The 72,089-nt window shown below is 46.0% G+C and overlaps 1 protein-coding gene across 1 annotated transcript; it reads right to left on the reverse strand.

Annotated features, from left to right (window-relative positions):
* Positions 1 to 20,582: 20,582 nt before the first annotated feature.
* Positions 20,583 to 37,971, reverse strand: LOC308173067 (thyroid peroxidase-like; the record flags this gene model as incomplete). Its single annotated transcript, XM_080548033.1, has 8 exons — positions 20,583 to 20,866; positions 21,511 to 21,719; positions 24,688 to 24,925; positions 26,169 to 26,339; positions 28,807 to 29,065; positions 33,762 to 34,280; positions 36,371 to 36,577; positions 37,831 to 37,971. The coding sequence occupies 8 exons, from the start codon at positions 37,969 to 37,971 to the stop codon at positions 20,583 to 20,585; spliced, it is 2,028 nt and encodes a 675-aa protein (XP_080404159.1).
* Between the last annotated feature and the right edge of the window lie 34,118 nt (positions 37,972 to 72,089).

The raw sequence follows: 72,089 nt of genomic DNA on the forward strand, positions 1-72,089 counted from the left end.
TTCTTATACAACATAAAGCAGAGGGTTAAAAGAGCATACATTAATCATAGGCGGTTAAAGGGAGGGTACATATTCGGTAAGCAGACTAAAAGCAAGCAACATATACGCACGGTAAGCAGACTAAAAACAAGCACACAGACTGTACAGGTAAGACATGTTAGGCGGTACACAGACAGGCGGTACACATGACATACAGGTATAGGACAGGACATTTCAATGTTGGCAGGTGTGTGTGTGTTGATCATCCACTGTTTTAGGTGCTTTCTAAATGATTTAAAGGTGCCTAATTCTTTAAGGTGCCCTGGAATCAGGTTCCATTCACGTGCCCCTCTAACTGACCAGGCAGACTGACTAAAGGCACTCCTCCTAAGTGGGATGGTGCAGTCCCCTCTGGTGACACCCCTTGTGGTGCGTGCTGTACTTCCTGGTCGTGAGATGAAGGTGTTAAGTGGTGGTGGGGCTAAATTGTGGATAGTTTTATAGACAAGGCAGAGGTTTGTGTAGGTTTTCAGATTGTCCCAGCTTAGAATGTTGTGTTTCTTCAGTATTGTGCAGTGGTGAAAGTGTCTTGGCTTCTTGTCTAGTGTTTTGATTGTTTGTTTGTATAGTGACTCGAGTGCTTTGCAGGTTGTGGGATTTGCTTGTGACCAGCTTGTTATGCAGTAGTTGATGTGTGTGAAGATCATGGCGTGGACATACATGGTAGCTGCCTCTGTTGACATGTAGTCCCTTATAAAGCGGAAGTTGGACAGATTGAACTTGACAATTTTACAGACCTTTTTGATATGTGCCTTAAAAGTGAGGTTGGAATCTAACAGCACCCCAAGATATTTGAACTCGTTCACAACTTGTAGTTGTTCCCCTGAGATAATGACATATTATGCTTCTTCAGCAGAACGGTTTGTTTTGGTAAAAAACATGCTGACCGTCTTGGAAACATTAAGTTGGAGACGACAGTGGTTCAACCATGTAGTCACCTGAGCCATAGATTTGGTAAGTACAGCAGCTACCTCCGTCTTGGTCTGACCATGTACAAATAGTACAGTGTCGTCAGCATACATTAGTGTATCAACCTCAGGACACACTGATGGCAGATCGTTAATAAACATGCTGAATAAGACTGGCCCCAGTATGGATCCTTGCGGAACACCGGTAGATAGATTCAGTGGCTCAGATAGGCGACCGTTTACACAGACTGATTGAGAGCGGCCAGAGAGATACGTTTTCATCCATTTCAAAGCACCCTCAGAGAAGTTAAAAGTGGCTAGCTTGGAGAGGAGGACTTTGTGATCGACAGTGTCAAATGCTTTTCTAAGGTCGAGGAACACAGCACCTACGACACCACCCTTATCCATGAGAGATTTTATTTTCTCTATAAAGAGACAGTTTGCGGTCTCAGTAGAGTGTTTGGCCGTAAAGCCAAACTGCATGGGATGTAAGGGGAAAGAACTACTGTTGAGGTGGGAGATGATCTGCTTGGCAACCCATTTCTCTGCCACCTTCGACTCTGTGGGGGTGATGCTAATTGGCCTGTAGTTGGAGATTATGCGTGGATCACCAGCCTTAAAAATTGGTGTGTCAATAGCAGATTTCCAAGCACTTGGGAACTGTTTCTGTGATAAAGAGAGGTTAATATTACTAGTGATGGGGCTACTAAGGCTAAGCTCCTGAGCATGGCTGTGTCCATCCCAAACACATCCTTGGCCTTAGATGGTCTGAGGGATCTGATTATCTCCCTAACTTCTGACTCAGAGACGTTCTTAATGGAAAAGGCTGGTTCCAGTGTGATGGCTGGGAGTGGGCATATATTTTCCTGGTGATCTGCAAAGCCCTGTGCAATGTTAGCTACAGAATCAACAAAGTAGTGGTTGAAGGCCTCTGCTATTTCAAGTGGGTTTGTTGTGAGGTTTCCTCCGATATTGATTTCAAGTGCTTTCCTATTGCCCTGCTGTGTACCTGTCAGCTTCTTAAGCTGTCTCCAGATCATTTTACCATTACCCCTGGCCTCATTAATAGTTGTAATAAAGAAGTCAGCTTTGGCTTTTTTAATCTCCCTTTCAACCTTGTTCCTCACCATGGCATAATGGTGCTTGGCATGTTGTCGTTTTGTTTTGAGCACTGCTTTTAATGCAGTGTCTCGCTCTCTCATCAGCTGTAGGATGTTTGTGTTCATCCAGGGAAGGCTGTTCTTTTTGGTCCTGTGTTTAATCAAACAAGTGAACTTATTTATCACGTTTTGTATTTTATTCAAAAATGCCTGACTATCCTCCTCTACACTTACTCCTGCCAGTAGCTCATTCCAGTTGAGATTTTGGACCACAGTTTTAAAGTTGTCCTGCTCCTTTTTGGGGATTCCATTTGATTCACTGGCTGCGAGGGGTCTAAATCGTGCTTTGCTTAGCTTCCTGGCTACCAGGATCAAGTTATGGTCTGACAGTCCAGTAAGCATGTTGAAGGTCTTCATAATTCTATTGGGTCTATTGCTAAACGCCAGATCAATCTGGGTGCTGGTGAAACTGGTTATTCGGGTAGGCCCTTGGATAAGCTGGGATAGGTCTAGACCATCTGTGATGCACTTGAGGTTTTTCCTAGCCGTTTTATCTTCCCAGTTGATATTCAAGTCACCCATGATAATGACCTCCTTCTTAAAATTACATTCTTTCAGCATGTTCTTGAATCTATCGTAGAAATCAACATTTGCTGAGGGTGGTCTGTAAAGGACCATCAGGATGAAGGACATTTGTGGAGATAAGGTTATGTTCACACCAATGCATTCTAGCTCATGGTGTGGCCAACATTTCCTCACACTGAATTTTGTCTTTGACCATGCACCTGATGAACATGCGACTTCCTTCTGGATCAGTGCACCACAACGCCTGCACTTCTTCGCTCCAGAGGAACAATTGTTTAGGTTGTCTTCAGACATTGTCTGTTGGCGCATGCAGTACGCTCTAGCCATTTGTTTCACAAAAACAAATTGTCCGTCTACTTCAAGCGCAGGATGCCCATACTGGGCTTTACACACTACAGACCTCCACCATACTGGGCTTTACACACTACAGACCTCCACCATACTGGGCTTTACACACTACAGACCTCCACCATACTGGGCTTTACACACTACAGACCCCCACCATACTGGGCTTTACACACTACAGACCCACCATACTGGGCTTTACAGACTACAGACCCCCACCATACTGGGCTGTACACACTACAGACCTCCACCATACTGGGCTTTACACACTACAGACCCCCACCATACTGGGCTTTACAGACTACAGACCCCCACTGTTAAAAAGGATTTGGAGGACTGAGTGGTCAAAGCGGCCAATCACTGGCCAGCAGAGGCGGGCTCTAGGAATGACGAGTGAGAGAGGAGTACTGGCAGGTTGAGGGAGAATTACGACGGAGAAAGTTAGTTCAGTTAAGATTGTTCAGTTAAGATTGTTACGAATTGTGAGTTGTGCGTCCATGATAAAAACCACAAGTTCACGGTTTTCATTAAAGCCTTTAATAGTAACCTGGTCTGGTTATTATCTCCATGCATATCAGGACATCATAGTTCTAACCGGACTACCCACAGTGATTTGAACTATCCACCAGTCAAGTCTGTCTATATTTTTCAATGGTCCTTCGAGCCGGATAGGCAAATTGCTGTGGAAGATGCAACACCCTAAGCCAGAGGAGATGGTCACCCGACCCAGAAGACGGGGAATAGTTCCCTCCCACCTGTCGGACTACGACCTAAGCGGACCAGGGTCCCAGAGGCGGCTCCATACTACAGAGGTAGGGCCCCTCCCCTCCAGGGCCGCATCGCCGATCAGCCATGGCGGTGCACCAGACCAGAGAGAAATGTCCAAGGAGTGGGACCAGCTGACAAAGGAGTGGGACCAGACTAGACAGGTATGGGGACTTGTTACTGCACTGAAAGAACTGAAGCAACCGAACAAAGAGCTCCAGCAACAGTGCCAGAGCCTGGAGGCAGGTATGAGAGCCCCATCCAGGTCTGCAACCCCACAGATACCTCCACGTTCCCGCCTGCCACCAAGCCCATATGATCGGCAAGAGAGGTGGCACCCAACACCAGCCCGGATGCAACCAACTGGGTATCCTGATGGCCATGGAGAGGAGTACCTCCCCCCTCCTAACCATGTTGAAAAGCTAGCAGAGGATCTCTCCCACCTTAGAGTTTCACACCAGGTGGAAGAAGACCCCTCTCACACACCATACTATTCTGCCTCTCCCCACACAAGCTACCCCTGTGCAGACCAGTATGGCCAGAGAACACAGTCACGGTCAGGCTACACACCACGTGACCCATGGGGTGGGTATCCAGATGGAACAGAGAGAGGGTACACCCTGCATCATCCTTACTATGCAGAACCACCACCCCCCAGAGAGCGTACATATAGAGGACCCAAGCCATCGATTCCACAACTGACGTCGCCAGATCCAAGAGAGTTCTCAAGGATGAGGATTGCACTGGAGAATATCCTCCCGGATGATGCCACGGAGCGGTACAAGTTCCAGATCCTCACAGACCACCTGAGATGTGAGGAGGCGTTGCTCGTGGCAGATTCTTATAGTTACTCCAGACAGCCTTACACAGACACCATGTCAGCCCTCACCAAGATGTATGGGCAGCCTCACAAGCTGGCTGTGCAACGCATCGCAGAGGTGATGGATGGTCCAGATGTCCGCAGTGGAGATGCGAAAGCCTTTCGCCTGTTTGCCCTCCGTGTACGCTCACTGGTGGGCATGTTAGAACAGCTGGGGAAGAGAGGCCTTGTAGAGCTGCATTGTGGTTCCCACGTCCACAGATTGCTGGGTAAGCTACCTCATGACCTCACTGCCAGCTTCAAGAGGTTCATCCACCCCCTGAGAGTAACCATCCCCACGCTCATTGACTTTGCTGAGTGGCTAGAGTATGAACTCGAAGTGCAGGAAGAAATAGTTCAGTGTGTCAGCTACGAGAGGGACGAGTCATCCAACCGGAGGAGGGAGAACCAGAGGGACTCAATGCAATACAGCAAGACCACCACCAATCTCCTGGGTACCAATGAGACTGCAGTGACAAGTCCCCCCACAGCTCCTGCATCGGAGCCTTCAGCCAGCCACCAAAGCAATGTGGAGAAAGGGAAAGCCTATTGTCCATACTGCGACAACACCAGCCACTTTCTGAACAATTGTACTAACTTCAAGCAGCTGAACAAAGAGCAGAAGGTGGCATGGATCAAAGGTAACAACCGATGCTGGCGCTGTGGCCACGGTCATCACGCAGCTAAGTGCACACTGAAGGCCCCATGCAAGACTTGCAACAGAAGACACCTGATTGTACTGCATGAAGTGAACGAGAGAGCAGAGGATGAAGTGCCAGCAACGGATATCTGTCTCATGAACACACCAAGCCAAGTCCTGTATGTCGACCGCCCAGTATCCAACTGTAAAGTGCTCCTGAAGATCAGTAAGGTCATCATACGAAATGGAAACAGGTCATTGGAAGCATATGCTATCTTAGACGACGGATCAGAGAGGACCATCCTTCTTCAGGCCGCAGCACAGAAGTTAGGCCTGAAAGGCAAGCCAGAAGATTTGGTCCTCCGCACAGTCAGACAGGAGCTGCAGGTGCTTCACGGGGCGGCCGTATCCTTCACCATATCCCCCGTTGCTGAGCCAAAGAAGAGGTACAAGATCCAGAGTGCATTCTCCGCCGAGCAGCTGGGTCTGGCAGAGCACACCCATCCTGTCGGTGTACTACAGCAGAAGTACAAACATCTAGCCTGGTTGCCTCTCCAGCCACTGAATAGAGTTCATCCAGTGTTACTGATCGGCTCTGACTACACACAACTCATCACCCCCATAGCGCCTGTTAGATTGGGCCCGCCTGGTGGACCAGCTGCGGTGAAAACACGGCTGGGATGGACTCTGCAAGGCCCAGCTCAAGACATCAAGCTTGATCGTGACCAGCCACAGTGTCTCTTCACATCCACAGCATCCCCGACAGACCCGTCCCCTCACGTGGAGAAGTTGCGGCAGATGGACGTGCTGCCGTATCGTAGTGAGAAGTTGGCCGTGAGATCGCGTCAAGACCAGGAGGCCGTGCACCTCCTTCAAGAACAGACGGTGAGAGTGAACGTCAATGGCATTGAGCGCCACGCCACACCCCTACTTCGAGTCAAAACCATGCCACAGCTACATGCCTCACCGGAAGCTGTGCTCCCGCAGCTGAGGGGAATTGAGAAACAGTTGGCTAAGGATCCGGAACAAACCGCTACTTACCCGGCAGAGATTCACAAACTAGAAGAAGCAGGCTACGCTGTGAAATTGGAGCCACGTCAGGTGGAGAAGACAGAAGAGGCATGGTATATACCACACCATATAGTCCAACACAATGGAAAGAACCGGGTGGTGTATAATTGCTCCTTTCCATACCAAGGCCACAACCCCAACCATGGCCCAGCATTCCTGAAACTGCCACCAACAGCGTGGCCTGAGAAGCCGGGTTCACCCGGCAACGAGCTCGACCACGAGATGAGACCTGCTGTTGCTGTGCTGACAATCTCAGTTTCATCGCTGCCAGATCTACAGCAACAACAGACCCTGCGTGACTACCTGGAAGTCATTGCCCGCCAGCTTCATGGGGCGGCGGACCCGTCAACTTCCCTGACAGCTGACACCTACGCTGTTGCCGAACTGGAAGCCCTGCAACAGGCACAGAGAGACTCCTTTGCGGATGAGGTAGCCCAGCTGAAGGCCAGTAAACCGGTGGCAAAATCCAGCCGCCTCATGGCACTTGCCCCAGAGCTTGACGAGGCTACAGTACTCATCAGAGTGCAGTGTTTCCTCTATATGCATTTATTCGTGGCGGGCCGCCACCAAAGAATTTCCTCCGCCACCATTGCCACAATGTTGCAATTAACCTCGTCGTTTGTGTTCGCACTGCAATCGAGACTGAATCTCTCAACAGGCGCGCGGCGCGAGGCGACGCGCTTTCAAAACTGGCTGCGTTCGTAAATTCACTCAGGAAATCCGATCAGCACTCGTGGAATGCCTCTCGTCCAATCAAATGACTCGGTTTCTCTATGACGTCGGGCCCAGTGTGCGCTCCAGCGCTCTCAGAGCGACTTTACGAACTCAACCTTACACTCATCTAGCTAGTTAGCTTAGCAGTCGTAGCTCAATGGAGTGAGAAGCAGAGTTGTTGCCTTGTTGAAAACATATTCAGACTCCCCAGCTGTTCTACACGAGTTTATGACATGCAGCTGTATCATGCGGTGGTAGTACTAAACCCTCGTTGTGTATTGTTTGTTTTGCCGTGGAAATGAAACATTTATGTGTCTTACAACAACTCATGTGCGTGTAAAAAGCCGGTAAACGGATTTCTCTCTTCGCCCGTCGCCGGTGCCTTTAATCCCGTATCCTAATCGAAAATGCAACATCATCAGCGACGACTGTGGGTTATTGCATTTACTGCTGTTCTCTGGTTCATGTTCTTATACCAGTGCTCAGTATAGAGTATTTTAAATGAACATTCGTAATGTAGTCTAGTCTCTGATGTTCATGGTCAACTAAATCAGGCTATTTTGTGAAACAAATAATGTTCCCGAGCAGCCTCGCATCTAACGCTAGCTTCGAACTATTGATAGCATAAACATTGGTAAATGTCACAAACGACACAGTATTGGCAGGGGGAAAGAAGGGGAGTCGAATTTTTATTGACAACGGATTTCCATGCTGGAAAAACATGCAGCTAAAATTCAGGGAACATTTGGACAATAAGAGACACAACGGAGCTGTGGTCGCGTGGTCTAATTACAGGGCAATATGCGCGGGGCAAAAATAATCTATTGCCTCTCAAATCATCACGAACAGAACGGCGGAGGTACGGGTAAGCAGGTCTCATGTTGGTGTCATTAAAGGTAAGAGTTGGTTTTCTTTAACTCAACTGATAGCATTACCTTGCTGTTGGTTGTTTACCGAATGCTCCATCTGACTGTCACACTGTGATTTTACTTGTGTAAACAGTTAATAAGTAACGTTAGCCGGTTTTGTGCGTGTACTCTCATGTAGGCCTACTTCAGTGGTGTAGTCTAGTGTTTTCTAGTGGGTATACTGTGATTTTTCCCTCCCAGCCTCATATCGTTCATAAAAATACATCTGCGCTCCCTGTCTAACGTTATATCTAACATTACATGTTATAAGGCTGATCTGTGCATGATAGTGCTGCATTTTGACATATTTCATGTCGCATCTCCCCCCTTTTGATGGTATATGACGCTATAGTCAGTCCCAATGGTCCAAAAGTCAAGTGCTTCGTAACACAGACGGGGTGAATTTTATGAATGAAAGTGAAAGTTCTGTCACAAAACGCCGTTACGTATCCTCACACATGTTTAAGTGGGTATTGCGTGGGTAAAGTGAAATTACGTCTTTGTTTTGAGCGCACGCGAATGAGGACACCCCCCGCCACCAATGTGAAAAATCCTGGAGGAAACACTGGAGTGGGTAGACGTCTCCGCCGCAGCAGCGACCTCGCATCAGACGTGGCGGACCCTGATCCCATCACCCCCAACTGTCTCCGCATGGGGCGGCGGGATGCATCCCTACCTCAGGTCGTTTATGAGGGTCCCAAGACCCTAGGTCGCAGAAGATGGCGATATAGCCAGACATTGGCTGACCACTTTTGGAAACACTTTCTCAGGCACTACCTTCCAGGACTCCAGGCCCGTCAGAAATGGAAATCAACAGCCTCCCTGCCCTTCCTGAAGAAGAGTGATCGTCGCTGCTTATCTGGACCCTCTGGCCTTTTCGGATGTTCAAATTTGCTCTGTGAATTTGGGGGCGGCTGTTAAAAAGGATTTGGAGGACTGAGTGGTCAAAGCGGCCAATCACTGGCCAGCAGAGGCGGGCTCTAGGAATGACGAGTGAGAGAGGAGTACTGGCAGGTTGAGGGAGAATTACGACGGAGAAAGTTAGTTCAGTTAAGATTGTTCAGTTAAGATGGTTACGAATTGTGAGTTGTGCGTCCATGATAAAAACCACAAGTTCACGGTTTTCATTAAAGCCTTTAATAGTAACCTGGTCTGGTTATTATCTCCATGCATATCAGGACATCATAGTTCTAACCGGACTACCCACAGTGATTTGAACTATCCACCAGTCAAGTCTGTCTATATTTTTCACCCACCATACTGGGCTGTACACACTACAGACCCCCACCATACTGGGCTTTACACACTACAGACCCCCACCATACTGGACTTAACACACTACAGACCCACCATACTGGGCTTTACACACTACAGACCACCACCATACTGGGCTTTACACACTACAGACCCACCATACTGGGCTTTACACACTACAGACCCACCATACTGGGCTTTACACACAACAGACCCCCACCATACTGGGCTTTACACACTACAGACCCCCACCATACTGGGCTGTACACACTACAGACCCCCACCATACTGGGCTTTACACACTACAGACCCCCACCATACTGGGCTTTACACACTACAGACCCCCACCATACTGGGCTTTACAGACTACAGACCCACCATACTGGACTTTACACACTACAGACCCCCACCATACTGGGCTTTACACACTACAGACCCCCACCATACTGGGCTGTACACACTACAGAACCCCACCATACTGGGCTTTACACACTACAGACCCCCACCATACTGGGCTGTACACACTACAGACCCCCACCATACTGGGCTGTACACACTACAGACCCCCACCATACTGGGCTTTACAGACTACAGACCCACCATACTGGACTTTACACACTACAGACCCCCACCATACTGGGCTTTACACACTACAGACCCCCACCATACTGGGCTGTACACACTACAGAACCCCACCATACTGGGCTGTACACACTACAGACCCACCATACTGGGCTGTACACACTACAGACCCACCATACTGGGCTTTACACACTACAGACCCCCACCATACTGGGCTTTACACACTACAGACCCCCACCATACTGGGCTGTACACACTACAGACCCCCACCATACTGGGCTGTACACACTACAGACCCACCATACTGGGCTGTACACACTACAGACCCACCATACTGGGCTTTACACACTACAGACCCCACCATACTGGGCTTTACACACTACAGACCCCCACCATACTGGGCTGTACACACTACAGACCCACCATACTGGGCTTTACACACTACAGACCCCCACCATACTGGGCTGTACACACTACAGACCCCCACCATACTGGACTTTACACAATACAGACCCACCATACTGGGCTGTACACACTACAGACCCCCACCATACTGGGCTGTACACACTACAGCCCCACCATACTGGGCTTTACACACTACAGACCCACCATACTGGGCTTTACACACTACAGACCCACCATACTGGGCTTTACACACTACATACCCACCATACTGGGCTTTACACACTACAGACCTCCACCATACTGGGCTTTACACACTACAGACCCCCACCATACTGGGCTTTACACACTACAGACCCCCACCATACTGGGCTTTACACACTACAGACCCCCACCATACTGGGCTTAACACACTACAGACCCCCACCATACTGGGCTTTACGCACATTGTAAATGTTCTAGGGTCTGTCGTGCAGGGAGGAATACAGCCTCAGATCTGACCATCATGGGTTAGATGTAACACTCTCCAGACCCCCCTTCCACACAAACACACACCCCCTCCTCCTCTCCTCTCCCACTCTCCAGACCCCAACCCCCCCCCCCCCCCCCCCCCCCCACACACACACACACACACACTGTACACATGAGTGAAGGAATCACCCGTCACCTGTTCCAGAGGAACTCTCCATCTTTTCCTCCTTAGAGTGAGTGTGTGTGTGTGTGTGTGTGTGTGTGTGTGTGTTCTTGTCTACCAAACAGCCCATAGCTCCTCTTAATCCCATTACCCCTAAACTGATCTTAACCAAAGTGTCCCTCCAGATTCAACAACTCAATGGTTTCTTTGAAAACTGTCCAGTGTCATAATAATCCAGTGACATGTGACTTGTCATGTCAGGGAGTCAAACTCATCTGTGCACCAATTAAGGGCATGCTATTCCCTGGGGCTGACATCCAATTAACCCTAAACATGCACTACAGCACAGGCCTACAGCCTAGATATCCACAGATATCCAGCACTGTGGACAATTATTGCACAATATCACCAACACATACTTAATTCTGCAACTGGGGGGGGAGAGCTAGTCTGAAATAGTACCACTTACTAGGCGACAGAACCCGACGGCTCCGTAACCATTTTACAATCACGACGAAACATACAGCTGCTATTATTTACCTGATTTAAATCCTCGTCGTTCAATGAGTGCGACTCTCTCGGTTTGAAGCAATTCTGGCATTTACTCTTGTTGAAGATGTTGGCTTGGAACTTCCGACACGGGTTGTCTTTGGAGGACATGTCTGCAGGCGCCAGGTGCTGCCGGTCGGTCGGTAAATGACCACCGAGTCCTCCAGTCCCTTTCAAAACTGCGCACCTCTGCCTCTCTCCTCTCTGCTGGAGTCGTGGTTGTGGTCAATATCGGTCACACGAACTAACAGCCTCCGGTCCAATGTGCGCGTCAAAATGAAACAAACTCACTCTCGATATGGGAGGTCTGGAGGGGGGGGGGGGGAAGATCCAGAAAACTTCCTACGGTACCGAACAGCTTTGGTGCTTTGATCGCAGCCCGAAATCCACACCGTTAAAAGTGCAGCCGCAATCACAGCGTCTTTAGTCCACTTAGTCCTCTTACTTTGATACGCGCAATCCCCTTAGAAGGGGGCCTCAATACTGAGGCCTGCATGGATCTTTTATGCCCTGGATCCTGGAACCAGGTGGGGTACAATCAGCTGTCCACCAGCTGACCTGCATTTCACTGATTAGTAACCCTGTCCAGCAGGAGTACTCTCTGCAGACAGGGAAACAGAGGTTATACAGGCCAGGACACAATATGGGGCCAGGGCCGTCACACAGCTCTTCGCGGTCCGAGTAGGCTAAAACATTTACCGAGACGCAGACAGCGGACGCGACCTGCGGCACAAACACGAACGGACGGAATAATCCACTTCCTGGTTTGCTTGAATCATCGCGCTCTCAGCACTCGGTGAGAGACACCTTATCATTTCGCGTCGTCTGTAGAGAACGGGGATTGGGTGATTTACGACTGGATACCGGCAGCGTGTGACGTGTGACAGCGTGTGAAAAAATCGTGGAAGTGACAGTCGGCGGCGGCGGCGGAGACATGGCAGAATTGCCACACTCCCTCCCCTTTAGAAAAAGCCGGACCATGGGGTAGGCGTACTCCAATCCACTTTGGATATGGTATTTTACTCAAAACCTTTGAAGTCTTCCTCCTCCACTTCAGCAGCCGACGGGTAGCAGGGTTTAAGTCTGGCGACATTGACCACTCGATGGTCCTCTCCTGTCTCTTCCAGTACAACCTCATACGTGAGAGGGCCCACTTTCTGGATGACACGGTAAGGTCCCTTCCAACGTGGTGCGATCTTGGCCGAGAAGGACCGTTCGGCTTTTGAATAGGGGTGAGAGCGCATCCACACCCTGTCTTTATCCACGTACGCCACCTCCCTCCGATGTTTGTCGTAGTGCTGTTTCTGCTTCTGTCGAGCCTGCTTCAGCTTGCCATCCACATAGTCATGCAATTCACGGAGCTGACTTTCCTTCTTGTAGGCTGGGGCGTCAGGGGTGCAAGTCCTTGGCAGCAGCATGACCTCCATGGGTCCTCGGATCGGTCTGCACAGATTAGCTTCGGCAGGTGTCACACCAGTTGATTCATGGACAGCTGAATTCAGTGCAAACCGAAACTCCGGCAGGTGTTTGTCCCAGCCTTTGTGGTTGTCCCCGACATATGAGGCTATCATAGTCTTCAGGTTTCTGTTGATCCTCTCCGTCAGATTGGTCTGGGGGTGGTACGCTGTCGTCCTCTTCTGTGCCACATTCCACTGTTTGCAAGTGGCTTCAAACACCGAAGAGACGAACTGCGACCCTTGGTCGGAGAGGATGTACCCAGGGACTCCCCAGCGGGTCAGGATTTCCTCTGTCAGGACCTTTGACACTGTTTCAGCAGTGGCCCGCCGCAGGGCAAAGAGCTCCACCCACCGGGAGTAATAGTCCACAAACACAAGGAGGTAGATGTTTCCCTTCGAACTCCTAGGGAATGGGCCCATCAGGTCGACTCCTAACATCTCCCAGGGCCGATGGACTACGGTCTGCTGGAGCTTCCCGGCAGGCTTCCGGCTCTCAGGCTTATACTGCTGGCACACTTGACAACGCTGGACATGCTGTTTGACATCCAAACTGAGGTTTGGCCAGTAAGCCAGAGCCTGTAGCCTCTTGTAGGTCTTAAACCTGCCCAGATGCCCAGCCAAGGGGTCTTCGTGGAAGGTCTGCAGCAGCTGTTGTCGCAGAGGGGGAGGAATGTACACCTGGTACAAGGTCTTGTGAGGTAGGTGGACCACTCTATAGACGTTGTCCTCCAGGATGGTGAATCTGGTGGTAGAGTTTACCTCAACCTCGCCTGTGTTCGTGATGTTCTCATACAGCCTCTGGATGACTGGGTCGGCTTGCTGGGCCTTCCAGATGGTTTCATTCAAACATATTTGCTTTATTTTTCTCAATGTATCTACCGTACCTTTTAAGTGTCGTCTCATTTCTCTTTCATATCTCCTAATGAGTCGCATGTCCATTTTTCACCACAGGATGCAATCCTCCGTCAAATGATCAAAAGACTGCAGAATGTCAAGTCAAGCCAGAATTTGATGAGCCCACCATCAACTCCCAAGCCCAGCCAAACTCCTTGTTCAAAGAAACGTCAAGAAAAGAACACTCATCCCCCAGAGGACACGACCACTGACCCCCCAGAGGACACAACCTCTGACCTGGATAGTGATGACAGCACAGGTAAATTAAGAAGATGTCTCTGCTAATCTGTTATGTTCTTACAGTGGGGCAAAAAAGTATTTAGTCAGCCACCAATTGTGCATGTTCTCCCACTTAAAAAGAAGAGAGAAGCCTGTAATTTTCATCATAAGTATACCTCAACTATGAGAGACAAAATGAGAAAAAAAAAATCCAGAAAATCACATTGTCTGGTTTTTAAAGAACTTATTTGCTAATTATGGTAGAAAATAAGTATTTGGTCAATAACAAAAGTTAATCTCACTACTTGATATACTTTGTTATATACCCATTGTTGGCAATGACAGAGGTCAAACGTTTTCTGTAAGTCTTCACAAGGTTTTCACACACTGTTGCTGGTATTTTGGCCCATTCCTCCATGCAGATCTCCTTTAGAGCAGTGATGTTTTGGGGCTGTCGCTGGGCAACACAGACTTTCAACTCCCTCCAAAGATTTTCTATGGGGTTGAGATCTGGAGACTGGCTAGGCCACTCCATGACCTTGAAATGCTTCTTACGAAGCCACTCCTTTGTTGCCCGGGCGGTGTGTTTGGGATCATTGTCATGCTGAAAGACCCAGCCACGTTTCATCTTCAATGCCCTTGCTGATGGAAGGAGGTTTTCACTCAAAATCTCACGATACATTCATTCTTTCCTTTACATGGATCAGTTGTCCTGGTCCCTTTTGCAGAAAAACAGCCCCAAAGCATGATGTTTCCACCCCCATGCTTCACAGTAGGTATGGTGTTCTTTGGATGCAACTCAGCATTCTTTCTCCTCCAAACACGACGAGTTGAGTTTTTACCAAAAACTACTATTTTGGTTTCATCTGACCATATGACATTCTCCCAATCCTCTTCTGGATCATCCAAATGCTCTCTAGCAAACTTCAGACGGGCCTGGACATGTACTGGCTTAAGCAGGGGGACACGTCTGGCACTGTGTGATTTGGTACAGATTTTTGATATTTATTCATTTTTGGCGCTAGGGTTAAATTAATGTCTGAATAAAATCAGACATTTCATCTGATTCAGCTCATTTTTGAACATTTTCACCCCTTTCATACTTCCTTGTAAAAACTCCATAAATTCTATCAGGGCTCGAGACTAACACCTGTCTCTAGTCTCTGTGACGTCTATGCACATATCTATTCGCTGCTTTGGTGTGAATTCTCAGAAGGAAGTTGGTAGTAAAAGTTTAAATACTTTTGTTGTTGATTCAGTGCCAGGCCATGACTCCAGGGAAATGCAAGCCAGACACCACCAAGCCCTTCAGGAGTTGTGGAAGAAACCTAGACCGAACAAACATGATGTGGCTCATCTCTTGGATCTTGCGAGGAGAGACTTTATACATGCATGTTCACCCAAAGAAGAGGAGAGGACCCAGACGGTCCTAGAAGCATATCCCTGCTTCAAAGACCCCAAGCATGTGAGTGACTTACATAATTCCCTCGATAATTTGTTGTAATTACAATTGTTTTGTATTATTCAATTCAATTCAAACTTTAATATGGACTCATGGTCCAGATATAAAACACATACACAATATATATATATAATTACACACGATTTCTCCCCCACCCCTAGATGCCATCGCTCGCTAAAATGAAGTGGGAGTCTGAAATGGTTTGCTGTTTATCCTATTGATTTTTACACTCAGGTAATGGAAGAAATGGGCCGACTTATAGAGGCAAACAACAAGAACTTCCCAGACCAGATCAAAGCCAGATGGGAAACCTTTTGCCAGAATGCGCTGTTCTTTGGAGTATGGAACAAGTCATTGAAGCCACCAATGGGTCTGGATAAATGTAAGCATAATGCAAAACACTGATGTTTTCTAAGTTGGGTGTGACCATGTAATGGCTGCATGAGATGTGATTGTATTAGCTTCTTTTTTTCCATTATTTTGATGGGACAGGATCTTACAATTTACCAAGGTGACATTAAGATTCATGTATTTTCAGGAATATACACACTACACATACAGTACACTGTCGTTCGCATAGTTTTTCCATGATTTTGGGCACTGCAAAAAAGCTTCTTTTTTTGTGCTTATTTTTCAAATACACAACACTTGATGTCAGTCAAATTCAAACAAAAACAAGGACAATGCATGTGATGTATCCATATTGTTTTTCAGCTGAACAAGCCATTGCGTTGTGGAAGGCACTTCCTTCGATGTTTCCATCCCCAACTGCCCCACCCAAAAAGCTTGGATCAGCAAGTGAGGCACTGCTCCATGTTCTTGAGGTGAGTTTAAATCAGCATCAGTTAAACTCAAATTAACTCCAGTGGAGCTGCTCAGTGGCCATTACATCAGACTGTGGTTGTACTGGGCAGCTTGTGTGTTGTACAGTGATTGTGTGTAACTGTGAATGTGATCAAAAGAGAGGCTTCCTTTCAGTGAAAATTACCTGAACAAATAAAGTAAAACAAATATATTAAAAAATGCTTGAGTTTTAATTTTGTTCTACTTTTTGTCTCTTTGTTGCTCTCAGCCATCTGCAGACCCCGCTGTGTTTCTCCAGAGACGGCCCGTCACCAGTCCAGTCCTGCTGGTAGAGTCTACTAACCTCCTCCTGGCTGTTGGCACAATGCCGCTGATGACCTTACCTAAGGACATGATCCAAGAGGCTCTTCTCATCCTGATGGGGTGTTATTACACCTTCCACCTCACCTACCCCAAATGTGTTTCCACATTGTTGTCCATCATCCAGACCGAGGTACTGAAGGACAGCATTCATGAGTGTGACCTTACTCACTCGTACAAGAAAGCACTGGTTGAATGGCAAGGATTCTTAATAGGACTGGTTGTTAAAATCCCTAAATATTCAGCACAACAATTGAGTGGAGTTGGAGATGTCCTCTTGGGTGGAGTGGAATTTTGCAATGATCACGTGGTGCCACCAGTACGACACATCTTCAGTTGTGGTCCCCGACCTCATTGGGTGTTTCGGCCAGTTATCACAAGACACCCTCTGCCGAGGTTGGCCCACCACAGGCTGATCAGGCCTGGGTGTGTGTCGCACGGTGGCACCACGTGGTCATTTGGGAGCCCATGTTGGGTCCCTACGTTTCAGCCACAGCCAGTGACTGCTCCGTTCTGCTGCAGTGGACAGTTCTCTGATTGCCTTCCGTTGGGCCTGTCCTCTGATCCCTACTGCCCTCAGGAGCCTTGTGGTGGAGCTGGTTACAAAGCCTCTGCAGCCCACCTCCACTGGCCACACCTTCACGTTCCAGCCCCGCCCCTCTGCTTCGACTGCTAAGTTGGCATACCGCAGCCTCTTCCGTTCGAATGCCTCATCGATGGCCTCCTCCCATGGGACCGTCAGTTCTACGATGAAGACACGCCGGCAGGACTTGGACCAGAGGACTAGGTCTGGGCGCAGGTTGGTCACTGCAATTTCGGGTGGGAAGGTGAGCCTCTGGCTGAGGTCTACCCGCATTTCCCAATCCCGGGCTGCGTTCAGTGGGCCTGAGTCTGGAGGTGATGGCTTGGTCCGCTGTTTCTTCACTAAGACTTCACTAAGAAGTAAGAGGGTTGTCTAAACTTGCAGATGGCGATCTTAAAGTCCGCTAGTGATTGGTTGTATCAAATGTTCATAATGTGTTAAGTCTGTTGTGGTGTGCAGTAGGGGAGTAAACAACTAATTTCTTTTAGTTTTTTCTGGTTTATTTCTGCAAAAAATAAGATCTGAGATGATTGGTTTCAGCAGTTCATGTACTCACCCTCATACCAGAACAGAAGTGTTTAATAAAAAATAAAAAAAATCCTCAGAATTGTCATGTTTCCTTATTTTAAGAACATGTGGTCTAATGTAGCTCCCTAAAAACAAGAATTTTATGAATCCCATTTAAGCATTTTGATGCTAAAAAGGACCCTAGTTTTGAGTGATTAAAGTCTTTTTTTTTGCATTAAATCTGATCTTATTTCAAGATTTTATGTGCTATAATCATGGTGATAGATTGCTTGAACTTAGACTTTCTGGTCTTATTTCAAGATTTTATGGGCTATAATCGTAGTGATAGATTGCTTGAAACGAGTCTTTCCAGTCTTATTTCAAGATTTTATGGACTATAATCATAGTGATAGATTGCTTGAAATTAGTCTTTTTGGTCTTATTTCAAGATGAGTGATAGTCGGACAGCCTGACTTGTTTTAAGACATCTTATCAAGTGAAATTTGCTTACTGCACTGGCAGCCAAATTTGCTTGTTTTAAGTGCAAGCTTGCTTAGATCTAGAAAGTTTGGCCTTAAATCTGACAGGGCATTCTTGCAGTGTGTGCACTGGACAGAACGCAGATACCTTCCGAACTGGAATAAGTGAAGCTGAAACAGGTATGAAACAGGTATGGGCACTCCTGGTTGAATTAAGCTGTAAGCTCAGGCAGGCCAGTACCACACCATTTAAAGCAGTTTTCTTGATTTTATTTAAAGGACACATTATGGACATTTAATTGTTTTACTTGTAAACAAACACATTCAAACATGCTTTTATGTGTGACTGATAACAAATGGATACTAACAGGCCAGTAGGATGAGATCGGGGAGACATAACTGGTTACAATCCTGGATTTTGTTAACGGAGGATCTCCTGCCTTAGTTTTCTGGGGAAAAGAAACATGAAAAAGGTACAAATGATAATTCATTACCTATCTCATTCACACACTCCCTCTCCCATTCATCTTACATCTGTGACCTACTGAGTCCTTACAGCCCCAGTAGGTCTCTCAGGTCCTCTGACCAGGGTTTGTTGGTTGTCCCCCGTGCCAGACTGAAGACCCAGGGTGATAGAGCATTCCAAACCGTGGCTCCCAGGCTTTGGAATGCTGGAATGCTCTGCCCTTGGATCTTAGATCAGCTGGCTCGGTCGAAGCTTTTAAAAAAACAGCTAAAGACTGTCCTGTATAGACAGGCTTTTGGATATCCCCAAGGGCCTATCTTTCTGTGTCCTGCTGATGTTGTTGTACACTTGTTGTCTGTTACTTGTGAGTAAAGACAAATGTTCTATCTTTGCACTCGATCAAATTTCAGGACCCTCCTTTCATGACTTTTCCTAGATATGTGCGTTCTACCACCCAGTGTCCTTACATTTTCAAAATCACATCAGGATAAGATAGTATAAAGCTATTTAGCAGTTTTTCTGTGTAGGAAGAAGGCTAATTTACAAGTTAAGTGCACCCCTAAGAGATACATTAGATAACACAAGGAGTCACATACCTCTACATTGAGGGGGTAGACCGCTCCAGCCACTTTCCGTGCAGACAATTTCAGCAGCACCCTTTAAACTAAAACCATGGTAACAGGAGTATGATGCAACCAATTTGCCAGATGTGGAACAAAATACAAAATCGCCATTCTGAATCTTTCCTGGTGAACCGCAGCGTAGCAAGTCTGGAATTTAAACAAAAGAGATTGAGGTATTTCACATACAAACAATCAGTGTGTTCAGTGTATATATATATATACAATATATATTTGAAACCACGACCAAGGGAGAGGTGGACCGCCGGCTTGAGGCCCTGACGTCCATCACAACATCACAACTTCTGAGAGGTTTGGCCATGTCGAGAGAGGCAACATGAGGGAAGAGTTGCCAACCAGTGGAGGTGTGCAGAGGGTGTCTGGATCCCCAAGGAAGAGAACTCGTAAGAACATCAGCCAAGATATTTTTCAGCATCTTGTCACGACGACTAACAGAGTTCCTCCTGAAGAACAGCTATATTGACACCTCTGCTCAGAAGGGTGGGGTCCCTGGAGTGCCTGGCTGCCTAGAACACAGCGGCGTCGTCACACAGCTCATCAGGGAGGCACGGGAAGGCGAAGGAGACCCGCTTGTATTATGGCTGGACCTGGCAAATGCATATGGATCCATGCCGCACAAACTGGTTGAGCTTGCCCTACAACGACATCATGTTCCCAGCAAGATCAAGGACCTAATTCTGGACTATTATGGTAAATTCAGGCTAAGAGTCACTGCTGGGTCCGGCCCATCAGACTGGCTTCGGCTTGAGAAAGGCATCATAACAGGCTTGAGAAAGGCATCATAACAGGCTTGAGAAAGGCATCATAACAGGCTGAGAAAGGCATCATAACAGGCTGAGAAAGGCATCATAACAGGCTGAGAAAGGCATCATAACAGGCTGCACCATCTCAGTCATCCGCTTCGCCCTTGCCATGAACCTGCCGGCCTGCGCCCCCCAGTACCTAACTGACTTCCTCCCCCAGCATACCCCTTCTCCTCCGCCAGCATACCCCTTCTCCTCCCCCAGCATACCCCTTCCCGGAACCTGCGGTCCGCTGACATGGGCCTGCTGTCCACCCCCCGCACCAACCTACGGACCTTTGGGGACAGAGCCTTCAGCGTGGCTACACCTACTCTCTGGAACTCTCTCCCCATAGTGATCCGCAACGCCCCCACCCTGGACTCCCTCAAATCAGCCTTTAAAACCCATCTGTTCTCCAAGGCCTTTAGCCCCTAGTCACTGTTTCTGTTTTGCTTTGTTTGTTTTCTGTTTTGTCTGTCTGACCATTTCTTCAAAATTGTAAAGCGTCCTTGGGTTTTATGAAAGGTGCTATACAAATCCAAGTTATTATTATTATTATTATTATTATTATTATTAATCAGCAGAGGTGGAATGCAGGGGCCCTTTGACCAAGACTGGAGTGCGACAGCCCCCAATAAGAGCATTCATGGACGACCTGACTGTCACTACTACATCTGTCCCGGGCAGCAGGTGGATACTCAAAGGCCTAGAGAAGCTCATCACCTGGGCAAGGATGAGCTGGAAACCTCCGGTTCCGGCCAACAGCTGTCCGTTACAGAGCAGCCAATCAAGATCTTTGACTGCAGCCTCAAAGATGCTCTCTCCATCCAGAAAACTAACAGCTAAGAGCTTGATGCCTGGCTCACCAAGGTGGACAAAACAAGGCCTGCCGGGGAGGTTCAAGGCCTGGATCTTCCAGTGGTTTATGCAGTGCCTATGACAACAGTCGAGTCCCTGGAGAGAAAGGTCAGGTTCTCGCCCAACATCAGTGCCCGACCTCATTAATGCTCTTGTGGCTGAATGGGAGCAAATCCCCCCATCCATATTCTAAAATCTAGTAGAAAGTCTTCCCAGAAGAGTGGAAGCTGTTATAGCAGCAAAGGTGGGACCAACTCCATATTAATGCCCATGGTTTTGGAATGAGATGTTCAACAACAACAACAAGCACATATGGGTGGGATGGGTGCTGACACTAAGATTAGCACCAAGCATTTTGATTTAATACACATCGTGAGCTTAGAATTATCAGGTTCTATCTCCGTTTAGGGTAGTTCAGAGATATTGAGCGTTTTTACATTCCATTATGTTTTGTGAGATGGAACCTTTGTATTTTATTCATTACTAACTCAAAAATGTCAACATTTTAAAAATAACACCACACAGGCATTAATAAACACCTAATCGATCAGATTATGTAAAAAAACTAAATTTTGACAAAAATGGAGATAGAACCTTATATTAACGTCACAACATTATAAATGAGAAATCAGACTTATCACACCTGTGCTTGGGTCCTCTCCCCAGGCGTCCAGGCTCATGGATGGGATGTCGTCACACAAAATAAACCCGTCTGGGTATTTCTCCAGACTGAAGGGGTCAAGGGGAACCTCTTTGACTTCACTGTTGTCACAGACGACACGAGACAGGGAGTGCCTTCGCAGCTCGGCCCTCTGCTGCAGCGTGAACACACCCTCACTCTCCCACCAGAACCTGCAACAACACAAACGTCATCAATTACAATATCCAATATTATCTGAAGAATGACAATGTTTACCCCTGTGAGTAAAAACAAAATTCTATCTTTGCACTCGATCAAATTTCAGGACCCTCCTTTCATGACCTTTCCTAGATATGTGCGTTCTACCACCCAGTATCCTTACATTTTCAAAATCACTTCAGGATAAGATAGTATAAAGCTGTTTTGCAGTTTTTGATTTTGGATTATGTCAAAGAAAATGTTGCTGTATTGTTTAGGTGCTTTTTGGTCTCTGTGATGGGGTTTAATTTTCCCCAATTGAAGGAAAGAGATTTTGCCTCCATTATTCAATTGCGTTATTTGTGTTTCAATCCACCTGTGTTGTGCTTGTATTGTAGGTGGCAAGTATGAGGTACAGTAATGACGAGATGTCATGATGAAAGCAAAAGTAACATTTTGGGGGGGTATTTTTGGAATATAAAACCCCATCTTGGAGACAGAAGAGGACTTCAGCAATCCAACAACATCCTAACTTTGATTAAAAGAAGTCTACAGTGTGCCTGTGATTAATACGAGCACATGGACATCGCAGTGGGGTATACCTCAATGCCGCTGCTACAGTGGGGTATACCTCAATGCCGCTGCTACAGTGGGGTATACCCGCTGCTACAGCAAACACAAATGGTAAATGGTAAATGGACTGACTTATATAACGCCTTATTCCAAAGCGCTTTACAATGGCCTCTCATTCACCCATTCACACACACATTCACACACCAATGGCGACAAGCTACCATGCAAGGCGCCGGCCCGCTCATTGGGAGCAATTTTGGGGTTAAGTATCTTGCCCAAGGACACTTCGACATGTGGCCAGCTGGGGCTTGAACCACCAATCTGCCAACCTTGCGATCATAAGACGCCAGCTCTACCTCCTGAGACACAGCCGCCCATCCTCTGATCTAAACACAAGGTGTGAAGTGCACCACAAGCTGCGTCTCCTGAAGACACCCGCTTTCCCCTCTACTGTGTCCCTGAAGACACCCGCTTTCCCCTCTACCGTGTCCCTGAAGACACCCGCTTTTCCCCTCTACTGTGTCCCTGAAGACACTCGCTTTTCCCCTCTACTGTGTCCCTGAAGACACCCGCTTTCCCCCTCTACTGTGTCCCTGAAGACACCCGCTTTTCCCCTCTACTGTGTCCCTGAAGACACCCGCTTTCCCCTCTACTGTGTCCCTGAAGACACCCGCTTTCCCCTCTACTGTGTCCCTGAAGACACCCGCTTTCCCCCTCTACTGTGTCCCTGAAGACACCCGCTTTCCCCCTCTACTGTGTCCCTGAAGACACCCACTTTTCCCCTCTACTGTGTCCCTGAAGACACCCGCTTTCCCCTCTACTGTGTCCCTGAAGACACCCGCTTTCCCCTCTACTGTGTCCCTGAAGACACCCGCTTTCCCCCTCTACTGTGTCCCTGAAGACACCCACTTTTCCCCTCTACTGTGTCCCTGAAGACACCCGCTTTCCCCTCTACTGTGTCCCTGAAGACACCCGCTTTCCCCTCTACTGTGTCCCTGAAGACACCCGCTTTCCCCTCTACCGTGTCCCTGAAGACACCCGCTTTCCCCTCTACTGTGTCCCTGAAGACACCCGCTTTCCCCTCTACTGTGTCCCTGAAGACACCCACTTTTCCCCTCTACTGTGTCCCTGAAGACACCCGCTTTCCCCTCTACTGTGTCCCTGAAGACACCCGCTTTTCCCCTCTACTGTGTCCCTGAAGACACCCGCTTTCCCCTCTACCGTGTCCCTGAAGACACCCGCTTTCCCCCTCTACCGTGTCCCTGAAGACACCCGCTTTTCCCCTCTACTGTGTCCCTGAAGACACCCGCTTTTCCCCTCTACTGTGTCCCTGAAGACACCCGCTTTCCCCTCTACTGTGTCCCTGAAGACACCCGCTTTCCCCTCTACCATGTCCCTGAAGACACCCGCTTTTCCCCTCTACTGTGTCCCTGAAGACACCCGCTTTTCCCCTCTACTGTGTCCCTGAAGACACCCGCTTTCCCCTCTACTGTGTCCCTGAAGACACCCGCTTTCCCCCTCTACTGTGTCCCTGAAGACACCCGCTTTCCCCCTCTACTGTGTCCCTGAAGACACCCGCTTTCCCCTCTACTGTGTCCCTGAAGACACCCGCTTTTCCCCTCTACTGTGTCCCTGAAGACACCCGCTTTCCCCTCTACTGTGTCCCTGAAGACACCCGCTTTCCCCCTCTACTGTGTCCCTAAAAACTTATATTGCTACCTTGTACCGTTTCTCTGTTTCTCCAGTGTCTATATAAAAAACCCAAAAAGAAACTAGGTTTAGAGAGGTTTAAAAGGTTTTTCCTTCTATCAATGGCCCCGGGCCTGAGCTGGATTACTCTTCCTGCTACGACTGGTGGATTGATGATTCACTTGCTTAGTCAAATGTATTGATTGTAAGTCGCTTTGGAATAAGGCGTCTGCTAAATGCCAAAAATGTAAAAAATGGTGACAAGAGCTGTGAAGTATGTTTAAAAAGAGAACGGTTTGCCTTATTAGCTTCCCTTATCATATAGATAGAAACATCTAGTTTACTGTAGCAGCTCTTGAATTGCAGAGATGAAGAGTAGAAGTGTTTTAAATAATGGTTAATGATTATTTCATTTAAGCAATGAGACCAACTCCTATCTACTCTCAAACCGTCATCAAGCATTGTCTCACAGCGCAGAGAAATGGGGAAATGTTTTAGCGCAGTCTGACATAAGCACGAGTTGGCTTTAATAACGTAACGTATCGCAACATTGTCACACCGTCGATCATCCTCTAATCTCTGACCTACTGTATTGTGGTGTGAATGTAAGCATCATATATATTTTATATTATTATTATTATTAGCAAGTAGGCTACCATTCTCCATAACTAGGGCTAACATATACTGTGTTTTAACATGCAAATGCATAAAAAAAAAGACCTGTCCCCATCCCGAAGCATCCTCATCTGCTTTCCAATTAAGCATGAGAAGAGAGGTCCAGTCCTGGAGCCGTCCAGCGGTTCCTCCACCAGGCCTCCCAGCCACAGGTCAATGTTGTCAGGGTGACGGTACAGGTCCAGTAGTTTGACAACAACACTTGCGTCCCTGACAACCTTTCTGAAATCCTCTTGTGTATCGATCCTGTTGAGTCCACAGAACGTCCTCCAATCATTATATCCTGGAAAACATGAGAATGTGACTTCATTATGCTGACCCTTTCATAACAACAAAACAAAACATGTTTTAAACAGGGTTAGGTTAGGTAAAACAGGTTTTAAATGTCGACATCATTTAAAGATTTCGCATTTTACTTTTCCAGAGGTTCTTGGAGGTGGTTAGGACTACATGATTCTTTCAAGCTATTCGGTTGTTAAGTCGTGACGTGTTTCCGGGTCCAAAGTTGGCCTTTGTCCTCAGTAGTAATAATAATTCATTATATTTATATAGCGCTTTTCCGAGGCTCAAAGACGCTGACAAATATGGGAAAAATGGGAAAGTGCTGTGTCCCTTGTTGTATGAATAGATCCCAGTCTAAAAAACGATTGAACTGTCATTCTACCGCTGTAGTACAATGGTACTCTGGTGCTTTATTACACTGGTACTCTGGTGCTTTAGTACACTGGTACTCTGGTGCTTTAGTACACTGGTACTCTGGTGCTTTAGTACACTGGTACTCTGGTGCTTTAGTACACTGGTACTCTGGTGCTTTAGTACACTGGTACTCTGGTGCTTTAGTACACTGGTACTCTGGTGCTTTAGTACACTGGTACTCTGGTGCTTTAGTACACTGGTACTCTGGTGCTTTAGTACACTGGTACTCTGGTGCTTTAGTACACTGGTACTCTGGTGCTTTAGTACACTGGTACTCTGGTGCTTTAGTACACTGGTACTCTGGTGCTTTAGTACACTGGTACTCTGGTGCAGGGAATTTCTGGTTTGGACCCGGAAATTGCTAAACGTCACGTTTGACGTCAGACTTAACAACCGAATAAGCACACAATTCAAACTGGTGGAAAATCCATCATGGTGGAAGTTCAGGGTCCCTGAGGAAATGTTGTTCTTTGTGAAGACACAGAAGTATGTAACACATTTCTGAATTCTTTGTCATGGAGGGTGACTCAAGCTGTGAAGTGATGCCAAAAGCCGCCACAAGGTGGTGACAAGAGCGGTTAAGGATGTTTGAGAAGAGAATGGTTTGCCTTGTCAGACAGGTTGGCAAAATCAAGTTAATTCTAGTAGCTCATGAATTAATCATGCTTTCACTCAAAGCACAGAGAAGTGAGGGAAATGATTAAGCATGAGTCCGCTTTAATGATGCAACGTGTTGATTACAGAATGAAATGAGGGATTTTGAAATAAGATTTGAAGGTATACGTGTAGCAGACGTTCAATGTTGGAGATAACCCCCTGTTGTGTCTGACCTGGGAGTCCGTGGTCACGGCCCCGCTGCAGGTTGAGAGCGGCCAGGTCCAAGGCCTCTGGGATGTTCAGCACCACCAGCCTCTCTGTCAGCTCTTCTGTCAGCAGCTTGTCAGTCGACACAGCGGCTGCCGCTGTGCCCAACAGACCTCGCAGCACCGGCTCCAGCCCACCTTAGAGAGAGGAACACAGGAACAAGCTACACAATGCCATAGACAATCTACACAATGCCATAGACAATCTACACAATGCCATAGATAATCTACACAATGCCATAGATAATCTACACAATGCCATAGACAATCTACACAATGCCATAGACAATCTACACAATGCCATGGACAATCTACACAATGCCATAGACAATCTACACAATGCCATAGACAATCTACACAATGCCATAGAACATGTCACAATTTTAAACAGCCATCTAGTGGCTCAGAAAAAATTGGGCCCAAGGCCAAACTTACTTGCCGACCCCTGATCTACACAATAATAATAATAATAATAATAATACATTTATTTTATATGGCGCCTTTCATGGCACTCAAGGTCGCCGTACAACAACAAATCTAAAAAACAGCCACAAAATTCAAAACACAAAATACATAGGAATATACAGTATAAAACATAGCCAGCAGCAGAGCAGCACGGGAAAAGTAAATCAACACGGGTATGCCTGCGTAAACAGGTGGGTTTTGAGGTGGGTTTTGAATGAGATGATAGAATCAATGTTCCTGATGTCGGGGGGGAGGGAGTTCCAGAGGCGAGGGGCGGAGCGGCTGAAGGCTCTAAACCCCATGGTGGACAGACGGGCTGGGGGGACGGTCAGGTTGATGGAGGAGGCAGACCTGAGGGACCGGGTGGGAATGTTGATGTGGAGGAGGTCGGACAGGTATGGAGGGGCGAGGTTATGGATGGCCTTGAAAGTATGGAGAAGGATTTTGTAGTCGATGCGGTGTTTGATGGGGAGCCAGTGGAGTTGGTGTAGAATGGGGGTGATGTGACTGATGACAGGGGTTCTGGTGACAATACGGGCAGCAGCGTTCTGGACCAGTTGGATCTTGTGGAGCAGTTTGTGGGGGAGACCAAAGAGAAGGGAGTTACAGTAATCTAGGCGGGAAGTGACGAGGGAGTGTACCAGGATTGCAGCGCTGTTGGGAGTGAGTGAAGGGCGGAGGCGGTTGATATTACGAAGATGGAAGTAAGCAGACCGGATGGTGTTGTTGACGTGGGAGTGGAATGAAAGGGTGCTGTCGAGGACGACACCCAGACTCTTAACCTGGGGGGAGGGGGAAACCAAGGAGTTGTCTATGTTGAGGGTGAAACTGGGGTGCTTGGTGAGTGTGGATTTGGAGCCAATGAGAATTACCTCTGTTTTATTACTGTTTAGTTTGAGGAGATTTGAAGTGAACCAGGATTTAAGTTCATGTAGACAGGCACAGAGGGAGGAGGGAGGGAGGGTGGAAGTGGGTTTGGAGGAAACGTAGAGCTGGGTGTCGTCCGCATAACAGTGGAAATGGATGTTGTATTTACGGAAAATCAGACCAAGTGGGAGGAGGTAGATGATGAAGAGGATAGGGCCAAGGACAGAGCCCTGGGGAACACCAGAGGAGAGGGGGGCCGGATGGGATGTGAATGATTTTAACTGTATAAACTGAGTGCGGCCAGAGAGATAGGAATGGAACCAGTGTAGAGGGGTGTCAGATATACCAATGGAGGCTAAACGGTTAAGGAGGGTGGAGTGCGATATAGTATCGAAAGCGGCGCTCAGATCGAGTAGGATGAGGATGGATAAGAGTCCGGAGTCAGCTGCCATCAGGAGGTCATTTGTGATTTTGAGGAGGGCTGTTTCTGTGCTATGAAGGGGGCGGAAGCCAGACTGGAACTGTTCGTAGAGGTTATTGTTAGAGAGATGAATATGAATCTGTAAAGCCACCACTTTTTCCAAGATTTTTGAAAGAAATGGCAGGTTGGAGATGGGACGGAGTTTATTGAAGACAATCTACACAATGCCATAACCAATGGAATTAAACCAACTGGTATAATGCATACTTACTTGTTATAGTCGTACATACAGTATATGAGCCTTTTATATTGTTAGCAGAATCATAGGAACATTATGTGCTACAAATGTGAATCTTATGAAATTACATTGAGTGAAAAACTTCGATACTAGAAGTAAACGTCAATTGTAAAAAGAAAAAACAATTAGCTGCATGCACTTTATATAAGATATAAACGCTGTTCAACAACCAGTCATAGTAAACATCAACCAGAGTCATAGTAAACAGCAACCAGAGTCATAGTAAACAGCAACCAGAGTCATAGTAAACAGCAACCAGAGTCATAGTAAACAGCAACCAGAGTCATAGTAAACAACAACCAGTCATAGTAAACAACACAGACAACCAGAGTCACAGTAAAAGGTTTATGAATAAACACCATTCGCAGGCTACTTCGTCGCTCTCCTTTTATGGAGGGGCGCTACAACATGTTTTACTGTACACTTGTTTATGAATGGTGTATAAACAGCGTATCAATTGACATTATTATAAAGTGTTACCCAGCTGGGTAATCTGTATTTAATATGCCACAGTGCACTCGCTCAAAGAGGAGACATCATGAGAGAACACTGACCTTCTTTGACTAATCTCCAAGGACTGAAGAAAGTGTTGTGCAGGCTCAGAGAGGAGAAGAGATGGTGTTCCTGGAAGCTCTCGTTGAGCCTCCTGAGCAGCGTGGGTATGGTGGCATGGCCGAAGCGGAACGCTGCGGTAGCAAACACGTTGGAGGCTGACGGGTCTGTGATTGGATCATAGCCCCCATAGGGACCGACGTTGAGATCAAAAGCCTCTCTTCCAATGATTTTTGGAACATAATCCCTTATGGTGATAATCTGGGAGAGAAAAACAACAACAACAACAACAACAACAACAGAAAAGAATAGACCTTTAGATAGTGTATCTTCCACAAAAAGAAAAACATACAACAAAACAACTTGCAATCTATAATTCTGACATATGAGGAGTGTTCATTTCCAGCAGTTTAGGTGGAATAGGGTAAAGGAGCTTTATTATACCAGCTTGATATGTTTGTCTCCACATATTTTTGATATTCTTTGATTGTGATGCAATCACTTTACCAGCGTATAGTTTTTATTTATTCATGTCATTTACCTGTATTATAGAGGTATTATATAGGTATTATAGAGGTATTATAGAGGTATTATAGAGGTACACAACTGGCTGAATTGTTATTGGCTGAAAAGATGCTAAAACAACACGTGGCTATTTTGTGTTTTCTTCACTTTCTTCACAAGACATTTACAGCCCAGTGTAGCGTTACAGTGAAAACATCTTTAATAAGGGCTAAATGATATAAAACCAAATATGAACTAAACCAAAATTTATTTGTGATTGACATCAAACAATACACTTATTTTAATTACTTAGCATGAGCACTTTGAGCTGCAACGTTTGCAGGAAAAGCGCTATACAAATACATGTTATTATTATTATTACTTTCTTGTATCATTGGACAGCCCTAGTTTCCATAATAGACAGTGGGACTTGTTAGGATATATTTTTCAAAGGTCCTATTGTCCATTCTCCAGCACCAGCTGCTTAAGTCATGATGTTACATATCTTATCAGTTTTCCTGTTTTAATATGCACATCATCCAAGATGGCTGCGCGCTTAGACGCTGCGGCCGGGGTGGCTTCAAAACTGGTGTTTTTTAGTGATTTTAAGCGCATTTGTATGTATATTTTTATTTTAGTACTTATAGGGAACGGTTGTGTAAATAGTACCTACAGCAGGCACGACTTATTAGAAGTTGGCACGCAAAACGAGAAGACAGTTACAGCGGAGTTCCTGAAGCAAAACAGGATATATCACGAGATCGCCCGTGTACCGGGAGAATCCTGGTACTCAGTCCCTTCCCTGAGGCGCAAACACCGGCGTAAGGACCGCAAGCAACGACGGTGCCGCAGAGCAGGCCTGCTAGCTAGGCTAAGGAGGAGCCCTGACAAACCTGCTTTGCCGAGTATTTTCCTTTCCAACGTCAGGTCCCTGACGAACAAGATGGATGAACTGAGACTACAAGTTGCCAAAAATAACATCGTGGGAGATAGCTGTGTGATTATTCTTACTGAAACCTGGCTAAATGACACTATCGTGGACTCAGCTATTAGCTTGGAGGGCCGCACGCTACATCGCGCTGACCGAACGCAGCTCAGCGGCAAGTCAAGAGGGGGTGGGATCATAATATCGACGAAGGATAGCTGGTGCTTAAACACGAAAACTGTAAGTAGCCACTGTTCCCCAGACCTGGAATACTTGACTGTTAAATGCCGACCCACATACCTCCCGAGGGAGTTCAACGCGGTGTTCATTACATGTGTTTACATTGCGCCTAGCGCGGACGGTAGCCTAGCATTGGCGCGGCTATATGACGTCATCAGTGGTCAACAAAGCACAGATCCACAGGCTATTCACATCATAGCAGGAGATTTCAATCATGTCGACCTGAAGGCAGTACTACCCAAGTTCTATCAGCATGTGAAATGTGCAACAAGAGGAGAAAAAACACTGGACAAGGTATACACCAACATCAAACGTGCTAACAAGGCTAGTCCGCTAGCTCATCTAGGCATGTCTGACCATGTGTCAATCCTCCTGATCCCTGCATACACTACCATGGGGAAAAGTGCTCCCATCACCACTAAGACTGTCAGAACCTGGCCAGAAGGGTCCGCTCCACTGCAGATCTGCCTAAATGACACCCCATGGCAGGAATATGAGCATGAGGACCTGGAACAGTACACGTCGTCGGTTCTGAACCACATAGTGAACTGCACCAACTCAGTCACCGTGGACAAACGGGTCCGGGTCTACCCCAACACGAAGCCATGGATGACTGGGAAGGTCCAAAAACTGATCAACGAGAGGGACAACGCCTTCTTCGCAGGGAAGAGCACACCGCTGTACAGCTCCACCAGGGCTAACCTAAAGCGCGGAATCAAAGCGGCCAAGGCAGACCACAGAGAGAAGATTGAGGAATGCCTCCTGAGCAACGACTCCAGGCGGATGTGGCAGGGGGTTCAGCAGATGACAAACTTCAGAGCCAACAGGCTCACAGCCGCAGAGGACGACCCCCTGCTGGCGGGAAAGCTGAACACCTTCTACGCCCGGTTCGACGAGGGGCGAACGGAGGTAACCACAACACAAACACCACTCTCTCCAGCTCTCAGCAGCCTCACCCTCACAGAGCATGAAGTGAGACGCGTACTGAAGGCGGTGGACCCCAGGAAAGCCTCGGGGCCGGATGGCGTCCTGGGACGGGTGCTGAGGGACTGCGCCGACCAGCTGGCCGGGGTTTTCACCAACATCTTCAACCAGTCCCTGTCCCAGGCCATCATCCCACCCTGCCTGAAAACCTCAACTATCATCCCAGTCCCGAAGAAAAGCACGGTGAGCTGCCTAAACGACTACCGCCCGGTGGCACTCACACCAATCATCATGAAGTGCTTCGAGAAACTAGTCCGGGCCCACATACTCACACGCCTCCCGCCCAACCTGGATCCATACCAGTTCGCCTACAGAGCCCACAGGTCCACAGAGGACGCCATCGCGACGACTCTCCACGCCACTCTATCCCACCTGGAGAGGGGAAACAGCTACAAGACTGCTCTTCGTGGACTTCAGCTCCGCCTTCAACACCATCCTTCCAGACAGGCTAGTGACCAAACTACTAGACCTGGGTCTATCACACTCTATATGTGCGTGGATCAAGGACTTCCTGACCGACCGCCCCCAGAGGGTGCGGGTGGGCCCCCACACCTCCACAGCCCTCAGACTCAGCACTGGGTCCCCCCAGGGCTGCGTGCTAAGCCCCATCCTCTACAACCTCTACACCTACGACTTCACCCCCGTCCACCCCAGCAACTCCATCGTAAAGTTTGCAGACGACACCACCGTGGTGGGATGCATCTCGGGGGGGGACGAGGCGGCGTACAGGGATGAGGTAGAGCAACTGAGCAAGCTGTGCAAGGTTAACAACCTGCTGCTGAACAAGTCAAAGACCCAGGAAATCATCGTAGACTTCAGGAGGAAAAAGTCCGAGATCCAGCCCCTGCTCATCGACGGAGAGAGCGTGGAGAGAGTCTCAACCCTCCGATTCCTGGGGATGCACATGCGGGATGACCTGACCTGGAAGGACAACACAAAAGCCACCATCAAGAGGGCACAACAGCGGCTATACACCCTGAGAGTCCTCAGGAAGCAACACAGCAAGCAGGAGATACTGGTGACCTTCTACCGCGGCGCAGTGGAGAGCATCCTCACCTACGGCATCTGCAACTGGTTCTCCAGCTGCACAACAGCGGAGAGAAATGCGCTACAGAGAGTCGTGAGAACAGCACAGAAGATCACCGGCGCCCCCCTCCCCTCTCTGGAAGAGCTGTACAACACACGCTGTCTCAGGAAGGCCTCCAAGATCTCCAGGGACCCGACCCACCCTGGGTACGAACACTTTACCAGGCTGCCCTCGAAAAGGCGGTTCAGGACCCTGGCCGCAAGGACAAACAGACTGAAGAACAGCTTCTACCACAGGGCCGTCCAGGCCCTGAACACAGCAAAGACCTAAGTTCTGGGCCCTGGACAGTCTGGACGGATTGATGGCAGCTGCTGGACTGAAAAAAATCAGGTGTAGTGCTGAGGCACAAACATGTACATTTCAAGCCTGCAAACTGTGACACTTTAAATAAATGTGAAATAATACTATTGTGCAATATGACAACCCTAGTCGTCTATCTGTACAGTATAGTACAGTGGATAGTGTACATAGCCTTTATTTATGTAAACCAGCTCCTTCCCTTCTTGTGATTTTTTTTAAAGTTTTTTTTTTTCCCTTTCCTAACACCAGGGGAGCCACCCCTCCTAAATGTCGTTGTTTGGTACCTGTACTGTAGCAATTCATTCATTCATTCATGAGTATTGTATCCTAAGAACACATACGACCCATTGTAAGCTACTGTCTGGGAACTGTCTGATGACCATGAATCCAGGTGTTGTAAGAACCGATAAAAAACTCTCACGTCTAAAAGCCAATGCACACGGCCCCGATTTTGTCGCACCGCCGAATTCGATTCCATTGTTTTGAATGAGACAATGCACACGGCGTGCGATGCGATATTGTCGCACCACAACATTCGATTCTCCATTCACACCAATTGAAATAATTCAAAGAATTGAGAATCGAATGTTGTTGTGCGATAAAATCGCACGCTGTGTGCATTGGGCTTAACACAAGACAACACTCCATTCATAGTTTTAAAACATTCTAATAGGCCATTCAGCTCTTTCATCATAGTGGCCAAAAGGGGAAGAACTCTGTGTCTTGTGAAAGTATATAATGTAATGTAATCTGAAGAACACCTTTTTCTGAGACCACCTCAGGTTAAGGTGCAACTCTGTACTACACGTGTGATCTTCAATAAACGTCCATTTGTGCGATAGAAAACATCTCTCCTCTTTCTTGGAGCAGTCAACCAAAATAACTGATTATTCTGATTTTAATTCCAACAGACTTGCCTGGTGCAGCGCTCCAATGATCTTGCGGGTCTCTTGATAGATGGTCTCTGAGCTCCAGTGGGCGTTGAGGTCCTCCAGAGCCTCTGCTATCCGGTTGTGTTCCCTCACCCACAGCGTGTGCAGTGCTGCCAGGGGCAGGATCTCGTTCACCCTGCTGTCTCCAGCCAGGAAGCACTCCACCCTCGGCCCTCTGGGGTCGTCTGGGTTTTGAAAACATGCAGACGGGCTGGTGGAGACGGAAGGCAGGTACGCTCTGCCGTGTGGGTCTGTGAGTCCAGGATTGACGGCCAGTTGACCTCGGGGGCTTGACAGGTTCCGGAGGGCACTCTGTAAAAACAGGGTGTGGCCGTACACAGTGGAGGCGTCCAGGAAAGAGGTGATTGAGTTCATTTGTTGCCGCTGTAGCGTGTGTCTGGTGTCGGCCACAGCGGGCGGGACGTGGCCAGAGAAGCAGGCAGGCGAGGAGCGGAAAAACGTCAGACAGCTTTTGTTCCTGGACAACACGTCCTGAGGGAGAGTCTGCAGCAGAGAGAAGATAATTACAGACTGTATGTGACACGGTCTGTTGAAAGGGGCCGCATGTCGGCAACTCTCGCGCAAATTAAATGGTAAATGGACTGCACTTATATAGCGCCTTTTTTGCTGCTCCAAAGCTGCTCCAAAACGCTTTACAACGGCCTCTCATTCACCCATTCACACACACATTCACACACCAATGGCGGCAGGCTACCATGCAAGGCGCCGGCCCGCTCACTGGGAGCAAATTTGGGGTTCAGTGTCTTGCCCAAGGACACTTCGACATGTGGCGAGCCGGGGCTAGAACCGCTGATCTGCCAACCTTGTGATCATTAGACGGCGACTCTACCTCCTGAAACACAGCCGCCCACACAATGAACAAAAAGCTTCTTCCTTTTTTCTTTTAAAAAAAAATGTGTTTTCCATTGTTTTTGCATATTACAAACGTTGAAGTGTTGAAGAGCCCACTTGATATACTGGTTGAGTGATACATGGCTTGTAAAACAAACTTACATTTTAGGACTTGTTCAAAAGCAAGGACTGTGTGATCATCTAGTTATGTGTAGTTATGTGTTTTTAGCATGTTGATGTTCTATCAGCATGTTGTGATGTGAATGAGCCAATGCACACGGCATCGGGATCCGATGTAATGTTCAGACTTTTGTTATAAAAAATGTGAACACATTTCCGCATTGTTGAAAATCAATGACACATCGCTAGTCAACTAACACAGCTTGTTCTGTGAGCCTGCTAACAATGTAATGTATTGTTGTATGTATGTTTGGCTTGAGTAGTGAGTTTGTGTTGTGATTCTCAACAACGTTGAAACGTAGTTTGTGTGTTTATCAGGGCTCTCAAGTCTCACGCATTGGGCGTGAGACACACGGGCGTGTGAGCGTGTGAACGGGTTGAAATGCGTGTGTCTCACGCCCAATGCGTGAGACTTGAGAGCCCTGGTTTAAAAAGAAAAGTCTGAACATTTGTTTGGTTGCCGATATGAGGACCAAGAGGACTAGAACGTGTCACAATTATCTGTGGGATATGAATGTCCTCTAAGCCAGTAGTGACCAGGTGTCATACAGACCAAATTAAAACACTCCCTGCATCAGAATAATGAAATGCAATTCGGTTGTTAAGTCTGACGTCAACAGAAATTTTGCAATTTCCGGGTCCAAATAAAAAATTCCCCGCACCAGTGTACTAAAGCGGTAGAATTTCAGTTCAATCGTTTTTTAGACTCGGATCTATTCATACAACAAGGGTCACAGCACTTTCCCATTTTCCCCATATTGTCAGCGTCTTTGAGCCTCGGAAAAGCGCTATACAAATATAATGAATTATTATTATTACTGCGGCATTTCGAAGAGAGCGCCTCAGCCAACGTTGGACCCGGAAACACGTCACGACTTAACAACCGAATTAGATACTGTAGCTTGAGCTTCAAAACTTGTCCAAATGAGAATGAATTAATTCATGTTGACTGTATTATAGAAGCACTAAATGTACTATTTAGAATTAGAAAAATACCTTTGGCGTTGGAAATGATTCCAGTTATTGACCTAATGTAAAATGTTGACATAAGATGATGTCTTTTCCCATTGTACTTCTTAAATAGCAAGAGATGTGGATTATTTCACAAAATATGTATATATTATACTGTATGAATATGTTACACGTTTGTGTTTTGGTCCGCATGTCGGCATCCGATTTAAAGTTCCGATTTTTCTTTCATTTCCACGTTGTTGAAAATCAATGACACATCACTAGTCATAACACAGCTTGTTTTGTGAGCCTGCTAACTATGTAAAGTAGTGTTATAGTTAACTAGGTAGCAGTGGGGATTACTCTGAAGCCACTGCACTGCAGTATTTTGGCTTGACTAGTGAGTTTGTGTTGTGATTCTCAACAATGTTGAAATGAACGTGTTACATATGGTAGAATATGGAATGTTAAAGAAAGAAATCCCCAAAACAGGAAGAGAAAGACAACTGTGATTGGTTAGGGGGATCATAAGACAACTGTGATTGGTTAGGGGGAGCATAAAACAACTGTGATTGGTTAGGGGGATCATATGATGAGGGGTGAGGAGTTACCTCAATAGGGAAGCAGGGGTTTATGTTTTCACATGTGCTCAAACAGTCCAGTCCTCCCAAGAAAGCAGCTTTGCTTGTGCTCTGAGGAGTGAAGGATATGTCATGGTCTATGTACTGGCCCCAGTCCACCAGCATCTGAGAATAGGCACAGTCTTCCACAGTTCCTTTCCTGGTGCTCTGCATCATGTTCTTGCTGACTTCCCGTACCTTAATACAGTTAATACATTAAATCAGTACCTATTAATACAGTTAATACATTAAATCAGTACCTATTAATACAGTTAATACATTAATACAGTACCTATTAATACAGTTAATACATTAAATCAGTACCTATTAATACAGTTAATACAGTACCTATTATTGGATATATTATTATTTGGATGACAGGGCTGATTGCGGACAGGTGTCAGTAATCAGCCTCGTTATCCAACTGGTCTATTTAACCTTGGTGTGTTTGTTTCCCCCTGGCAGTGAACGCGGCAGAGACAAGCTGCCAGATGGAGAGAGACACGTGTGTGTCAGTGAGCGAGTCCCGAAAGGGCGTATTAGTATTTGTTTGTTACACGTACAGCGAAATTAGGGGTCTAATTAATTTTTAGATGACTAATAGGCACAGTCTTCCACAGTTCCTTTCCTGGTGCTCTGCATCATGTTCTTGCTGACTTCCCGTACCTTAATACAGTTAATACATTAAATCAGTACCTATTAATACATTAAATCAGTACCTATTAATACAGTACCTATTAATACAGTGAGAACAAGGAGCATCGACTCAGAATTGGAGATATGTTGCTCTCCCCATTTTCACAGAGGACATAACACTGAAGTAAAATGTCATAAACTGTAGTTTCATTTGCTGTCATTTCCAGGGAAATCATAGGACCAGACAAGTACTCTTATGATGGATCTCTAGATCATCAGCCTTTTTGAAAAATGGTCTTGTTGACTGTAAGCTGTGTATGTGTCTTCATAATCATGACCCATTGTATAATTAATGAATGGTCTTGTCTTAACAAAATCAGTTGATGCACATGTGGGGAGCATGGCACGTTCTGGCCTGCAGGTGGAGGGTGGATGACAAGGCTGATTGCGGACAGGTGTCAGTAATCAGCCTCGTTATCCAACTGGTCTATTTAACCTTGGTGTGTTTGTTCCCCCTGGCAGTGAACGAGGCAGAGACAAGCTGCCAGATGGAGAGAGACACTGTGTGTCAGTGAGCGAGTCCCGAAAGGGCGTATTATTATTTGTTTGTTACACGTCAGTGACGTGCTGAGCTGTACAGCGAAATTAGGGGTCTAATTAATTTTTAGATGACTAAGAAATCTACGTTTCTTTGTAGGACAATCTACTCTGTATACTGCAAGTATATCTAGATTTCGGGCGGAGAAGCGGCGAACAAGCAACGCCAGCGTGCTCTCTCGACCGGCATTTTTTGAAAAGTGAACTTTAGAGATTACCAGAGGAAGTTGGAACCCGTTATAGAGCTGCCCGCGGTTCCAGCCCCTGGGCTGCCTTTCTCCATCCTCATACTCTGCTGGAAGCCATCTGGCCAAGGCGCTGTTGGCTGCTCCCCAGAGAGGGTTCTGTCTGAAAAACATGTCTTAGTATTTACAAGATATCCCATAACACAACTGTGGTATTCTGTAGTGAAGAAAGTAGTTAGGAAAAAGGAGACCGGGAGACACGCAGCTGCTGTTCACTTCGCACGTTTATTCCACTTCTTCTTTACATCAGTAACTGCATACATCACTTCCGTAACTGCATACATCACTAGCATACTAGCGCCCACTGGCGGTATAAACAGGACACAACATTTCCCCCTTTCTTAAAGGAATTACAGTACTCAAAGAATGCAATATTCTGTAGACTGGTGTCAGTACAATTGAAATAAAATGAAAACGAAGGAAATGAAAATGAATGAATCAGCAGAATGAATAACAACAATAAACAGTTTGACAGTGAAACATGAAATGAACATTCACTTTTGTCATTGCATTGTAGGACCTTTTTGTACTAAGTTAGAACCGTGTTCTTATCCTACCCTTTTAGTACGTTCTCTACGGCACAAAGTCTACCAGCCACCTAGGTGGGTTTCTGACTCTAAGGTTCCTTCTTGGACCTGGTTCATTAAACACATTCTCTGTCTCGGGCACCATGAACTCCTCTAGCTCAATCTCCTTTTCACCACTGGTGCCAGACAGAGCATCCTTGGGGAAGCGTGTAAGCTTGGATGCATTCCATTTTCGACCATCACTGAGCAGGTATGTATTCTGTCCTGCTTTACTAACTACTGTCAGCGGTTCTGTGAATCTTGATGATCCCTTTTTTTACATGCTCCGGTCTGCGGACACGTACGGTGTCATTCACTTGGAACATGGGCACTTTCGCTCCCCTCATTCTGTCTGTGTACTCCTTACTCTCCTGTTGCTTGCGTCTCACTGTCTCCTGCACTTTCTCATGTGACTTAATTTGGGGTGAGACAGGGAGGACATTTAGTTTTGTACGCATCTTTCTGTTCCTCAGCAACTCAAAGGGAGTAGCTCCTGTAGTAGCATGCGGCGTAGCGCGATAGTTCAGTAAGAACTCTGTTACTGCATGTTTCCATGGCTTGTGCATTCTCTCAGCCGTCTGAATACACTCTTTGAGAACTCTATTAAATCTCTCAATAGCCCCGTTGGCTCTTGGATAATAAACACTGGAACGCAGGTGCTTTATCTCTCTCTCTCCCAGAAAGCTTGCAAAAGCATGGGAGGTAAACTGACATCCGTTGTCAGAGACCAGGAAGGAAGGGTTACCTTCACGACTAAACACTGTAGTCAAGAAGCTAATAACCGCCTCTGTAGTTACAGTAAAGACAAACGCCACCTCTGGCCACTTACTGTAATAGTCTGTGAGTGTAATAGCGTAACGGCAGTCCCATGTCGCACAGTCAAAGGGACCAACAATGTCAATGGCCACCTTCTCCCATGGTCCACCTGGCAGTTCCACTGGTGCAGGCGCAGTTTTGGCTGTTTTGTCATTGTATTGACAGGGTACACATGAGCCTACTAATGTCTGGACACATCTGTCCATTTGCGGCCACCAATATAGCTCTCGTAGTCTCTGTTTAGTACGCACTATTCCCTGATGCGCTTCATGAGCTAAGTTTACAACTTTAGACCGTAGTGTAGTAGGAACAACCACACGGTCGGGGCCTCTCATGACAAGTAGTTCATCCACAGCCAGTTCATCTCTCACTCTAAAATATGGAGCAAGTTCCTTTGTCACATTCTTACTGCATTTTGGCCAACCTTTCTGTATCTGCTGTCTCAGTTGAGTCAGTTCAGGACAGGCCTCACAGGCAGCAGTGAACTCGGTCACAGATATGGCATGTGAGGAACCTGTGAACACAGTAGCCACCATGTCTGGCTCCTCCTCCACCTCTCCTGTCGAAGGCAGAGGGAGTCTGGACAAGCAGTCAGCAGTCACATTACATTTCCCTGGATGGTAAGTGACATCATAAGTAAAGCATAGTAGACGTGCAGACCATTTCGCTATTCTCAGACCTGCGCGACCCGTACCCCTGGAAGTGAGTAGGGTTGTCAACGCTTGGTGGTCTGTGCGTAGGACAAAACTATGTCCCCACAGGTAGGTTCTCCATCTTTCCACCGCCCAAACGCATGCCAGCGCCTCACGCTCGACGGTAGAGTACTTTCTCTCTGCAGGAGAAAGTGTCCTGGACGCAAAAGCTATGGTTCTCTCTGTATTGTCTGGGTGAATCTGGCTCATTACAGCCCCCAATCCATAGTTAGAAGCATCGGTAGTGACATAAGTAGGTAACTCAGGATCATATAATGCTAAGGTAGGACTCTCAGTAATCAGTCTCTTAACCTCAGTAAAACTGGACTCTGCATCCGCTGTCCATTCAAACTTAGTGTCAGTAGATTCCCTGAGTGTAGCACGTAGCGGTTCCACCACAGTAGAGAAGTCAGGTATGAATTTACTGTACCACGATGCAAGTCCTAGGAAGGACCGCAGGGAGGATGTGTCGTGCGGGGCAGGCGCGTTCGCCACAGCACTGACCCCGTCTTGGTCAGGATGAAGACCATCTTTGGACACAGTGTGGCCCAGGAAGCGCAGAGCTTTCTGGTTGAACTTACACTTGTGCATGTTCAGTTTAAGTCCCACTTCATTTAGAGCATGTAGCACTCTCCGTAGGCTGACATCGTGATCCTGCTGTGTGATGCCGTAGCAAATCACATCATCCAGGTAGGCCTGTACGCCTGGCAGGCCTGTCAGTACAGTCGACATCATTTTCTGAAAAGCTGAAGGAGCAGAAGCGAGGCCAAATGGCACTCGGCAGAAACGAAAGAGACCCTCATGCGTGATAAACGCAGTTAAATCACGGCTATCTGGATGCAATGGCAACTGGTGATAAGCAGAGGCTAAGTCTATAGTAGAAAAGACTGTGGCTCCACGGAGCTCAGCGAACAGTTCATCCATGTGCGGTAAGGGATGACAGTCACTGATGATTGCCTTATTAGGTTCTCTGAGGTCAACACACAGGCGAGGCTTTCCTCCCCCCTTTCTCTGGGTCACAACTATAGGGGAAACCCATGGAGATGCGTCTATACGTTCTATAACGCCTTTTTCCTGTAGATCTGCGAGCTCATCGGTCACAGCCTGCCTCACTGAGAACGGAAGCCTCCTCAGTTTCTGCTGTACTGGCACAGCATCTGGTTTAACCTGTATTTTGTGCATAAAACCTTTTGCACACCCTAACTCCTGTACTAGAACCTCTGGTTCGGTCTGTGGAGTGGTACTCTGTACAGTAGGTGCTCGGAGCACAGTAGGAGAGCTAGCAGGGCTAACAGTAATAATTGTGTTACCCTCAATGCACATCTGCAATGCTACAAATAAATCTAGTCCCAGCAATGCATTTCCTGATTCAACCACTATCAATGAACCTGTAACTGAATGTCCATTATGAACAACTGTAGCATGCATGCAACCTTTAACAGGAATTTTCTCTCTGGAGTAAGTAAGCAGATTCACTGTAGGCTCAGCAAGGACACATGTATGGAAAAGTGTCTGGTAAGTACTCTCTGGAATAATAGAAACAGATGAGCCTGTATCCACTATCAGCTCAACATCATGGGAATGATAATTTGCATCAACTCGTACAGTACACATAATTTTATCATTCACGACGGCCCCCTGCATGTAAAGCACAGTAACGTCATTCACCACTACCTCACGCACCTCTTTTTGAGCCGATCTACACGCCTTGGAAAAATGTCCAACTTTTCCGCATGTATTGCAAGTCACCTTAACCGCCGGGCATGTAGGCTTGTTAGCTAAGTGTCCTGTGGATCCGCATCGGAAGCAGGCGCGCTGATTCCCAGTTGTAGCTGGCTGGCTGTGGACCGTGGCAGGTGCAGTCGTCGTCGGAGCTTTCTTCTTGCCCTTGTCGAACCTCCTCCTCGTCGGCTGTTTCTCGATGGCTCTCACCGAAGCTGTAGCTCCAGAGAGAACGTTGGAGTTCCGTAGTCCAGCCTCGATTTGTAAGGCCATTGAAGTAGCTTTGTCCAGAGACAAGTCCGATTCAAGCAAAAGTCTGTCTCGTATGCGTGTATTAGCAACACGCTCAATCAGTTGATCACGAATCATTTGTTCCTCCATGACGCCAAATTCACAAGCTGCAGCTAGCTCGCGTAATGAAGCAAGGAACTGATTAACCGTCTCGTCAGGACCCTGAGCTCTCTGTCGAAATTTGTGACGTTCAGCAATTACATTCACCTTAGGAACAAAGTACTTTTTCAGTCCATCCACGGCAGAAGTGTAGGTAACACCCGTATCCTTTAGAGTGTAGAACAGTCTTTGTCCTTCGGTCCCAAGTGCATGGAGAAGAACCGTGCGCTTTCTTTCCTCAGGCCATTTTTCTCCGGTAGCATCAATAACGAGCATGTAATTTTCAAACATTCTCAACCAAGTAGGAAAAGAAATAGCAGGTTCGCCTGGCACAGGCATGAACGGTGTAGGTAAGGGTACGGAAATAGCCATCCTCGTCGCCAAAAATGTGGTATTCTGTAGTGAAGAAAGTAGTTAGGAAAAAGGAGACCGGGAGACACGCAGCTGCTGTTCACTTCGCACGTTTATTCCACTTCTTCTTTACATCAGTAACTGCATACATCACTTCCGTAACTGCATACATCACTAGCATACTAGCGCCCACTGGCGGTATAAACAGGACACAACAACAACACAGGTGTGTACTGTATGCCATCTTTAATCTCTAATTGGTTTGCCAACCAACACAGTTTTTTTGCAAGCTTGATCCAGTTATGGTGCTTTAAAGTAACCCTGCTGATTGGGTGAAAGTTAACATTGTAGTGGTGTGCCAGAGACCCATGCCTCCAGGGGATTGTGTCCACATACTGTTGTCCATATAGTGACATATAGCATAGTATATATATATATATATATATATATATATATATATATATATATACATTCAGCTTTGCCGACTCCATGTGACAGCAGCTGGTGGAACCGGGAACAAGTCATCAGCCGATCAAATGTTCAGACTTATATTCTGGAAAGTGTAAATACATTCCAGCGTTGTTGAGAATCAATGACACACTCGCTAGATAACCAACACAGCTTGTTTTGAATGAATGAATGAATGAATGGTCTTTATTGTCATTAATACAGTACAGGTACCATACAACGAAATTTAGGAGGGGGGGCTCCCCTGGTGCTTGGAAAAAATACTAAAAACAAGCGAGCCAAGGGTAAAACAAGAGAAAAGAGCTGATTGACATAAATAAGGCTATGTACACTATCTACTATACTATACAATAAAACACTGTGCTGTACACTATGCTATGATATAAATATCCTAACTTTTTCCTATATCTGAACCTTATGTACACATGGGTTGTCATATTGCACATAATATTTGTTGCACATTCATTAAAGTGTCGCAGTTAGCAGGTTTAGAATGTTCACAGTTGTATTACAATATTGCACTTATGTTTACAATCTAGTAGCTGCCATCAAATTGTCTAGATTGTCCAGAGCCTAGAACCTAGGTCTTTGCTGTGTTCAGGGCCTGAATGGCCCTAGGGTAGAAGCTGAGCTGAGCTTCAGTCTGTTTGTCCGTGCGAACATGGTCCTGAACCGCCTGCCTGAGCGCAGCCGAACAAAGTGTGAGATATAAGAGATGCTGTCCACTGTGCTGCGGTAGAAGGTCACAAGCAGCTCCTGTCTGAGGTGGTAGTTCCTGAGGACTCTCGAAGTAGAGCCGCTGTTGTGCCTTCTTGGAGCCCCCCCTCCTAAATTTCGTTGTATGGTACCTGTACTGTATTAATGACAATAAAGACAGTTCATTCATTCATTTATTGTACATATTACTTTATATTTGATACATGTTTAAATATGGGAAGAACTTTATAGACACGTACACTTTCTGTTATATTTGTGTTTCTTTATTTTTTAACCATTGCTGTCTGATTTTGTTGGGGGGGGGGAGAAATATAGAAAAGAACAAATGTACAGAACAAGACTAACAAACAGCTTCTTCCCCCAGATGATCAGACTCTTGGAACAAGCCCACTGTAGACAGTTGACTCACTAACGGCACGCTGCCTTGTCTTACCTGCATTAATGGCAAGGAAAGTTTATTTGTATAGCACATTTCATAAAACAGGGGCAATTCAAAGTGCTTTGCATAGAAATACTGAAAAAGGATATTATTTGTATAGCACATTTCATACAACAGGGGCAATTCAAAAAAATGCTTTACATGTCTTAACAAATAATGTCACAAATAAACTTGAAACTGAAATCTGTCCATCAGTCAGAGTTTAAATATTCAAGCAGTGCAGCTCCATCCTGTTGATGTTCCTGGAACACACAAACAGGTGGCTGAACACACGAACAGGTGGCTGAACACACGAACAGGTGGCTGCACGTTCTTTAACAAATCATATCACAAATAAAATACTGCATCTGTCCCATCAGTCTGAGTTGAAATATTCAAGCAGTGCAGCTCTCACATCAGCTCCTTCCTGTTGACGTTCCTGGAACATACGAACAGGTGGCTGCACATTCTCCATCACTGGAGGGTCTGGCATGTAGCGGTCCCCATGCTCCTCACAAATGTTGTGCAGTACACAACAGGCCATCACCATTTTTTGGGTGAGGTCCAATTGACAGTCATTCCTCTTTAGGAGACACCTCCATCTACCTTTCAGCCTTCCAAAGGATGTCTCCACAACTGCCCTAGCACTGTTTAGCCTGCCATTATAAATGTGTTGCTCCTGGGTCAGTCGGCCTGTATCAGAAAAAGGCTTCATCAGCCATGGTTGCAGAGGGTACGCAGGGTCTCCAATTAGGTAGTGTCCTATGTCACGTCCTGAGATGTTTGCGGTGTGCTGATTAAAAAATTGTCCATCAGTCACAATTTCCCACAAATGAGACTGCCTCAGAACCCGTGAATCATGGACACTCCCAGGAAAACCAACACAAACATCCCAGAACAGACCCTTGCCATCAACAACACCCTGAAGTATGATTGAATGCCATCCCTTTCTGTTATAATAGTCACGTGGGAACGCTTCAGGTGCTAATATGGGGATGTGGCTGCCATCTATCGCTCCAACGCATTGAGGTGCCCTCCACCTGTTGCCGAAAAATGTAATAATAATAATAATACATTTATTTTATAAGGCGCCTTTCATGGCACTCAAGGTCGCCGTACAACAACAAATTTAAAAAAACAGTTACAAAATTCTAAATACAAAATACATAGAAATATACAGTATAAAACATAGCTAGCAGCAGAGCAGCACAGGAACAGTAAATCAATAGGGATATGCCTGCGTAAACAGGTGGGTTTTGAATGAGGAAATTGAAACAATGTTCCTGATGTCGGGGGGGGAGGGAGTTCCAGAGGCGAGGGGCGGAGCGGCTGAAGGCTCTAAACCCCATGGTGGACAGACGGGCTGGGGGGACGGTCAGGTTGATGGAGGAGGCAGACCAGAGGGACCGGGTGGGAATTTTGATGTGGAGGAGGTCGGACAGGTATGGATGCAAGAGGTTATGGATAGCCTTGAAAGTATGGAGAAGGATTTTGTAATCGATGCAGTGTTTGATGGGGAGCCATCTCCATCAATTTACGGGAATCAGGGGTCTTAATGTGGTCAGGAAGCAGCACCTTAATAACTGCATTGCAGAAATCCTGCACACAAAGACAAACAGTAGAAATGCCAATGCCAAAAAGGTGACTGACACTCCTGTAATCATTGTCGGTGGCCAGTCTCCACAGGGCGACGGCAACCCCTTTAGACACAGGTACAGATAACCGGTAGTTGGTGGTCTTCCTTTGCAGGACACGGCCTAGGCGACGACAGATGTAGGTGAAGGACTCCCGGGACACCCGAAAGTTCCTTATGAACATGTCATTGTCGAAACCGGGAACAATGTCATCCCACCATTCCTGTGTCCGTGGATGTGCCCACACCCTCCGTGTTCTCATGGCGTTTATGATTGCCTGTAAAGTTACATTTTCCATAAAATGTCCATTGTCATACCATGCTTTGTTATAATTAACGTTAGATGATAAATTACAAACTTATTTGCTGACTCGAACGTTACGTTATTTCCAGCGAATATATATAACATTGCATTTCCTTTTTACATACCATTCGCCTTAGGCGTAATTGCCTTCTACGTGGTATTCTTCTTTCTCTTCTGTCTCTTCTGTTGATAAGCAGTTGTTGGGCCATGGATAATTGCGTGAAAACAAATATTTGGAGTAACATCAGGAAAGCCATCAGTTGATCAATGCGATCTGCCATTTTTTCCGATTTTGTTTACTTAATTGAGCAACGCCCTCTGTTGATGACGCGGATGGTTCCATTTAAATTGGTGTGAACGCGGGCTCGTTCGCCAGACAGCTCCAGGGTTCGCAGGTTTCCGAACGCGAACCGGCACATGCAGCATGAGACCTCACCTTATCGTAGCTATATCAAATACTGGAGAATGTTTTATTATTATTATTCCAGGCGGTATATCCTTTGACAACAGAGGGTTCGGGGCTGAGGGATTTACACGCTTCGTTCATTGGACATCACAATGGCGTCACATCCATGCGTCTTCTCCTTCTTCTTCTTCTTCTTCTCAATTTGAATGGCGGTTTGGCGACCGACTTGAGGCGCATTGCCGCCACCTACCGGACTGTGTTTGAACTGTGTTAGATTTTGACAGCGAAAACTTCCAAATGAAAGAAATAAACAATCCTTTCTGTTATCATTCGCTCCATAGTTTTCCCTAACTGTGATGTAAGTGCTATTGGTCTATAGCTTGATGAATCTGATGGATCTTTACCAGGTTTAAAATAGGTACAATGACTGACTGTTTACACACGGTAAGTATAACCTTAAAGAAAATCATTTATTTTGCCACTAAATAATAATAATAATAATAATAATAATAATAATAATAATGAAAAACATGGACATCAATGGACATACAAATATACATGAAACAGGGGGGGGGGGGATAATACAAAAACTAAACCGGGTAAAATAAACAGAGGGTAGGAAAGGAGGGAGAAGGCTGCGAACGGTGTCACAATAAAACCACAGCCCTATGCTTCCCTACACCTCTAATCTAGCATATCTACTGGAGTACAGAACTGCTAACTAATCTACCCGGAACCTAAACCTAACTGCTACAAAGGATGAGTGACATCCGCTCGTTCTTACCTAGTGTGTTTAACAAACAGTTACCTACATGATGTAATGTAAACCCCAGGGTATCTTACCTAGCCCTCTCCCAGGATAAGGCAACCGGGGACCATAGGTAACCAAACAAACACTAGACAGACAAATGTAGCAACCAACTAATATACTAACAAAACTGAATGAAACAGAATTACTAAAAATAGAATGAAACAAATGAAACAAACATAACCTCTTCCCTCTAACATGGGATAAATATCTCGGCCTCCGGGGAGGTAACCTGGGCTGTCTTCAACAACTGCTGCAGCTGTTTCCATGTTGTTTGTTTATTTTGTTCCCGGAGACAGTTATTTAAACCAACTGCGAGGACCACCTTCTCCACCGTTTGGTGGGGGGCTAGGACTTTAAAAATATTATTGATGTGATAAAAGGTTGCCCCAGGAAATGCATCTATCTGCACCTCCGGATCTGTGTGGTTCGGTATACGGGCCAGGTTGGAGTCCCCCACCAGAATGATACTCTTTCTAACCGTCAGGCCCCAATCCAAACCTTTATAGAATGTTCTGGGGTGCCTGGTTGGCTCCCTATTATCAGTAGGGGGTGGAGTGACAGGCCCCTCCACGGTGGGGGTAGGTGTAGGCCCCCGGTGGATGATGGGAGCGTGTGTGACGGCCACTCCAGCAAGCCCCCGATCTAAAGGGGGGGACTCAGATTGAGTTTTATTCATGATGATGATCTCATCTCTTTGAGTTTTACCCATCATCATGTCCCCCCTGCCAATCAAGGGCTCGCCATCACCACGCTCCGCATCCAACCGGAAAGCCTGTGAGGAAGAGAGAATGTCATCACAACCCCGAACCACCACGTTGGAATAAGCAGTCCCAATGACCCCTCTCTCCACTTAGTGGTGATGGGAGCACTTTTCCTCATGGGAGTGTAGGCTGGGATCAGGAGGATGGACACGTGGTCAGACATGCCTAGATGAGCTAGCTTTCCTTTGTAGGCAAGCTTGATGTTGGTGTATACCTTGTCCAGTGTGTTATCTCCTCTTGTTGCACATTTAACCTGCTGATAGAACTTGGGTAGTACTACCTTCAGGTCGGCATGATTAAAATACCCCGCGATGATGTGCACTGCCTGAGGATCTGTGCTCTGTACACTACTGATGACGTCATGTAGCTGGGCTAATGCTAAGCTAGCATCCGCGCTTGGTGCAATGTAAACAGCTGTTATGTACACTGCGTTGAATTCCCTCGGGAGGTATGTGGGTCGGCATTTAACAGTCAAGTATTCCAGGTCTGGGGAGCAGTGGCTACTCACAGTTTTTGTGTTTAAGCACCAGCTGTCCTTCGTAGATATAACCAGGCCGCCCCCGCGCGTTTACTCGCTAGGCTTCGTCCTGTCCGCTCGGTGTAGCAAGCGGCCTTGTAGCGCGACCGCAGAGTCGACAATGGTTTCTCTGAGCCAGGTTTCTGTGAGAATAATCACACAGCTATCCCCCACGGTGTTGTTGGTAGCGACCTGCAGTCTCAGTTCGTCCATCTTGTTAGCGAGGGATCTTACGTTAGAGAGGAAGATACTCGGCAAAGCTGGCTTGTCCGTGCTCCTCCTCAGCCCCGGCGTTGCTTGCGGTCCCTACGCCGACGTTTGCGCCTCAGGGTCGGGACTGTGTACCAGTCGTTCCCCGGTGTCCGGGCAATCTCGTCAGGAATCCTTTGTTGTTTCAGAAACTCCGCTTTTACCGTCCTTCCGTTTTGCGCACCAACTTCTAGTAAGTCATGCCTGCTGTTGGTACTATTTGCACAACAGTTCCCTATAAGTACTGAAATAAAAATGTACATACAAATGTACATAAAAACCCTAAAAAGCACCGATGGTAAGAGCGCCCCCAGCCTCGCGTGTGAACGCGCCGTCATCTTGTGAGCCTGCTAACAATGTAAAGTAGTGTTATAGTGTAGTGTTAACTAGTTAGCAGGGCCGTTTGGGAGATATGCGAGGCCCTGTGCGAAGTCAGATTTGCGAGGCCTTTTATAATGATGTAGGCTACTATAATAACCGCGCGACACGCACGCACCGATATATTGCAAGAAATGCGCTCACATGCTGTGCTGATAGACAATAGAATATCTACTTATTTAGATAGTTTACAACCATGTTTGTTTCATTTCAAACCTTTTATACTCGTAAAGGATTAGGATTTAGGATAAAGCAGTCATCATACCCAACATTAAATACGCACAAGCCATTATTGACATGAATAGAGATGTTACTCACCACCATGTAGGCCTATCCTTTATGTTGAAAAGCTTACAGCAAAAGCAAAAAGACATGTCCCGTTTTTGAGAGTACACAAGCCACTTTCTTTCTATTTTTTCCCCATTTAGTAGTTTTCGGAGAAATAAAGTTTCACTAAAGTTTCTGTTCTCATTATTTTTAGGATGACTAAATCCAGGTTTCATCTTTGGGGGACCTCTTCTAATGATCACTTCTGTAACTGTAGAGTCCATATGTACCGGCCAATTTACCAGGATCATCATACATGACATATCTGACACCGTAGGCTCGTCTTGCGTTCCATCACTCTCAGCCCTGCAGCCCCTGCTGCTGCTGCTCTGAGTAGCTCCATCTTCCGCCTCCGTATCCTCTACTTCGCCACTCCTGACCATCACCTGGGGCTGGGCAGTCCCACTGCTGCCGGTGTAGCTGTTGTCCTCCTCCACCTCCGAGACATCATCTTTGCCTCTCAGGGGGGGCTGTGCCGTGCTACTACTAGCATTGCTAGTGCTAGCAGTAACGTTAGCTTCTTCGGTGCTAACGGGAGCCTCACTTGTTTTTAGAAATGTTTCGAACGAACCTCTAAGCGAGGCCCTGAAGCCTTCCTTTCTTTTATTTTTATTTATTTTTTCAGCACCCGATTAACATTTTCTTCCTCGGTCTCGTTCCCTCTGCATTTTGTCTGTTGCACTAAGCAGTCACTATGCACAACAAATGTCAACGCGTGCCCAAAATTCACGTTTCACGTAAGGTGTCATAGGGGGAAATTACTTTTTTCTGTTGCTAAGAATCTCCCTGTCCTACAGGTATGCTAGCTTTTAGATATAATTGACTATGATTATCACGTGTGAACATTTAGAAATGTATTAAAGGCAAAAATAATAATATTGTCCCTTGCCTGGCGCTTTGGAGGGCCTCGCCAGCCAGGGTACCAAAAAAAATAAAAAATAGTTTTTTACCCTGCCTCACGCGAGGCCCTCCAAAGCGCGAGGCCCTGTGCCACCGCCCCAGCTAGCCCCCCCTTAAAGCGGCCCTGCTAGGTAGTAGTGGGGAGATCTCACCGAATCCATTGTAATGCAATATTTTGGCTTGACTAGCGAGTGTGTCATTGATTCTAAAGTTACATCTTTCAGAATAAAAGTCTGAACATTTTGATTGGTTGCCGACTTGTTCCCGGTTTCACCAGCTGCCTTGTTTCAACATGTTGACATGTTACTCACCAATCAATGAAATGACAGAAATGAGACCAGATACCTGTTATTGCAGACACCGGATATGGAACGATACTTGTTGGATCGGCAGTCAGTGTGACAGGTGGCAGGATGTACGGGAGGAGGACATCCTGAGAGCTCTGCGATCAGCTCCACATCCTCCAATGACAGGAGGTCTTGAGAAGCGACAGTATTAAGTTAATGATGCAAACAGTCTGGAATAGATACCCTAATTAGGTTCCTGCGTGGCCTTTGCAATGACCATGCAAGCATCTATAGTAAAGGCTTGACGGAAGATTATCTTTGACATTTAACTGTAAATGAAATGTAGATTCTCAATCTCTTGGCTGTTCCTTGCCATGTCAACAATGGACTCTGGAGAAGTTAACTATATCACAATTTTGATGAGCCAAATGTAGCAAAGGATTCTGTAAATGTGGCCCTTGGGCTGTCATGACGAGGCTAGTACAGCAAGATCATGCAGATTCTTATCGACATATGTACCTGATTCAGCAAAAGCCCTTTTGTATCTCTGGCTGGCTCTGTCCTGTAACATGTTCAGAGTTGTTTCAAAGACCTCCGCAGCTCTGGAAACCTCTTGGGTCTCAGGCTCCGTTTGCCGAAGAAATGTTAACATCTGCCCCGGGGAGGGGGGTGTGTTCTGCCTGTGATTAAGAGGAGTGGCTCGATGTAGCAAGGGGCATGTCATGGTTCCTTCATTTTTTTCTCAAGGGCACATGAAGAATTGGCTAATTATGATTAGAAATGGGTAATTACCTTTTCTTGGTGTAACATAATGCCTTGTCTACCAGCTGAAGGCTCTCTTGAATTGAGGAAATGATCAATCTCCTATTGTCAAATGCACCTGGAGAATGTACTGTATCATGCAATGAGTTCACAAAACATGTCATAAACAACAACAACAACAACAACAACAACAACAACAAAAAGTCACAGAACAACGTTATATAATACCGGAAGAGAGGAACAACCAAATGCACTCAAACAGGGAGAATTCAATTACTCAATTACTCAACTTATGTAGGGCAACCTGCCATGGTGATCACTTTAACATGTGTTAACATAACGTAACATGACTTTGTAGCAGTCACACAAGTCTCAGTCATCCCTAACCCAAAGGTTTTACTTACAATGACTGATATATAGTCCATTCACCTATTGTACTGTACTACTTTGGATAAAAGCTTTGGCTAAATTACATTTACTAAATGTAAATGTAGGTATTCGATATATAGACAAACTACAAGTCTACAAACTTTTTCAGTCAAAAGTGGACGATAGAAATGTCTTGTCTGTACATAGAAACATGTAATGCAGGCATGGGATAATAAGAAGCAGAGGAAGATGGAGAGCTGACTTACGTTTGGTGATTCTTGCCTTTTCACTAGAAGAACATGCTATGATCATGCAGGATACGATAGCATAGCTCAGGTTCAGTCCAACAGCCATGGCGTTGATGCTGCAACAGAAAGCAGGCAGCTCTCCCAGATCAAATCTCACCACAACTTATCTTTAACCATCTTACATTTCAGAAGTCAGACTGTCAAGTTCATTTAAAAACAACAGTCAATCCTTCAACTCAGTTGTCACATGGTTGCATGTGATGTTTGTTTGTTTGTTTGTTTTTTTATTTGGATCCATCATTAGATACAGCAAAAATGCAGTAGCTATTCTTCCTGGGGTCCTCATACCATAAACAATTTTAAATCTTAAACACTTAAATACACTTCCATAACATTCATACATGCATACATAAGCTCTATTATTTACATTTTTAGTTGAAGACAACTTAATAACGAAATAAAGAAAAATAATACAGAAAGAAAAGTGAAGACAAAAACATAACTCTCCTTACCTTTGGGATCACAAGATAGCTCAATTCACCAGTGAGAAACACCTAATTGTTTTCAGGGTATCCTGTATGTAAACAGATACATCTTTAATTTTGTGTTAAAGCAAAAAGTGAGTTCACTTTGTAAACAAGAAAACACAAAAGTCAGGTGTCAGCCAGGTGTCAGCCAGGTGTCAGTCAGGTGTCAGCCAGGTGTCAGTCAGGTGTCAGTCAGGTGTCAGCCAGGTGTCAGCCAGGTGTCAGCCAGGTGTCAGCCAGGTGTCAGTCAGGTGTCAGCCAGGTGTCAGTCAGAGTCCGCCAGGCCTCTCTTCACCAGAGGCAGGTGGACCAGCGCTCCAGCCTCGTCATACAGGAAGACAGACAGCTCTAGGACCGGTGAGGTCCTCTGGTGTGGCCCAGTCGGTAGAGCACAGCTCTAATAACCACGCTTAGGTTGTGTTTTCGATTCCCGCTGGGACCATATATACTGACAAACGTATGCACTCACTGCGATGAAAGTAAGTCGCTTTCGATAAAAGCGTCAGCTAAATGGCGTATACAGGCAAGGCAGGTTTATTTGTATAGCACATTTCATACAACAGGGGCAATTCAAAGTGCTTTACATACATTATTAAAAATACAGCAAGAGGAGCATAGTAAGAAAATAAAAATGACATGCTCATCATTTCAATGCATAACATTCATACATGCATACATAAGCTCTATTATTTACATTTTTAGTTGAAGACAACTTAATAACGAAATAAAGAAAAATAATACAGAAAGAAAAGTGGAGACAAAAACATAACTCTCCTTACCTTTGGGATCACAAGATAGCTACAACCCTCCAAAGTACTCTTGTAAACTATTTTCTGAAACAAAAATTGTATTTCAAAACCTTACAGTCTGAAAATGCATTTGCCCACCTTTTGCCGGTATGCTCAGAGCAGATGATCTGAAGCTGCCCAGAGACGGTCTTCAGTTTCTTGTGACTGCGTCTCTAAGAGGTCCTCTTATGTCTGGTTGACTAAGCTGGAGAAGCACTTCCATCTTCCATGTAGTTTTCCTGTCTGCCTCGTATACAGCTCTGCTCTGCTTACACCATGTAGACACTGTCTGGTGAAAAGGTCCGGATCTCAGCAATTCTCAATTCTCGTACATTTTTAAATGTGTTTTCAGTTTTTTTGCATATTACGAAAGTTGAAGTGTTGAAGAGCCCACTCGATATAACAAACAACAGTTTTACTGTTACTATTTCATTAAATACTTATCATTTGTGAATTTGATTCACTCTATAGTCTGCTGTAGGCTACTGGGATAGGGATACATGGCTTGTAAAGTTAGGGAAAAGTTAGGGAAAAGAGCTGGTTTACATAAATAAAGGCTATGTACACTATCCACTATACTATACTATACAAATAAATCACTGTGCTGTACTCTATGCTATACCTATTCTAACATTTCCTATCTCTGAACCTTGTGTACCCGAGGGTTGTCATATTGCACATAGTGTTATTGCACATTCATTTAAAGTGTCGCAGTTTGCAGGTTTGAAATGTTCACAGTTGTGTTTCAGTATTGCACTTGATTACAATCTAGTAGCTGCCATCAAATTGGATTGTCCAGGGCCTAGAACCTAGGTCTTTGCTGTGTTCAGGGCCTGAATGGCCCTGGGGTAGAAGCTGAGCTTCAGTCTATCTGTCCTTGCGAACATGGTCCTGAACCGCCTGCCCGAGGGCAGCCGAACAAAGTGTTCGTTCCCAGGGTGGGATGGGTCTCTGGAGATCTTGGAGGCCTTCCTGAGGCAGCGTGTGTTGTACAGCTCTTCCAGAGAGGGGAGGGGGGCGCCGGTGATCTTCTGGGCCGATCTCACGACTCTCTGTAGCGCTTTCCTCTCTGCGGCTGTGCAGCTGGAGAACCACACGCAGATGCAGTAGGTGAGGATGCTCTCCACTGTGCAGTGGTAGAAGGTCACAAGCAGCTCCTGTCGGAGGTGGTATTTCCTGAGGACTCTCAGGAAGTAGAGCCGCTGTTGTGCCTTCTTGATGATGGCTGCTGTGTTGGTCTTCCAGGACAGGTCGTCCTGTATGTGCACCCCCAGGAATCGGAGGGTTGAGACTCTCTCCACGCTCCCTCCATCGACGAGCAGGGGCTGGACCTCAGATTTTTTCCTCCTGAAGTCCACGATGATTTCCTGGGTCTTTGACTGGTTCAGCAGCAGGTTGTTAACCTTGCACAGCTTGCCCAGCTGCTCCACCTCATCCCTGTATGCCGCCTCATCCCCCCCCGAGATGCAGCCCACCACGGTGGTGTCGTCTGCAAACTTTACGATGGAGTTGCTGGGGTGGACGGGGGTGAAGTCGTAGGTGTAGAGGTTGTAGAGGATGGGGCTTAGCACGCAGCCCTGGGGGGACCCAGTGCTGAGTCTGAGGGCTGTGGAGGTGTGGGAGCCCACCCGCACCCTCTGGGGGAGGTCAGACAGGAAGTCCTTGATCCATGCACAGATAGAGTGTGATAAGTCCCAGGTCTAGTAGTTTGGTCACTAGCCTGTCTGGAAGGATGGTGTTGAAGGCAGAGCTGAAGTCCACAAAGAGCAGTCTCGCGTAGCTGTTCCCCCTCTCCAGGTGGGAATGAGTGGAGTGGAGAGTTGTCGCGATGGCGTCCTCTGTGGACCTGTGGGCTCTGTAGGCGAACTGGTATGGATCCAGGTTGGGCGGGAGGCATGTGACTATGTGGGCTCGGACCAGTTTCTCGAAGCACTTCATGATGATTGGTGTGAGTGCCACCGGGCGGTAGTCGTTTAGGCAGCTCACCGTGCTTTTCTTCGGGACTGGGATGATAGTTGAGGTTTTCAGGCAGGGTGGGATGGTGGCCTGGGACAGGGACTGGTTGAAGATGTTGGTAAAAACCCCGGCCAGCTGGTCGGCGCAGTCCCTCAGCACCCGTCCCAGGACGCCATCCGGCCCTGAGGCTTTTCTGGGGTCCACCGCCTTCAGCACGCGTCTCACTTCATGCTCTGTGAGGGTGAGGCTGCTGAGAGCTGGAGAGAGTGGTGTTTGTGTTGTGGTTACCTCCGTTTGCCCCTCGTCGAACCGGGCGTAGAAGGAGTTCAGCTTTTTCGCCAGCAGGGGGTCGTCCTCCGCGGCTGTGAGCCTGTTGGCTCTGAAGTTTGTCATGTGCTGAACCCCCTGCCACACCCGCCTGGAGTCGTTGCTCAGGAAGCATTCCTCAATCTTCTCTCTGTGGTCTGCCTTGGCCTCCCGGATGCCACGGTTTAGGTTAGCCCTGGTGGTGCTTTACAGCAGTGTGTCCTTCGCTGAGTAGGCGTTGTCCCTCTCCTTGAGCAGTTTTCGGACCTTCTCAGTCATCCATGGCTTCGTGTTGGGGTAGACCCGGACACGTTTGTCCACGGTGGCTGAGTTGGTGCAGTTCACTATGTAGTTCAGAACCGACGACGTGAACTGTTCCAGGTCCTCATGCTCATATTCCTGCCATGAGGTGTCATTCAGGCAGATCTGCAGTGGAGCGGACCCTGCTGGCCAGGTTCTGACAGTCTTAGTGGTGATGGGAGCACTTTTCCTCATGGGAGTGTAGGATGGACACATGGTCAGACATGCCTAGATGAGCTAGCGGTCTAGCCTTGTAGGCAAGCTTGATGTTGGTGTATACCTTGTCCAGTGTTTTTTCTCCTCTTGTTGCACATTTAACATGCTGATAGAACTTGGGTAGTACTACCTTCAGGTCAGCATGATTAAAGTCCCCCGCGACATTATGCACTGCCTGAGGGTCCGCGCTCTGTCCACTACTGATGACGTCATGTAGCCGCGCCAATGCTAAGCTAGCATCTGCGCTTGGTGCGATGTAAACAGCTGTTATGTACACCGCGTTGAATTCCCTCGGGAGGTATGTGGGTCGGCATTTAACAGTCAAGTATTCCAGGTCTGGGGAGCAGTGGCTACTTACAGTTTTCATGTTTAAGCACCAGCTGTCCTTCGTAGATATAATGAGGCCGCCTCCGCGCGTCTTCTCACTAAGCAATGTCCGGTCAGCTCGGTGAAGCGAGCGGCCCTCTAAGCCGACCGCAGAGTCGATGATGGTAGCGTTGAGCCAGGTCTCTGTGAGAATAATCCCACAGCTATCCCCCACGGTGTTGTTGGAAGCAACCTGCAGTCTCAGTTCGTCCATCTTGTTAGCGAGTGATCTCACGTTGGAGAGGAATATACTCGGCAAAGCTGGCTTGTCCGGGCTTCTTCTCAGCCTAGCTAGCAGGCCTCCCCTCCGGCCTCGGCGTTGTTTACGGTCTCGACGCCGACGTTTGCGTCTGAGAGGCGGGATTGCGTACCATTGTTCTCCCGGTGTCCGAGCGATATCGTGTGGGATCTGCTGTTGCTTCAGGAAATCCGCTGTTACTGTCTTCTCGTTTTGCGCACCAACTTCTAGTAAGTCTAGTCTGCTGTAGGTACTATTTACACAACAGTTCCCCGTAAATACTGACGTAAAAATGTACATACAAATGTGTTTAAAAACGCTAAAAAGCACCGACGTCGGCCCCTCCAGCCTCGCGTGTGATCGCGCCGCCATCTTTTTCCATCTGAGCATGTGCAATGTGGACAAAAGCGAAATCCTTGTAGAGAGATCTTGCCGCGTTGAAATTACCCTCTGCTTCATTGGGATCTTGGATTATTCGAACGAAAACGCTCAGCTTGGCGGTGGTCCGCTCATGAAAGTGTAGTGTATTTTCATATGACATAGCCATGGCAACCCAACGGCCACGTAGTGAAAGCAACACAGTAGGAGACTCTGTTTGACTCCCTCTTTACTCATCCAGGGCTTGCTTGAGGGCAGAAACATATTTGTCATTTATCTGATTCGTTCCCCTATTCACTAGATAACCGTCCGTTTGTGTTGTTTCTGTTAGGAGAGATAGGGAGAGACACACGGTGGCCTTTTGACAATGCATGTGCAGAGGATGGAATGTCATCATGGGAGGATAATTGCATTGGGGTCCGAGTCAGCAAGACGGCCATAACATAGGTTGCATTGGAATTGTATTAGTGCATTATAATAAGACAATGACATCCTATTTGCAGGACGGAGAATGGCCTCACCTACTACCAAATTAAAGTGACGTGGACTCTGTTTAGTTGGCTCAGCGAAATAATAGTGACAGGGTATAAAGCCCTCTACGCAGATGGACTCTGCCTCTTTATTTTCTTCACATCCATCCTGTGACCGATTCGGACCATCAGCTCCATTGAGGGGCCATGCTGTGTAACCTGCTTTTTTGAATAAACAAGTCTTAAATTTGCTCAAGAACTCTTCTTCATTTTTAGTAGTAACAGATACCAATATATACGAAATAATGGCGAGACTAGCCCACGAGTAAATATATATAGCTTATAGTGATTAGAGTGACCGTCAATTTTTACATCTCTTCATTCAGCGCCTGGAGGTAAGTACCATTCCCCCTTTCTCTGCTCCCCCTCCCTCTCTCTCTGCTCTCTCTGTCTCTCCCTCTGTGACCCATTGACTTCTGCTTCCCCCCCCCTTTCTCTGCTCTCTTTCTCTCTCTCTCTAACTGTCCCTCTCTCTCTCTGTCAGACTTCCAGCTTTGATGTAATTAAATGGTTTTAAGCTGTAAACAAAAGAATTTAGATTTGTGTTGAGTATCTGTTAGAAATATAAGATAATTACAATTGGATTGAATTTAAAGAGCCGGATTTAGAAATCTGTATTTGTACATAAATGTGTAAATTGCACTGTATTGGGAAAATATCGTGTGTGTGTGTAAGCCTGGTACTAAAGGAAGACGAACTTTAGTAGTGTCTATATGAAAAGTGTAGGCTTGTCGACAGAAAATTAACGGAAGACGTTTTGTTAATGGGTCGGCAATATTGATATCTTGTGATAAATCAGAAGAGAGTCTGATAATTGTGTTATTGTAATTGTACGATACTTTATCGTGTGTGTGGTATAACAGGATTGTTATGAGTGTAAAGGAATGAGAATTCTTGGTTGATGTGTTTTGTAAGTAAGAGCTTAGTCCGTGTTTATGAGCAGGAAATAGCTCTATTCTATTGTATGGAATCTGAATTCCTAGTTTGAAAGAGCATAGTCCGTGTTTGTGAGAAGACAAGAGGACCATTGTCAGCTAATTACTTTAGTGCCGTCGAGCCTTATGCCTGCAGGCGCTCAAGGCGTTCAAGTACAGAGGCTGTGGAAAAAAGGCATTAGAGAATATTAAAGTGAAATAATACGTTTAACTGCATTGAAAGATAATCTTGATATTGCGGAGTCGTGAATGTGCTCTGTTTGAGAAGACCGTGGTTAAAATAATAGATTGCGACTTGAAGATCACGGCAGGGTGGTCTGAAGCAATCAATAAGACATTTTCGGTTGCTTATAGAATCAGATTCCATCTGAGCCTATCAGGTCTATGGAAGGAACTTGCTGCCATCTAGTGGACAGATTGTAATAGTCCACTGATAACGTTTTCTTTCACAGGGTTACATCAATGAAGTGTCAATGACTAAGTCTAATTAATTATGCATTCCTTTCAAATAACAAGTCGATTTCTTTACAGATTGTAATTAATAATTAATCATTTTATTCCTTCCAAAATAAATCGATTTCTTTACAGGTTGTTGTCACTATTCGTATTTTACATCTTTTTATTTCAAGTTAAGTTCTTTTTCACAGTTTTTGATTAAAGAATAGCAGAACAATTTCTATCTGAGGATTGATCAGTCAAGGGTTTTGTGAATCAGAAAGACTTAGAGCGTGACCTGCTTTTGTAATTTGATAAATTGTGTTGAACAGCCTTTGTAGTTTAATAATTAAAGTTGACCTGAACTATAATTGGTATTGATTGAGCAATTAAGTGATACACATTCATACACAATAAGGGAAAAACATTTAGATTAAAACTAAACTAAATTTGGATTGAATTGAATTGAAATTAAATTGAATTTAAATTTGAATTGAATGATTATTTAGTTATGATTATTAATAATTAATTAATATTAATTAATAGTGATAGTTGATTGTTAGTGATTAATTAGTTATAATTATTTAAATAATTTAAATTAAATTGAATTAAAATTTTAATTAAATTTAAATTAAAACACACACACACATAGATTACATTTAAGTCAATAATACACAATACCACTGAAACAATCCGTTGTTCTGAATTGTAATGTTCTGTGTAGACAGTTGACGCAGTTAAAAGTTGGACTAGCATCTGTTTAGCAGATACGGCAACAGAAGGTGGGTTGTAAGAAAAGTACACCTTATAGCATATTTTCAGCATATTAAGCAGTATAAATATTTCAGACATGGGAGCCAAACCCAGTAACATTGTGAGGGCTGTTAATACAGACAAGGGAATATTAGCAAATTCATCCCCTGTGGCTATAGTGGAAAAAATGAATCCTCTTGTTAAGGAGATTAGCAAAATGTCAACGAAATGGAATATTCGTTGGGCAGACATTGAACAACCATGGCCAGAAGAGGGCACCTTTGACTTACAATTAATTGCAACATTGGAGATACTTATCAATGCACATAAGGCGCATCAAAAAGGAAAGATTAGATCAGAGAAACGCAGGTTAGAGTTAGCTATTTTAGACCTCTTCAAGGTAGAGGGGCAGAAAGTAGCATTAGCTTGGAATGAGAAAACAGCTCACATGGATCCAGAAAAAAGAGATGAATTGGCCAAAGCAATGGAAGAGAAAGTGAACATTCCATTCTCACACACAGCTCCAATCTCCAGTCCTCCTCCCTATGCCAAGATACTGGAGGACAATTCTCAGCGGATCTACCCTCAGGTCCCCGTCCTAAGTACGAACGGAGCCTTCACTATCAAAGATGGGGGTGATAATGTACTAGAGAGGGGAAGAGCAAAAGTGACCGTGGATTTCGAACCAGAGAACAAGACAGATGACAGTGAAGATGGCAGTGGAGGTGAAGGCGAATGTTCCGGTGCTGACAGCAATGCACAGGGAGGTTACAGTGCTCAGATCAGAAAACTAATAGCCAGGGCAGAAAAACAGGGAAGGACAAGACGCTATAAAAAGGGAAAAGAAGAAAGTGGTTCTGAAGATGAGCAGGAGTCTCTGAAGATAGAGAAGAAGAAAGAGAGCTTAAAGCAAAAGAAGAGGATGTCGGAGGAAGAGGAGGAAGAAAGGGTGAAAAAGGATAAGGAGGAGTTAAGAAAGAGGGCAAGAAAACTCCAGAGAAGCCTAAGAGAGGAGGAAAGTTGTATACGACAGATAGAGGAACTGGAAGAACAGATAGCTCAAGTGACATCATTTCATACATCCCAGCCGAACCTCTCAAGAGAGTATCGTCAAGTGTCATCACATCATACATCCCAGCCGAACCTCCCAAGGTCTACAGCGACACCAAGGTGGGACGAAAGAACGGAGCCACTAGTAAGCAATTATGGCCTTAGACCAAGAGGGAAGGCATCGGAGGAAGAGGAAATTCAGGGGGTCTTCCCGGTGCTGTTTCGAGATAACAAGATAGAATATCGTCCTTGGGGTCATACAGATCTGTCTGAAGTGATCGAAAAACTCCCAGTCCTAGAAGATGGGGGTCACCCTTGGACTAACGAGATGGACGTGAGACTGACAGGGACGCAGGCCGCGATGGGAGACCTGAAAAGACTCTTAGCCTTTATTACAGGATTGGACACCATGCAGGAAATATTGACGAAGGCAGGACTTCATAAATATATCGGTACATCAGTTTATGACCCAGAGCTCTTCGCAGCAAACAGAGGCAGGCTGTGGAAGGCAATCAGAGAGACATACCCTACTCACATTCACCCAGACAATATCATTGTGATGCCACTGGGAGAAGATGAGAATCCCAGGGGTTTCGTAGCCCGTGTGCACTCTCAATGGAGAAGTGTGACAGGGAAGGATGCCGAAGATAACCCGTTAGAAAAAGCCATAATCAGGGAAAAGATTCAACAAGGTCTCCCTACCCCAGTTAAGAACAAGTTAGCAGAAGTGGTGGGGCTACGACACATGAACAAGGCTGTTTATATAGACAACGTAGCACACCAAGTAGAATTATTTAGAAAGAAGATTCAGATACAGAAGGCACAAGACGAAGACTCACTCAGAAAACTAACTCAAGTACAATTGACTGAAGGCAAGAAAACCAGAGAGAGAGTGCAGACCATAGCCCTACAGGTCCCATCTCAGCCACAGCAACTGCAAACTGTCCCTCCCCAGTCATACCCACAGGGGCCACAAGGGGGGTATCCATACCCACAGGGGCCACCAGGGGTGCAAGTGGTTCCGTACCAGCCATACAACCAGCCTGGCCAAGGACCACCACAAGAGGGATGGACCGCAGCCGGGAAGAAGATGTTAGGACCATGTTTCCAATGCGGCCAGGATGGACACTTAGCCCGTACCTGCTGGAAGAAGAACCAGGGGGGCGCAGGGGGGAAACAAAAAGGAAGATATAGGCCCCCTGCTACACCGGCTCCAGGAGTGGTGAACCCCTACGGAGGCCCACCAGCTGGGCTATAGGGGTGCCCAGAAGATCCGAGAGGGGGGTGCCAGCTGGTGGTGACGAACAGGCCTGAAGATGAACCTACCATATGGGTGTCGGTCAACCAACGTCCATTAGAATTGATGGTGGACAGTGGAGCAGCCTACACCTGTCTGAAGCCTGAAGATGCCACGCACCTTCCTATGTCTGGGAAATATGTGAAGACAATCGGATTCGAGGGAATTAAACAACTGATCCCTACTACTGAGCTTGTAAGCTTAGAGTACAAAGGACAGAGAGCAGATCTGTCAATACTTGTATCAGAACACACGCCAATAGGGCTACTAGGGAGAGATGCACTATGCCAATTGAACTGTACAGTGAAATGCACACCTGACGGCTGTCGGGTGACAGTGCCACAAGAGAACAGACAGCTGTCTGTCATGATGGACAACAACGCATCTATGGTGTATTGGGTGGGAGGGCTTAGCCCAGACCTAATGGAACCAGCAAGGATGTGGGACAATTATATCCTGGCACACATGTCAGAGGCCAGAAGGCCTACTGATCCATTGCATTGTACACTCCAGTATTTTAGAGAAGTTGCAGATGCAAACCCAGATGAGTGGCTGAAGCATCAGCCAAAACAGGTACAGCTTAGTACAAGTTGTATAATCCTAGGCCCTCAGGGAGTGGCTATGAAGATAAACAGTGACACTTATCTAGATCAGGAGCATAAGATTGAGGGTAGCATCCCTCATGTGACACTTATGATATCTGAACACTATAAACAGAAGCATTTAGGGGCAATGATGGCAGACTCAGAAAAAGCCAGATTTGTAACGACAAAAGAAAACCCTGCTATCTGGAGGAGCATTGATGGACAGTTCACAAAACTGATGATCTCTGCTCAAGGAATAGGACATCCGCAGACTGTGAAGCTAATGAACCAGCTAATCCTTCCTGTACAACCTGAAAAAGACCTCAGAGAAGAAATGATACAGAATGTGCCAGCAGACCTGTGGGCAAAGAACAGTACAGACATTGGATTTGTGAAATCAGCTCGTCCATTGAGAGTTGAACTCATACCGGGTGCAAAACCCCCTTGGAAAAACCAATACCCATTGAAGCAGGAAGCAATTGATGGAATTGAGCCACAGATCAAAGGATTGTTAGAGGCAGGAGTCTTGAAGATAACTCAATATCCGTTAAGTAACACACCTCTTCTGCCAGTAACGAAACCTGATGGTTCATATCGTCTGGTACATGACCTACGGGCTGTGAATGAGGTAGTTGTCAGCTATCCAGCCGAAGTTCCTGATCCTCATGTGCTGTTGACTCAGATTCCATCTACAGCCAAAGTATTTACAGTGATTGATTTATGCGGGGCTTTCTTTTCTATACCTCTTAGTGTAGAAAGTCAAGGGTTATTTGGGTTTACCTACAAAGGTCAACATTATCAATATACCAGAATGCCACAAGGGTACAAACACAGTCCTCATGTTTTTAATCAGGTCTTGAAGGAGGACTTAGACGGGTTAGGGCAGACGATAAGTAGTACTGCCATTCAGTACATGGATGACATACTCCTTTGTGCCCCAGATGAAGAAACATGTCACAGGGATTCCGTTAAACTGTTAAAGGTTTTGGCGGAGAAGGGACACAAGGTGTCTAAAAAGAAGCTACAGTATTGCCAGGAAAAGGTAACTTACTTAGGACAATCTATTACACAGGGACATCGCAGTGTCACTAACGAACACTTGGAAGCTATTCAGAAGGCTCCAAAACCACGAACGGTTAGGGAAATGATGATGTTTTTGGGCATTACTGGGTATAGTTCAGCATGGGTGGAGGATTACACTAGACTGGTCGCTCCATTGAGGGGGATGATTAAGGAAACAGGTAGTGATAAACTCCAATGTTGCATTACTTGGACAAGGGAAGCTGATTTGGCGTTTGAGACAATTAAACACAAATTACAAGAAGCGCCAGCTTTAGCGCTTCCAGATTATTCCAAAGAATTTGGATTGTATGTTTCTTCTTCAGCCAAAGGGAAGTATGCCTGCGCTGTTCTTACGCAACCAACAGGCATTGGACCTAGTCCACAGCCCATAGCCTATTACTCTGTCGCATATTCAGAGGTAGAAATGGGTTTCGCGCCATGCTACAGAGCAATGGCCGGGGCATATCTTATGTACGAGAAGGCAACAACCTTAACAATGGGGTACCCAATTACCATTCTCTGCCACCACAGTCTAAGGAATCTTTTGAATCAAGGCAAGTATACTTTGACGATGCCTAGGATTAGGAATTATTACAGGATGTTGGAAAGAGAAGATGTAACATTACTAAGATGTAACACACTTAACCCAGCAGAGACCTTGCCAACCCCAGAAGATGGGGAACCACACGATTGTGTGAAGGAAGCTATGAGGTACTCTAAGCTTAGAGCAGATCTACTAGCTTTGCCTTTAAAGGAAGCTGACGTTGAGTATTGGACTGATGGATCTTGTTACCGGGTAGGAGAAAGTTTACGTGCTGGGTATGCCATAGTCCGATCCCAAAATTCAGGGTTCATTGTGGAACAAGCCGAGGCTGTTCCTCAGCCTTGTTCAGCTCAATTGGCTGAGTTAATTGCCCTCACAGAAGCATGCAACTTGGGAACCGGACGAAGAGTGACAGTGTACACCGACTCTGCCTACGCCCATAATGTGTGTCATCTACATGGAGCTGTATGGAAGGGACGGGGTTTTAAGAAAACTGATGGTTCGCCTATTCAGCACCACGCTCAAATCATGAAGCTGTTACAAGCCATGATGAAACCAAGGGAATTAGCCATAGTGAAGTGTGCCGCACACAGATCTGACTCATCACATGTCACACAAGGTAACAGGGCTGCAGATGATGCAGCCAAAGCCATTACAGGAGCAGACAAAGCAGGTAAAGTTCTGCTGGTCACACATGAAGCACAGTTACAGGGCATGGTCACGCTTGAGGATTTGTTGATGTTACAGAGTGGGGCAAATGCGCTAGACAAAAACCTATGGTTAACAAGGGGGGCTAGTCAGGATGACACAGGTCTATGGAGAAATCATGAGGGACTGGTTGTGGCACCCCCAGATTTATTAGGCATGCTGATACAGGAAGCCCATGGATTAGCTCATGTGGCCAGGGGGGAGGTAAGACGCAAGATCACCAAGGAATATGGTTTTTGGGCTCCATATTTATTGGAACAAATAGACCATATCCTTGGTCAATGTGTGGTCTGTTTGAAAAACAATATCAGACCTGGAATACCAGTGGGAACTGGGCATATCCCTACCCCAAACGGGCCAATGAAACACTTGGTGATTGACTATGTGGACATGATTCGTCCTGTTGCAGGATACAGGTACATGTTAGTTGTAGTGGACAGGTTCAGCAGATGGGTAGAAGCATGCCCCACTCGAAAAAAGGATGCTCAGTCTGTAGCAAAGTTCCTATGCAGGGAATTCATACCTAGGTTTGGAATTCCAGATAGGATAGCGTCAGACAATGGTAAGGAATTTGTGGATAAGACGGTAAAGCTTATACTACAAAAGTTGGGAATCAAGCAGAGATTTGGGTGTATTTACTCACCTCAAAGCCAGGGGATGGTAGAGAGGATGAACGGGGTCCTTAAGAACCGTCTTTCTAAGGTCTGTCAGCATACAGGTCTTAATTGGGTGGAAGGACTCCCTCTTGCATTGATGGCCTGTCGTTCCAGTGAGATTCGAGGGCTGCACTTGACTCCCCATGAACTGGCTATGGGGAGAATAATGACAGCTCCCTGTGCACGAACCAGTGGGAAAGGGCCAAGTTTGGCTCTCTTGGAGAGTGACATGAAAGCCTATGTACAGTACATGACTAACCGGCAAAAGAGTATCTCTTCTTATGTGCTCCACAAACAGGAACGTGAAGAGGAGGTGAACGCACAGGAGAGGAAGGACGCGTTGCAACCGGGTGACAAAGTATACGTGAAGGTCTACAGACGGAAGTGGCATGAGGCTCGACGGGAAGGACCATACGAGGTCGTTCGGTGCACTGGGACTGCCATCCAAATCAAGGGGTCCCCCACCTGGTATCACGTTCATCACTGCATCAAGGCACCCAATGAGGACGATGAGGGAGAGCCTCAGCAGGATGGTGAGGAGACCCCTGGGGACGAGGAAGTCCACAGCTTGGACATCCAGGCTGACGAAGATGTTGGTAAGTATCTGCGCCGTGATGCAGATGATGCCGGGGGCCTCGTCCCAGACCCTGTCCAGCCCAGAGATGAGTGGGCCAATGGAGATCGTGAAGGACCAAGGGACTGCGACACCCCTCTTGGGGGTTCTACCAAGCCTGGTGTTGCCCCTGTTGTCACCCCTTCCGACCCTGACAATGCTCCAGACGGAGATGTCAGCAACCCGGGCGGCTGCCCGGACCAAGGTACCATTGAGAGACACAGACCTGTCAGTGATACACCCCAACCAGACAGATCCCGTGATACACCAAGGCCAATTAGGAGGAAACTCAAGCCATGCCGTTTCAGAGACTAATATACCCCTTAGTGTTCCTACCCCATTGACTTCCTTGGACAATGTTACACTTCACTCACACACTGTTATGCCTGGACGTCAGAAAAGAATGATCACAGCAGGTAGATCTTTTATTTGCCCACATTCACGTTGTACTGTTGATGATTGTTTGATCTATACCGCCGAAGCGGACGAGTGGTATTTACTGGATGCTAAATATGTTACACTTAATCAACACTCAAGCAACACGCAAGAAACTCGTGTGACATTAACTAATGTTGACAAGGTGTTGAACTCGTATTGGTGTGCTAGACGTAATATCGGTGAACAGGTGTCTAGTGAATCCAACAATTTCAAGGACAAAGTTTGTAGGAACACTCCTGACTATCCACACTACTATAGGTTGGACTGTGAGAAATTTGTGCATGAATATGTTCACGTTGAGTTACCAGGAAAGGTTGAAAATGTTGCTGTGAAGGCTTCTACGAAGGTGATTGTAGTCGCTACTGACGATTATTTGTTGTATGATTCTAATCACCTGGGGACACGGTCCCACCCTAATTCTGCCACTAGTATCATGAAAGATTTTGCTTCAAAAATGAATTATTCTGATTGCTGGATTTGTCAACAGGTCCCTGTAAGTACATCTGCTCCTATGTTTTTCCCCATACCGTTAACTAAAGCAGAATGGTTTCATTATAATTGGCAGGGTTTAGCCCAATTTGTTTTACAGGGCAAGAACCAGAGCTCTTCTTGTCAGCCCAGCACGATTCTGGTTCCTTTAAATTCTTCCTATGCAGGTGTGGATATTGGTGTGTTGGAACGTCTGACAGCAGCAGTTAACGAACACCATAGGCCTAGCGGTGTGGGGAAGGTTATTATTGATAGGCTTACACATTTGTCACAACCAACAGGTCCGAAGAAGATATATATTATCCAAGCTATGTTCGTTCAATTGAATGGTACTGCATTGAGTCCTCATCTGTTATGTTCTGGGAGTGTGACTTCTACACGGTGGAGAGGTTCAGTTGTTATTTCTGGATTGAAATGTAAAGTTGTTGATTGTGCTATGGTGCCTCAAATGAAATTACATGATACCAATACTACCAGACGGCAGAAAGGCACCACGCAGCTTAAGGTCATGCCTCTCGTAAATATTACAACCTGTATTGACATACAATCTCGGCTCAAGGGCAGCGCGCTTCGTCAGCTAGGGGCCGCGTCTTGTATAGGTGGTGTCATTTTCCCGTATCCTGGTACGGAGCTTCAACTCCCGGAGGGTGTGTTTCTTGTGTGTGATAATAATGCATTCTCTAAGCTTCCTGCTTTGAGTGAGGGTCTTTGTTATTTAGCTCATCTGATACCTTTGATTAGGAAAGTTACTCGGGAAGAGATGTCTGTACTTCACAAACAAGCAACCCATCGTAGTCGTAGGGCGTTATCTACCGCTCAGAAGTTTTTTGGCCTAATATTCCCAAGTTATGGTGTCTACAACTCTCAGACTGAATTAAGTGCCCTATCATCCGTTCTTGAAAAACACATTAATGCTTCGGATGCTGTAGTATCTGCCCTGGCTACTGAATTGACTGAAACTAAGAATGTAGCTCTCCAAAATAGAATGGCTTTGGACATTATTTTGGCCAGTCAGGGTGGTACTTGTGCTTTGATAGGCGGTGAATGTTGCAGTTATATTTCGGATTCTGGTAACGCTCTGTATGATTTCCATGAATCTAACAAGAAGGGTATAGAGGATTTACGTAAAGAACACGGTTGGAATACATTGGATTTCTTTGATTCTGCTTTTTCAGGTATTGGTAATATGATCAGGTCCGTCGCTATTATTCTTGTTGTCATTATCATCTGTATTATGTTACTTGGTATTTTAATCAAATGTTTTGGAAAGTGTATTTCTGATGTTCCGGTTAATGCTTTAATGATGGCCGACATAGCTGATGAGCAAAAGCTGGATTCTGCTTTGCTTTCTGATTTTGTTTCCTCTTTTGATGATTTGTTTATTAAGTGATGTTTTGTGATTGTTTGCTTCGGTTCCTGTTTGTTTCTTTCTATATCATGTGATTGATGTCGGTTGTGAAGTGATGTAATGGTTACGCGACAATGGAAGCTCCTGACTATGAAAGTGTTATCAATCTGAGACAGCGGTAAAGGCTGTTCTCCAACTGGGGCCATGTGCTAGCAACCTCTGACCCTGCCGCTTCGGACGAGGGAAACATCGGTCGTTGGAAATTTCTGTATCTCAGTTTTTGTATTATGCATGATGAACTGAGTGATGTGTTGATGTGTTGATGTGTTGATGTGTTGATGTGTTGATGTAGTTGATGGGTTGATGTAGTTTTTCTGTCTGTCGTTTAGTTTCGGAACACACTCTGCGTGTTCCGAGGGGGGCTGTGTAGTGTATTTTCATATGACATAGCCATGGCAACCCAACGGCCACGTAGTGAAAGCAACACAGTAGGAGACTCTGTTTGACTCCCTCTTTACTCATCCAGGGCTTGCTTGAGGGCAGAAACATATTTGTCATTTATCTGATTCGTTCCCCTATTCACTAGATAACCGTCCGTTTGTGTTGTTTCTGTTAGGAGAGATAGGGAGAGACACACGGTGGCCTTTTGACAATGCATGTGCAGAGGATGGAATGTCATCATGGGAGGATAATTGCATTGGGGTCCGAGTCAGCAAGACGGCCATAACATAGGTTGCATTGGAATTGTATTAGTGCATTATAATAAGACAATGACATCCTATTTGCAGGACGGAGAATGGCCTCACCTACTACCAAATTAAAGTGACGTGGACTCTGTTTAGTTGGCTCAGCGAAATAATAGTGACAGGGTATAAAGCCCTCTACGCAGATGGACTCTGCCTCTTTATTTTCTTCACATCCATCCTGTGACCGATTCGGACCATCAGCTCCATTGAGGGGCCATGCTGTGTAACCTGCTTTTTTGAATAAACAAGTCTTAAATTTGCTCAAGAACTCTTCTTCATTTTTAGTAGTAACAGATACCAATATATACGAAAAAAGTAAGTAAGTAAGTAAAGCTTTATTTATATATGAAAGGCAGGATACTGGATGTTCTCAGAGAGCGGGACCATAGAATGGCATTCTGGTAATTTGCATAACATTCAAGAACTTAAATCTGAACATTGGATAAAGCCAGGTTAAAAATTCTTGTTTCATCTTGTTGACATATTAGAGTCAAAGGCTTGATTAATTTGTTTGTTAAATTGGATGCCCGTTAGTTGCCACCAGGGTATCAACTATTATGAACGTATAACAAGAGACGTAATTATACTTCAAAATAAGCTCTTTAATAGCTGTAACAGAACAATTGAACCACTTTAAACATAATATGCATTATGTGATCCCTCTGAATATCATTTCCTCTTCAAATAATACAAAAGATGAACTAAAAGAAAAGTAAAACTAAACCAAACAAGAAAAACAGCAACTAAAAGAATGGTTCCAGAGGTGCTGGATGCGTTTTGAGTTTCACTCCCATGGGTCGTCATCTCCAGCGCTGGCAGCTGGCTGCTGCCTGGACTCATCTCTGGCTGACTGAAACAGCAGCTCCAATGTTCTCATGTAGATTATCTGGATCGATTCTGGCTTTGGGCTTGGGGCGAGGTCATTTCTTGTGAAATGTTTCGCCTCTTGGCCAGTCAAGACTTCACTGCGAAAAAACTCTAGTATGGCGTCCGCCTTATACACTGGGAACGTGTTGCATTCTGACATTGTTGCTCAGAGCCCTGCCACAGCTCAAAACAGGAGAAAGAGAGGGGAACCAGCATTCACATAAGAATATCTTCTTCTATTTTCAATGTGCACTTTCATAATCTGGAACTGAAAAATGACCTTGCCCTACTTTACCAGATCCTGTCACAACTTAGAGACGAAAAGAAGGGAATACATCCTGTACTGAGTTAGGTACATCCACACTTCACTATAATGAGCAAGAGAGAAGTGTGTTTACCTCTGGTTTGTCCTCATGTCTTTGAGCAGGAAACACCACTGCTATTATGCAAATAAGGAGGATACATACTGGCATGTATTTATAGAGGAATGAATTCTGTGTCAACCAATTTATCTTGTTTTCCATTAGCTCAGAATAGTGGAATCCTTTTCCAAGTGTGAACACGTTGTATTCATAATGTAGACGAGAAGAAATTTGATTGGAACATTGTTGCAAAAGTGATTTGAATCCCTTTGTGATTGGCATAATAGATGGCATTGAGAGGAACACAAACTGCTTATGAGAAATGATGCTTCATTCGTTTTGCATTCCAATGCAATAGCTATGCTAGATGTTATGAAAATAGGTTTAGGTTTCCAATGCTAACTGTGCTAGTAGGTAGCAAAATGGTAATCTGGTATAACAGGGGCTGTGGTATTTTCACAGTAGGACATGACAGGTGCTTTTGACAATAGTTGATGCGGAAGCTGGACACTACTCAAACAGACAGCCAATATTCTAGCATTCACTGACAGTAAAATAATTTATTATATTTTTTAAAAATCATCTCCTGAGGGACAACTTTCAGACAGCTTTCTTCCAGAGTAGTTATAACCCTTAGAGAGGCCATACACGCACCGCTAATGTAGATTCAGGAGTCTGCTGTGAATGCAACTGTACTGTAATTCTCAAGTGAAATGGTGAGAAACCGGTGTTATGGAGTATGGTGCCTTACAAAGAGAGTATGAATGATACAATGAACGTGTCATTTAATGGAAGTTCTATAAAAGAAACTAAAATGGTGTTACACGGTATTGCTTGTATCAAATTGAATTACAGCGTTTATTGCTCGTAGACATCCAGGGTTGATAGGGATTTATTTCCCTTGTTAATGGAACACTGCTGTTCTTAATGGAACACTACCCTACTGTGTTTCTGAGCTGTAAACAGAGGCTGTTTAAAAGTCTGCGCCCCGGTTCTTCCTGGGTCGCCCCAAGTCGCCCCTTCTCATCTCAAATGCTTCAGTTGCATTCAGAGGCGTGCCGCTGCCTGCGTTGTCAAGAGTGGGTGTTATGCCCATGGGTAGATTGAGCAACGCACTTGAGTTCAGTACTTGACAAGCCGGTGATGCAACTGCATCACATTACCAACCAGGCGGTGACTCAGGAGAGGCCTCGGCCCTCAGCTCTGCAAACAGTTCTGCTGCTTCCTGGTGCCCAGGTTTCTAGGGAAACAGACATCTTGGTAGTCTACACTGTATTTCACCCAAAAAATATTTTATTGCACGGCAATAGGCAACTGAAGCCAAAGAATGTTAGTCTCTTACACTTATATAATGTGACGTAACCATAATACTTGAAACTTGTTTCTGGCAGCAGAGACGGAACAGACATAGCTGGCATTGATGGTCTCTGGCTGAGGGCTGAAGCGTGTTCTCCTGTGCTTCTTGTCTTGGTAACCCAGCTGTTCCCGTCTCCCGTTGTTCTAGACAGAAGGGAATACTGAGCAGTTCTGTGGGTGGACAGACCAACGGCAGGAGAAAGTACACATTTTATTGGCGGATTAGTGACATAAGGTAGTATTGACATGAATCAGGTGACATCAGACTTCCATGTGTCCATTCATTTATAAG

The sequence above is a fragment of the Nansenia antarctica genome, assembly GCF_963989245.1.
Source record: "Nansenia antarctica genome assembly, chromosome: 18".
Lineage (NCBI taxonomy): Eukaryota > Metazoa > Chordata > Actinopteri > Argentiniformes > Microstomatidae > Nansenia > Nansenia antarctica.